This window comes from Nilaparvata lugens, chromosome 1, assembly GCF_014356525.2.
Source record: "Nilaparvata lugens isolate BPH chromosome 1, ASM1435652v1, whole genome shotgun sequence".
In the NCBI taxonomy this organism is placed as follows: Eukaryota; Metazoa; Arthropoda; class Insecta; order Hemiptera; family Delphacidae; genus Nilaparvata; species Nilaparvata lugens.
Genome location: NC_052504.1, coordinates 56,843,412 through 56,908,467, shown reverse-complemented (window position 1 = coordinate 56,908,467; position 65,056 = coordinate 56,843,412). Strand labels below are relative to the sequence as shown.

General features: G+C 35.0%; 1 protein-coding gene across 1 annotated transcript; it reads left to right on the top strand.

Moving 5' to 3' along the window:
• Positions 1-50,513: 50,513 nt before the first annotated feature.
• LOC120352357 lies at positions 50,514-55,680 on the top strand. The gene is made up of 6 exons (XM_039432502.1): positions 50,514-50,534; positions 51,588-51,872; positions 53,503-53,594; positions 54,238-54,339; positions 54,826-54,912; positions 55,297-55,680. The coding sequence occupies exons 1-6, from the start codon at positions 50,514-50,516 to the stop codon at positions 55,550-55,552; spliced, it is 843 nt and encodes a 280-aa protein (XP_039288436.1). The 3' UTR covers positions 55,553-55,680.
• The last annotated feature ends 9,376 nt before the right edge of the window (positions 55,681-65,056 follow it).

The following is a 65,056-nucleotide window of genomic DNA, read 5'->3' as shown; positions in this document are numbered from 1 at the left end:
TAGGAATTCAGATCGATGAGTCAGATCGAGATTACCTATTCTCTGTCCTTACCTGCTCATATATCAGCTTTTATCTGTTACCAACTTCGGCTTGAGAGCGAATTTTTTTGACTGTATAGCAGATGCAGCTGGAGATAGTATAATTTCTTACAATAGAGCATAAAGCCCGACAAGACTCTGTTCTCAAAATATATTCTGAACGATCTCTGATCCTTAGTACCCTATCTTAATCCCTCGGAACTTATTAGAGACACAGTCCCATAGATTATCTACATCGGGATTTCTGCTCGACCTGTATGATTTTGTATGCTGCTTCATCACAGGTAATAGTTTTAAGATATACGTATTCAGTGTTTAGCGACTGCTACACTACCTCTGAAAGTTTTATCATTATACAATCAGTCATAAGAAGAATCATGAGTGAGTGACTTTATGCCTCCCACAATTCAGACGATTGTATCGAATCTTGTAGTGACTCAATCAGTCTGGTGTTCACTTAGCGTCCACACACACATTTTAAAATTTCTAACCTCAATACTGGTGACTCAGTACAAGATTCGTTATACGTGGAGCTATTTTCAGCACCTCACAATTTGCCGACGCAATGTGAGGCATTTAAATAGAGCACCACAACGGCTTGGTCGATTATTAAGTTACCGACCAGTAGGTATTATAGCCTAACCTCAAAATTTCAATATTCTATATAATATAATAAATAGAAATAAAATTCTCTTCTATTCACTATTGCACTTGGTGATAATAGAGCAGCTGTTTGCTCAAGACCTATAAAAACTCTTTCCATTAGCGATTTTGCTTGCTTATCAAATTTCAATACATTACACATGCCCCCGAATTTGAATTCAAAATATTTTGAGAATCAACAATGTTTTTAATACAAATTCTTCCTTTAACACATCAATATAACCTAGAAATATCCACCGAAAACACTTTCAAAATCTCATAATAATTTGCAAACTTTTTCTGTATATGCCTCCCTTAAATCTCCATCAAGACAATAACAAATTTCTCCTCATCAACATAAAATTATCACAAATATAACATCTCAAATCCATTTCTCTCTTCTCCAAACACAATACAACATTTTCAAATCTGCCGCTCGGCAGCTATACCAACCTACTTTCTACATAATAAACATTTTGGTTCTCATACTGATCATATTTTGCCACTTGATGTTTGGCAGTATTTTTTCCGAGAATGTGTAAGCTTGACTTTTTTTCGATGCTGCAACGGCAGTTTTGATGCCGCGGCAGAAACCACCCAGTGTGTAACCAGCATTACTATTGTGTCTCGCTGTGATGCGACACCACAGAGTCTCAGTAAACTCTGAAAAATTATGTTTAACACTAGTTATTGACATTTAAACAAATATTTGACATATAAATATTGGGGAACAGTAAAGTCCAGTCAATATAGACATAAAAATGGGGGTTTGCTTGCAATTTATATCGTAGATCCGATTTTTTAATATTTTAGATACATGAGAGAGGTTCAGAACCAAATTCTTCATGTAAAATTCCCTTGTGCTAATACAGAGTGGCCCAAAAAGTTCGTATTTAGGTCATTTTCCAGTTTTCAGCTATTTCCGGCAAAATCATTGATCGACAGAAAATTTGCTCCTGCCTTTTTTAAGATCATAAAATTCTGAATGAAATGAGATTATGGAACTCTCTATCTCCAATGAGTACTGAGCTATGGATTTTTCAAATATGAGTGATATTTTAAGGAAAAAAAATCAATTTTGATCATATTTAGTATTTGATCAACAATATACCCCGATTACAATCTAGATGTAAAATTCAAAATCCCTCTGGGCATTTTTAGCTTCACACATCATCACCATCTATATTGTCCTCACGTGAATTCACACAATGATAAGCTCATGAGATCATGTTCTATGAGATCAACCGTTAGTTGCACCTCATTTCAGTATTTCCTAGTGGAGAGGCGCGCGAGGACATGATCAAGGATCGCTTAAGGATCAAGCTATCAAAATGAAAAAGTTTTCTTCTTTCATTCATTACTTTCTGAGACATGAGCGCCTAAAATTTAAAATTTTGGACAGATCATTTCAAAATCGGTACGAGATGAATCCATAAAATTCAAAGGATAAATTCTTCATGGTATTTTTGATTTAATAAACAAAAATTTTCTGAAAATATCAATTTTTGAGAAAGTTTTTCAATTTACTAAAATTACCAAAATAGGTTGTTTTTTTTTTTTTGTAAATTGAATAACTTTTTCAAAGATGATATTTTCAGAAAATGTTTCAAAATTTTCTTGTTTTATTCATCAACAATACCATGGAGAATTATCTCTTACCGAATTTGAAATGTCCTGTCCCAAAAATTTAAACTTAAGCGTTCAATCTCAAAAGTAATGATTGGAAGAGAATGGTTTCCTAAGAAAACTTTTTCATTTTGATATATACTGGTACAAATTGAAAAACTTTGAAAAATATCACCAGTACAAGAAAGTTTATTTTTAGCTTTGCACAGCCTTAAGACATACAATGCGACATAGTATTAGGCCTACTTAACTTGCTAAGTATTAGAACTACAATTTCTACAAGTTTGTTTAACACACCTGTTTAATTAAGTAGAACTTGTCTGACCTTTGCAATTCCTTCACCAATTCTTCAAGATCTGGGGACTGAACTATTTTATGTTCGCTAGACCACTCAGACGTTCCTGGGACATCGTTGATCTTAGAAAAGTCTTCATTAGCTTGAGGTTGAAAAACTTCTTATATAATTTTACCATTCACATTTGAAATTATGAATTTATTATTTATTTGTATTTTAAAATTTTCCGTTCCTTTAAATTTGCGCCCCCAAAACCTGCCGCCCTGTGCGGCCACCTGGTCCGCCCACCCCTGGGGCCGGGCTTGGTTACAGGCATCTATCTGTTGGAGTGAATTAAAAATCTAATTTGGTAACACGAGGTGAAAGATCCAATACTAAATTTATTCAGGTAGGTCAGTTATTGGTTGATAATATTGTTTTTATCTGTCTTCTTATCAAATTTGCTTTCAAATTTCACGATATTGCATGTAGAAATTTTGTGGCTTTCCTGTATCTTCTAGTATTTCTGCCTGTAGATATTGATGTAGGCCATATGGTTATCTTCTATCGATTGGTGAGGCTGTCCCATTATTGATAATTTATCCTTCATGAATTTAAAGCCCCGGTATCTGGTGTATCCTTTTAAACAATTAATTGATCTGGTTCCTCTTTCTTCCTTATTATATCTGTTTATTCCATTGAGTTTCATTTCACTTTCATTGAATTTTGGTATTTTCATTTCAGCGGCATTATTGACTATTTCAAATACACCAAACAAACAATTTTATAAAATAGAGCTTCCAATTATCTTTATCCAGTACTTTCCACTTAGATTCATTATTAGCCTTCATAATTATAACAATAAATAATTCAATAATATAGGACTTCCAATCAACAATAATAAACTCCTTTAACAATAACACGGTCTCCATTATAGCATCAATAGCATCACCCTTCATTATCATCACAGCCATGGTAATCCACACAATACAGAAAATCAAAACACTTATAATTTCTTCAATACTATAACCTATCATCATATAATAGCCAGGCTCTTTCACATTCTTAATATAATTCCTTATTTCTCTCAATCTTCTTAAACACCTTCCATCCTTCATCAATCTCCCATGATAATCCACTTCATTGTTGCCCATGCATGAATCAATAGTAGTTTCTCTAGTAGTTTCGGCTTTATTCTATTTCCTTGGTCCATTTTTCCCGTCACAATGCTGAGTAGCTTCTTTAAAGCATATGTGCCGCGGGTGCATGCTGTCGATCCCTTGTCCTCCATCCTGGTGTCAGTCGTCCGGTGTCCTCCTCGGGTGCTTGAAGCGTGCATGTGGACGGTATGCGAGAGCGCAGTTCCTCCCTTGTTGCTTCCACCTCCGTGCCTTGCGGTGCATGCTTTGTTTCTCCGGTAGTCCGTCCTCTTTGTCCTCCATCCTGGTGTTCCTTGGTGGTGGGTTGCTCTTGTATTGGTTTCTGTTCTTCTAATAATATTTCCGGTAAATCGTTCACAAAGGTGGTATATGAGGATGAGGTATCTTTATTTTCTTTATCTATTTTTTCTGAGCTTATGTGGGTTGTATCGGGGGTATCATATAGTTGTAATTGTTTAGATGTAGTCTCCTCTGTGCTTGGTGGTGGGTTATCCAGTGTTGGTTTCTGTATTTTTTTTTTATTTAATCTGGACACATGCTCTATTTTATAATTTGTACTTATTTGATGTGGTGATGGTTTGTAGTTTCTGTTGTAATTATTATGTGTATACCCAGTATTAGTGTTCAAACGATCACGGCCATCATAATAATTTCTTCGGTTTGTTTGTTGTGAATAATGGTTTGTTGGACGATTCTGAAAACTTCCATTATTCCAGCTGTTACTTTGTTTCTGATCGTTGTGACGCTCAAAACCGAGGGGTCATTTGGGGGCGATCATATGGTACCAATTCATAAGCTTGGCTGGCATACTGATTAGCATTCGAATTATGTTGATTTTGTGTATATGACTGATTTGACCGGTGGTTTGATATTGCCATGACAGATTGTATATTGTATAACTGATTTATCAGATGTTTGCAACCAGTTATTGGCTATGTAGCCAATGCTGTTCTGACTCGGAAGGGTAGCTTTTTCAGGATTATGTTTGCTAAGGCAGGATCATTTATTGGCTCATCTAACTGAGCATTCTTCAGTTTAAGGGTAGTAACAAAATTGATATATGTGTTGTCTGTCCTAGGATTGAATTTACAAGATATAATATTGGCTAGTGTATCCATTTGTCTATTTTTACTCCAATATTGTTCCAGGGAAGCTGCACTGGATATCCAGATGCTGATGCTGCTTTACGTTTCATGTCTTTGGCAGCCTGGTGGAAAAGACCAGAGTTTGAGAATACTACACCCAGGTATCTGATTGTGCTGACAGTTTCCAAAGGATTATTTTCGTAGTAAAGTGTTTCTCTCCTTGCTCTACCATGACTTTTCTTGAATATCAATACCTTCGTCTTTGATACGTTAACAACAAGTTTGTTTAGATGACAGTACTCCTGCAGAACGTTCAATTTCTTTTGTGCATCTACTCGGGTGTTGGATAACAGAACAGAGTCATCAGCATATGACAGGAGATTCAAGCCCGCCCTCTCATTGATGCTGACATAATTACACTCTTTCTTCACAAAATAGTCTTCCATATCATTGATAAAAATTGCAAACAGGATCGGTGAGATAGTGTCACCCTGCATCACTCCTTGTGTTATTGGAACCTCCTCTGTATAGCCATTAGCAGCACTTATTCTCACAGTAGCCTTGCGATAGAAGTCCTGAAGAACTGCAATCCACTTCCTGCTTATACCATATCTGTATAGTTTTTCCCACATCAATGCATGGTCTATGGAGTCGAAAGCTCGCTGGAAGTCACACAAAACGTTGCATACACTTTCCTCCCCTGTTAACATCTGCAAACTAACCAAAGCATTTAAAGTAAATATACTATCCATACAGCCTCTAGACATGCGAAAACCATTCTGTACTTCGCTCAATGGATTTCCATACTCTATCCAGTTGGAAAGCCTATTGCTCATCATTTGAGTGAAAAGCTTGCAGATACAATTGACCAAAGAAATTCCTCTAAAGTTTTCAGGTCGGCTGCTATCTCCTTTTTTAAAAATCATAAACATATTGACTTTACTCCATCCTTCGGGACTGATTCATTGTTTAAAATTTTTTTGAACATGTTCAAAATCAGTAATTTTCCGTTGAAGGGGAGATTTATAAGGAACTCATTTGTTATCATATCAGGCCCAGCAGCTTTTCCCATTTTGCATTTACTGATTGCATAGTGCAGCTCACCTAGAGAAAAAGGGGCATCAAAGAATGGATGCAATACGTCGAGAAAACATCCCACGTTGTGCAGTCAATTCTCGGCAGGTAGCATTTCTGCAAGTAATCCTGCCAACATTTCAGGTCGATGCTGTTATTTTTGGGCTTCAGACCATTTTCCTGCGAATCATTCCCCAAAACTCTTTGGAATTCTTTACACTGCTCAGTTTAATTTCCTGTTCCTTGTGGAAATTCCGTTTTGACTCCTCTCACAATTCTCTTGTACTCTCTTTTTAATCCCAAATATCCTGATAGCATTCAATTTCCAAGTTACTGTTTTTTATAAATTCTAAATGATTTATACATAGCTTTTTTTGCTTGTCGAAATGCTTGATTATAGAATGGTTTATCCACACATCGTCAATTGTACTACGGAGCATTTCATGAGCCTGCCCAAATAGTTTTATCTCTTGTATCAAGTTATTATACATCGATTCAGCACCTAGATGTAAATCCTGGGTTGTACTCTGCTCGAAATATTCCTTGTACGGTATTTCAAGATTTGGATTCCATATGAGTTTCTGTTTTTGACTGACGGCCGGTGTGTCTCTCCCCTCCTCTTCTTGATCATGTGAATTGCTAATTCTCAACAAGCATGGCAGATGATCTGAGGTTAGATAATCATCACTTATCTCAAGATCCACTGTAGAAGTAAAGCCGTGGAAGTTGGTCCGACTAAGTCAATAACACACGGCCACTATTACTCAAGTATGTAAAGTTACCCTCTCTATCGCTATCAGTACGGCCGTTTAAAACATACATTCCATGACTCTCCATGAACTCCACCAAAAGTTTTCCTCTTGCTGTAACGGTGAGATCCTGTGTATTTCGGACCTCTCGGATGCGACTATCTTCGAAAACGTCAGGGTCGTCTATGTTATTCAAAATACCTATGCGACTATTCTGGTCCCCACCAACGAAAATTTCACAATCTCCGTAGAGCTCCAATATTTCATGCATCACGGAATTGAAGAGATCAAGCAGAACCTGCATTGAATCGGAGGTCTGAAATACACGCAACAAGCCACAAATCTTCTATTTTTAGTAGTCTCAATGAGGAGTACAAGCCAGAACGGTGATTGATCTATTATTTTGTAACTATGTAGCTTGTTCACCAATGCGATCAAACCTGAACTTGGTCTGCCAATGTCCTTATTTTTTATAGCATTCACGAAGATTCAATTAAACTTATCATTGATCACCCGGGGAAGAGGCACACAATTCGACGTCAACCAGGTTTCACAAAGAAAAATGACATCCAAGCCTGAGAGAACAGTCAACTGTTCAAGATCTAATAAATGAAAATTGTTCATGCCTCCTATATTCCAGAATAGTATCTTGTAATTGCTCCGTAATTCAGTTAAACGATGGCAGGGTTGGTTTTGTGATATTTTGGGTTTTAATGCTCCGTCATATGCGGGTTCGCCTTCTCCTCTTATTATTTGCTATGATTGATTCGTAGAGACTCCTTGGCTTCCATAATTTTCTCCTTTTGAATTTTCAAAAACGCTTCCATCACTATTTTATACTTTCAGATCTTTTATCTGACTCATTTTTCCATTTGTACCACTGGCTTCAATAAGAAATTTTTTATGCTTCCGCTATTCCCAACTTTCCTTCCTTTTTTGACAACCTGTTACCGTGAAAATTCTTATAATTTTCCTCCTGCTTCCTCGAATATGACTCCTCACTTCTCGCCCGCTTCGCTGACTTGGCCTCCCGTTCCTCCAGGTCCTTGAGCTTCCAGAGTTTTCCATCTACTTTCAGCTTATCCTTTATCATTACAACATGTTTTCCCTGACTCTTCAACTTCAATAGATGCGCAAACAAGTCTCTTCTGATCGCTCTAGTCTCTTGGGTCAATCCTCCTTGATTTGGACATTTTTGAAGTTTCTTCTTCTTGGAGTTTCCCTTTCTTCCTCAATACATATTTTCAGTAATAATGGAGTTGAATTTCACAACTGGTGCTCTATCTTTTCTTCTATTTGTCCTCCAAAATCCTTGATGCTGTTGCTATTATATCGGAAGCAGATACTTCAACATATTCATGATTTCTCCATTCATGTCAACAAAATTGCTACCTGAAACACCATATACTAATAGATTGAATTTTCGCTCTTTCTCTTCATTACTCTTTGCATTTTGTTTCATGAGAACTTCAGATCTAATCTCTTTTATTTCTTTCTCAAAACGACAATTCATGCGTCAACCTTTTTGTCCAGAGAGTCTAGCTTTTCTAGCTTCTCAAGAATCTTATCCAGTTTCCCCTCTATTATCGACATAGTGTAGCATCTGTTCGTGTATAAATGTGGTGAAGAAAGTATTCGATAAATTCTTATTGAGAAGAATCACACGATTTTAAAGCCTCTGATTATCTGATTACTCGGCGTCATTTTAAAATTTCGTAGAGATAAATGGATGAGCCTTTGTAGCCACAATAGATAACGGTATGTTGAAGATCCTCTGTTGATGATTCGGTTTGTCTCTAATTTTTCCTCCTTGGAATGTCTGGTAGGTAATTTTTTATTTCAAGGGTTGATGCAGGGAGTTCAAAGTCCAAATACGAAGCCACCTGCGCGTGGAAGTTTGGATTTCAGTTAATATTTTCTAACCTATAACTGTATTAGCAAACTATCAACGTTCAAAATTAGTCTCTGGTTGAAGATTAAATAAAACCTATTTGTTCACCTGACACAGAACGTTCTCAAACTTGAAACTTGAACACTAAATGCCTATATTGAGATTAATTTCACTCAAAATTGGATTTCCACTCGGACGCGATCACTCAGTTTTGTTTTCACAGCAGTCAGAGCTGCCAACTCCCGGTCACTTGAATTGAATCAGAGTTAATTAACTCAAATTAATTCTCCTAAACAATCAATCAATCAAATAGTCAAAATTCCTAACAGTGCATCGATCATTTCATAAGCATTGAGAACACATTGTGTGCGTAATGGTTGAAACTTGGCATAAGGTCAACTATGATTGATTACAAGCTCTACAATGAATTCGGGCCATTGTATGATAATAATCTACGACCATTAGGCTTTTTTGCAGCCTAATCCACCGCTGGGGCCACCAAATAATGTAACTGAACTGGCGGGTAAATCTGGTAGCGGGCCCAACCAGTTCGGACATAAACTTAAACCTAGTTAGAAGGTCGGCCCAGTCCTGCCTATACGACCCTGAGAGAGGCCCTCTGAGTTCAAGTGGGTTGAAATCTCAACCCCAATGGGAAAGAGGCACAAACTCCTCCAGGAGACGCAGACCACAGCAGAACTGTTCGACTCTCCCTCTTATCTATTTAACATGCCTTAACCAATTTATTTTAATTCCTCAACACTATAGGATAAGTACTAGATAGATATATTATAATATATATAATTTATTTTTTAATGATTCCAAGAATTATAGGGGAAGCTCATACCTGGGCCTATAAAGATTTTTATGAGACTGTATCCTATTAAAAAACCACGACCTAATTTTTATAATTATATCAAAATATTTCATGCTCTTCCGACTGATGCCAAGCAGGAGGCTAATCATTATTTAAATATAAAAAATAACGTGACATAAAACATGGCGCCCAACGTGGGGCTGATGATGAGAGCTGAGCTCATTAAATAATTATTTGAAATTAAGTCAAGACCATGTTGAGGATAATACCTAAAGACAGTCTAGTCATATTGAAATTGTTGTGGATGGATAATGAACTATAGATATATGAGTATTGAGGAAAACAGGCGAATTAAACTTTGTATTACTTTTTGGGGAATCAATAGCTTTAAATAACGAGAAATTATATGTTTTAAAGAAAATTTTATATTATTGTTATTGTAGAAAAATATATTTTATAGGGAGAGATATTATATTTTATAAGCCTAAACAGCTATTACTTTCTAGTCAAAATATTATGTATAAGCCGGTTGGAAAATAAGTCACAGTCTGTAAACTAGTCAGGAATCAATATTCAATATTGGAGCGCTAGAGCATTATAAAAAACTTAAGTATAAATACCTTATTTTTGGATATCCAACACTTTGCACATAACTGTTTCACTGTGAGTCCCGGTTTGTGTCTCTTTTTTAAGCATTTTTGCATATTATTCATCACTTTTTTTATTAGCATTTATCATATTTGACACAATGAATCACACTCCCGCAAACTCTGAAGTTTCATATATGTACGGCGGTTGCACAGATCCCACTTTGTCGACTCCCAGCACATCAAACCCCACCATGGTAGATGCCAATACGCCACGAGAAAGGGAACCAGGAAGTGTCGGTCGATAGTCTTCGATCCACAAGGTTTGCAACCTCTATCATCCACTCGAATCGACGCCGCTGACATACCATTGAATCAACGGATAGCAGAGATCAACTTCAAAGGGGCGAGGAGCAGCCTGCAGAACCCGCATCTCCAGAGGCCGAGTCACATCTGAGCAAACAAAGTATATTTTCAGTCACAGAGCTAGATCCATTTAAAAGGGTAATAATGGAACAAACTAGCAGTATGTTCAATATTATGTTACAAAACACAATGGATACATGATGCAGGAATTAAAAAAGAGAATGCGGCAATAAAAGAGGCAAATAAGCAAACAGTGGAACAGGGCATGAAAGAGGCAGCAGGCGCCATACAATCAGTAGAACGACGGTTAGATACTATTGAGAGTAAAGTAGAGAATCATAGGGAAGAATTGAAAGCAATGATAATCTACAGAGGGAAAGTCAGGATAAAGTTACGGCAGGATTATCGGAAAGGTTGGATACGGTTACCTGTGAACTAAACGAAAGGATAGATAACTTAACCACACAAATCACTACACCTATTCAGGATTTAACAACTAACATTAAGCTGATTGCCATCAAGAAATCAACAAACAAATTACCGTTGCCAATCAAAATTAACAACTACAGTTGATAAAATATTAACAGTATTAAAGATATACAAAATAAACAGATAATATGTCCACAAAAATGAACCAACTGCAAGGTAGTATCAATCAGAACACAGAAACCTGTAAGGCTTTAAACGGAACTCTACTAATTCAAAAATCCACTCTGACTCAATTAGATCAAGAAGTAAATGCTAATAAGATTACAAATAATAGTCAATGGCAGATGGCACAGGAGAAAATAACAGTATTAGAAAATTATATCCAACAACGACCTCAAGGATTCAAGCAGATAACATCAATTCACATAGTATATGCAAGGACTGGGTAAATTTGATAATACTGATCGCCATTTGCAACCTCAACCATTCATTGATCAGATAAAATTAGTACAAACTCTTGCACCTACCTCTTGGAGCATGTGGCGTCTTCATTTGACTAGTTTATTGATTGGCGAACCCCTGATGTTCTTTCGGAGTAGAGACCATGAATTTACATCATTGGATGAGTTTGTAGCTGTCTTCCTGGAACAGTATTGGAGCAGAAGTAAACAGTTGGACGTGCTAGTGGACATCATATCATGCGATTTCAACCCTAACTTAGACGGTGCATGTACCACTTTCGTCACTGCCCTACAGTTCAAAAATTCTCAATTGAGCGAGCCCATTAACGAATCGGCATTAGCAAGTATTATTCTGAAGAAACTACCATATCAAGTTAGAATGGCACTCGCCACACAACCCATTACTGATTGCAAACAGCTAATAACTCATTTATATGGCATACAGTCTGTGATGGCAATGTCAAACCACCGATCAGACCAAAGATACACACGGAATCAACATAACTCAAAAAGTAATCAGTATACCAGCCAAAATTATGAACCGGTATCATATGATCGCTCCCGATCTGCCCCTCAACTTGAACGCCGCTATGAGCACAAGCAAAATAGTAACTGGAATAATGAAAATTTTCAAAATCGCACAACTAATCATTACGCCCATCAGAGCAACCGCAGGACTTACTATGATGGCCGTGATTGATTAAACACAAATAATGGTTACACTCAGAATAATTATAATAGAAATTACAAACCGCCACCTCAACAAGTAAGCACAAATTATACATTAGCGATGCAACAGGATTAAACCAACAAAGAACACAGAACCCAACACCTGATAAATCACCACAAAAACCGCCGCCAACAATGCAATTAAAACACCCCGAAAGCATCAACCTCTATTAAGTATTCTGTTCCCCACCGAAGAGCAACCCGCCACCAAAGAGTCACTACTAATTATAAACAGTCATCAGGATCATGCACTAATTAAGGAGTTAGTGAATACAGAAAAGATTAAAAATGTAACAGATCCGCGCACCGAACCTACAACCGCCTATCAAGGGACACCACCGAAGCAGACAAAGGACCCCAAGATGGAGGACCAAGAGGATGACACCCCGGAGGACGGACTACCGGACAAAAGGAGCGCCCACCACAAGGCCCGGAGACGGAGGCGCCCGAGGACACCCGACCGACATCAAGAACGAGAAGACAGACTAGCGGACAAAAGAAGCCTGCATCACAAGGCCCGGAGGCGGAAGAAGCGACGAAAGACGAACCGCGCGCACGCATACCGGCTGCATGCACGTTTTAAATGCCCGAGGAGGACATCGAACCAACGCCGAGGAGAACAGGAACAGAGGATCGACGGCATGCATCTGCGGCACATTCGTTTTAAGGGAGATGATCAACGATGTGACCGGAAGAATAGGCCAAAGAAATATGACAAAAATGGAGCTACAAGAACAAATATGGAATCATGCATGGGCAACAAGGAAATGGAAGATGGACTAATGAAGAATGGAAAGGGTTAATAAGAGTGAAAGAAGTAAGAAATTATATTAATAAAATGGGAGTACCGGGCTATTATATGTGGAAAGATTATATTATTAAAGAACTAATTAGTGTTTTGATTTATTGTATTGTGTGGATTACCATGTCTGTGATAATATTGAAAAGTGATGCTATAGTTAAGACCATGTTATTGTTGAAAGAATTTATTAGTGTTGATGGAAGTGTTATATTATTGAATTGTTTATTATGATGATGAAGCCTAATAATGAATTTAAGTGGAAAGTATCGGATGAAGATGATTGGAAGCTTCATATTATAAAGTCGTTATTGTGTAACTAGAATTATAAACAATGCACTAAGTGAAAATATCGAGACTCAACGGAATAAATAGAAATAATAAGGAAGAAAACAGAACCAGATCAAGGAATTGTTTTAAAAGATACACCAGATACATGGGCTTTAAATTTGAGAAGGATAAATTAATAATAGGACAACCTCAACAATCAACAAATGGATAGCAGATAACCCAACTGGCCTACAGTATAGCTACAAGCAGGAAGCCAAAAGATACGGGAAAACCACAACAATTTCACATGCAATATCACAGAATTTGAAATAAATATGATAAGTAGTCAAGAGAAAACACCACTATCAAACGAATTACTGACCTATCATGATAAACTTAATATTGAGTTGGACCGCATGGCAATAATCCGATGTTTTTATTTCTCCAACTGTCCAAAGCCTGCAACAAGCAAAAGAATAATTTTTAATTATGTAATTGAATAATATACATCAGATAAAAAAGGACACAAGCGGGGATAGTATATTTAAAATTTGTTAATTACCTTTAAAAGGAAAAAATGTAGCAGTTAGGTTAATTATGAGATTCGACAGCAAGTTCTGACGTAAGCAGTATGAATGTAGAGCCAGCGACCAGCTGAGCAAAGCCAACTGAATCAAATGTAGCGCTCAACATATGATTATGAAAAGAAAAGCATTGTAACCCAAAAATGTTATTTATTACTGTATTTATTGTATTTATCAATGTTAATATATTTATTTATATGTTTTATATTTATTACCGTTAGTTATGCCATGTTTGTTACCGAAAAAACCTAAAATGAATGCTAGTTACCTAAAACCAAAGAACCATTAGCAAAAGAAAAGAATTGTACCTGATGTATAGAAAATTATTTATATTAAGACCTAGGAATTACTATAAAATATAAGCCCCAGAAATTTTGTACATCGAAATTATTGTTTGAAAGGAATCAATTATGAGAATCAAGAAATGTGTGTAGTTAGGTTGGCGGCCCTGCGAGCGGCAAATTTAAAAATACTATGTTCTAAGTGTTGTAAGGAGGAATGTGTCTAGGAGATTATATTTACAATATTTTTTGTGTGTTGATGAGGAGAATTGTTATTGTATTTGATAGAGGTCTAAAGGGAGGCGCAGCAGATAGATCTGCGAACTATGATAAAAGTTTGAGAGTATAATTTGTAAACAAAGTATGGAATATATCGATGTATTGAAGGGTGGATTTTCATTAAAAACATTGTGTTCTCAAATATTTTGAATTCAAATCCAGGGGCGCGTGTAACATATTTGAAATTTGGGTAGATATAAAAATCCCTAGCTGAAGTACTAATAGGTCTGAGTAAAGTAACTGGCTAATATCGCCAAGGAGATAACATAAAGATTAGATAGCATCAGCTTGTCCTGGCTAAACGGTACAATAGCCTAAAAGGAATTGGAAAATTTTTGCTAATAAATAATATATATAAAATAATGAAGATTGAGGTTAGGCTAAACATTCAGAGATCGGCGACCTAACAATCGACCAAGCCATGCAACGTAGAATCTGACCAAACCCCTGGCAGAGATCTATTGCGGCAAAACGGTATGCAATTTGGAAGAACAAAAGGTCACGTGGCTAACTATTAGGATGCATGAAATAAATAGTAATATATAGAAAATTAACTAGCATGTAGAGGGCATACTTAAAAAACCTAATAAAAATAATTAAATGTATCCAGGAAATAGGAGGTTACCAAGCGCATGAATACTGAAACAATTTGCATGCACCAATCACATAATGGCAGTTAATAGGCGGCAATAGTATGCCGATTCAAAAATATTTATAATATTTTTACAAATGATTGAATTTGTATAAAATTGTTATATAGTCTATGTTATGGATATGGCCCGAAGGCAAAGAAATTATTAACACACAACATAAGTAATAATTTAATATTTAGTACGGTCTATTTGAACCTTTAATGGCGGAGGACTAGGATATTCAAATTTTATGTAAATTTGAAAGTCGGAAATAAGAATTGTAAAATTGAGGAAGGAGAACCAACACTCGCCTGCCAAATGCCACCATGAGAGGTCCCTAAATATTATAGAGCGTAATACCTTGCTATAACTTGTAAAAAGCTAAAGTTAGATTGAATTATTAAATTTCTTATAAGACTTTGTGATGCTCTTATAAAGCAGAAGTCATTTTCATTTCTAAATAATTTTTGTAACCCCTTGGAAGAGACGAATCCGGCTACCATAGTCCAGGACCACCAGGAGTTGGATCGACATCAGCGGCTCATAAGAAGATTTCGACACGTGAGTGAGAAATATTGAATTAGTGATGGGCGCTCTCAGTGCTTCGAAATTACCTAATAATCAAAGCTAGCTCGTCGAAAGGGTCTTCTTATAAATTAAGAATTTAATAAAAAATACTTGCGCAAGTAAAGATAGTATTAAAGGTATTTTATTAGAGAATAATGAGTCAGTACATTTCAGAAAATTCTAATAAATCAAAGAAGTATAAAATCTAGGCTATTAATGCATATTCATATGATATTTAATTTTTGCAATAATTTGCGATAGTTTGTTGTAGCTCTGATTCACTGGATGTATTGCTCTACTTATTCTGTCAGGTGCCGAATCTTGCACCCTGAGATAAAATATATATTCATTACAAAGAAATCTATTAGATACTAGAGAATTTAATATATATATTTGGATTATTGGTTGCCAATTTATCAAGTTGATTTCAAGGAACCTATTTTTAATAGAATTGTCCAAGTCGACAAGTATTAGAAAGCTTATATCGCAGCTACATGCAAAAGGATGCATATTATTAAAAGATAAAAGCACATGGTAACGTTTCGTGCTATAAATTTATAGAGTAGTATTTAGCCTGTGATAGTTTACTGATTTCGATTATTGTTCTATTTTTATATTATATATTGTACCCGTACTGGCAAAACTCACCAAGTCAAAAACTACAGTTTCGAGTTATAAGCACATAACACTTGGTGAGTTTTGCCTGACTACCAAACAGCAAATATTGCTTACCATTTCCTAAATAATGTTATCACTATCCATTAATAATTAGTTTGTGGGAAGCAAAACTCACGAAATATGTTTAGTGAAGTGATGAATAGTGAATTTATGTATAGTGCTTGATGAAGCTCTGTATTCATGAGGATGAAAACTCATTAAAGATGGTTAGTGAAAATTGCTAGGCGATTCCTTGAAAACTAAAGGACTTTGGTGAATTTTGCCAGACAAGCAAAATGTGTCTTGCACTTTAGTGAGATCAAATAAAGTGGAAAAATAGAAATAGTAATAAAACATATGACTTGGTGAGTTCTGCCTACTCAAAGAGCTACATTTTTTAAGCCTATCAAAATATATTACTGGAAATGAGCATTTTTGTAGTTAGTGAGTTTTGCCAGAACGGGGACGAAATATTTTTATTGCTCTTTATTTTTTTTGCCCTGATCTATTTTTGCAATATTTGTTAATATATGTATCAAATTGTTTATGGTGTGCAATTTATTTTAATTCCTCAACACTATAGGATAAGTTATATATATATATATATATATATATATATATATATATTTTTTTTTTTTTTTAATGAATTACAAGAATTATAGGGGAAGCTCATACCTGGGCCTATAAAGATTTTTTGAGACTGTATCCTATTAAAAAACCACGACCTAATTTTTATAATTATATCAAAATATTTCATGCTCAACCGACTGATGCCAAGCAGGAGGCTAATCGTTATTTAAATATAAAAAATAACGTGACAACTTACATGGGAGGAGTTGACCGCTTTGATCAGAACTTGGACTCCCTGCGTATTACATTGAAAGGGAAAAAATGGTGGTCAAAGCTTTTTACATTTGGGATTGACAGTGCCTGTCAAAATGCATGGATTTTGAAACGTAAGAACACCAAAATAACATATTGTGAGTTTCGATGAGCTGTTGTGCAAGACTGGCTCTACAAATTTGGAGTCCCTCCCAAGATAAAACGAGCTATCTCAAATGCTCCTTCTTCTCCTTTGAGAACTGATGACGACTTTGTCCACATCTTGGAAAGCTGCAAGGAACACCGACGATGTGCACAGTGCCATAAACGCACAAGAAAAATGTGTTCCAAGTGCCAAGTTGGCTTGCACATTCACTGCTCTCATCTTTATCATTCAAAGAAATAAATGTAAATAGTAAACAAAATGTTTTATGTTATTTAGTTTGTTTTTATATGTTTTTTGTAATCATGATATGATATAAATTCTCATTGTCATCATAAATAATATACATTACTATAAAATAATCAGTGTTATTCATTAATATGATTTACCTAAAGTTACCGGCCTCCTAACGGCACCTAGAGGTGCCACCCATTTTTCAACCATAATTCAGCACTTTTCAAACCCAATTACTATTACAGAGTACTGATAGAACATAAATAAACAGGTATATAAGAAAAAAATTGGAGAAAATCGACCAGGTCAGTCTCAGGAATATACATTTATGGGAACAGATTACAATTAAGAACTCTAACAACACTGAGTTCGCAGATGAATAAACATTAATTATAAATAGTTCACATTTGAAAAAGGGATTAGCTTGATAATTTTTAAAATTTAACAGGAAGAAAGAACCCTAATTTCCATGTGCATCCTCACAGATCGAGATCACAAGCCAAAGAGAAGTGATTTCCAGAAAAATTTCATCTCTTCCTTGAACGATTTGTAAGCTTCCTTCTGATTGGCTTTCTAATTTAGCAAGACTCAATACAATTGGTTACTTCAGATTCAGGGTTTGTTCAACTTATTTATAGAAAGATAGATAAAATTTTTTATATAAATAGATGGAGTGATTGTCTTAGATTATTCTAATAAATAAATCGTGATATACGATACTATCACGCAGCATACATTCAATTTTTATATGAGCTTTGCATACTCTTGTTTTCATACTTTTTTAGATTGTAATAAATATTCATGCAGCAATAATAGTTGTCCCTATTATTTACATAACCTTCCCTAGTATATATAATAAATATTTGTGAGTAAACTTATAATTCAACTTATACTGGTTGATCGAACAATCAGCTGATTCGTTAGGTGTTGATTCAAATAAATATTGATTATCCTAGATTGATTGATTCATTTTAAAACATAAACAAACAATTCTAACCTCAAATGTACATGCAAACTTTTATTTTTTATGATCTGCCAATAATAAATAAGCCGCTTTATAATTTTACTTGAGTGGTACTTTGACTAGGCTATCTTTCCTTTCTATTTTATAATTCCATTAGAGTTCAATGGTTCATTTCAAAAATATTTTGTGGTGCTAAAATATCACGTGACAGAGTATTCGCGGAATGATCCATATTCAAATTCAAACATTTTGTTAGGTTAACACATCATCTCAGTTTTTGTCAGTGTTTCGATTGTTGGTTCCTGTCAATTACCACCAGCTGTGTTTTTGGTTATAGGAGCAGAACAACAACTAACTGTTTACCGGTCCAGTTTCCGATTATTAGACAATATGACAACCATGACAACCCACCGTCGTACTTATCAGCTTCTCTATTCTAGCTCGCAATAAGTCTTCTAAAAGGCGGCGATTTTGAATCCTACTTCTTCCTTCCACAACAATATTCAGGAGCTTCCTCTGCCCGCCTTGACTGCTCTCACGGCAAAATATTCTCTATATTCCTTCCAGTATTATCCTACATTCCATACCCCCTACCAATCACATAAAAAATTACAACACGCCGTAGACTCGAGAAGTTGATTCAAGGTATTCAATCTGATTTGAAAGATGACTTATATAATGAAACAGTAATAGATTTGGCCGTAAGCATTAGAGGAACTCTAACAGTTTTTTGTGGAGAAATATTCCTATGAGGCTATAATTGACCTGATTCCAGATTTAGTTGAAGTACTAAATAATCTTGACAACTCTTCATCAGATAACAACAAATTGATTGATAATCTGGAGAACCTATCGGAAGAAAATAAACAATTATCGAGATAATTGGAGGTAGAAAGAAACAGAAGAAAGGAGTGTTTCAAGGACTCTTTGTGCAATGAAGAGAGGGCAGAAGAGGAAATATTCCTTAAAATCGCGTATAGCATATCTAGAAGCCAGCAATTCCAATTTGATTAATGAGTTGGAGATAAATTCTGAAAATAGAATTCTTGAAGTGAATAGGGTAGAAGCTGTGGAATGTAAGACTTTGGTTGACGTATCAACTCAAACAAAAACTAAAATGACATGTGCAAATTGATCAAATATTCACGACGAATTGAAGAGTAATGAGCTCGAATTGATAGAGTTGAGGCAGCGTCGTTGGGAGCGTAGAGATGGAGGAAAAAATTAAGAGGTCTTTTTTAGGGCGAGAAAATAATAACTTGGCTTCTCATGCATTGAATGTTTCTGTTAGATCCAACAGAACAAGGTGGGAAATCCTATAGAACCAGCCAATCTAAGAATGAATCCAACTCACGAAAACCTAGTCATTCAAACGTGAATTCGTATAATAAAAAAGTTAAAATAAGATGTTTCTCGGACAGTCATGGAAGGCAGGTTGCTAATAGAACCCGGTCAATGAGTAATCATCAAGTTTTCGATATGTTGAAAGCAGGAGCGAAATTCGAAAAAGTCACCGAAGATTGTAAAAGTATTTGCCACAATATGAGCAAGCGAGAGACCTTGCGGTTATTATAGCTGGAACAAATGATGTGGCTTGCAATGAAGTTGATAGCTTGATCCAATCGTGCAAACGGAGAATCATGGACCTGCAGCACACAAAATAATGCTTTAATCTTTTCAATATGATCTACCTCGATGGTCTTGTGTGAATAAGGAAATTGCTAAAGCCAATGCACGTCTGAAAAAAATATGTAAACATTTCTCATGTTTACTTTTCGAATTTGGGTTCTTTGGGGCGACGATTGCATACATCTCATGGTCTTCACCTGAGCCATCCGGGGAAAAAATATGTTGCGGACACCATACTGAAGATCGTTTCGGAACTCAGTGACACCACAACAGAGACACCTGCTTAGCCAATACCATTGAAGTTTGGACAATGTAGTGAAGACAGTTCTATCTGTTCGAATAGAAACTCTTTGAGTGATAAATTTTAAGCATATTAATTAATTTTTTAGCATAGATTTTCCACTCTCACCAATAAATATTAAAGGCAATGCGAAAGTGTACAAGAGTGCTAGGATTCCTGACTTGGCTATTCCACGTTTGGTGAATGCTAACCCCAAGTTTACACTTCCTGGAAAAAATAGACTAAATGCAATTGAAGATGATAAAATTGTAATAATGCATCAGAATGTGCAGCATTTGCCATCACGGCTAGATCTATTAAAAATTAACCTGGAGGAGATCAAACCAGATATATTAGCGATTTCTGATCATAAGTTGTCTGAAGCTGAATCAGCTTTGTTAAATATACCCAATTATAAGTTAATTTCCAGATTTTGTAGAGCCAATAATGTGGGGGGTGGAGTAATGATTTTCATGAATAAGGAGAGAGATTTGATAAGTAGAGGCATAAACCTACCAGCAATACATTTAATCACTAAGGAGAAAGAATTTGAGTGCTGTGTTACAGAATTCTCTATTGCCAATCATTTCTCCTTTGTTCTGGCTTGTTTATATAGGACGCCGGAGCATTGCTTTTTGGATCCTTTTTTTAGACAAGTTGGAAATTTTACTTGAAATTTTATGCAGGAAATATAAGAATGTTGTATTGGTGGGTGATATAAATATCAATGTTTTGGAAAAAATGCCACGTATCACAAGTTCATAAATGTACTAAAAATGTTTAATATGACCAATAAGATTGATTTTGTCACGAGAATTACCGAATCTTCTGAAACTGCAATAGACAATTGTATGACCAATATAAATAAGAATAATGAAAAAGTATCTGGTGCTATCAACCACATTTCTGACCATGACGCTCAGCTGTTTGAAATTTTTAACATTGAAAGACAGAAAAATAAAACTATATGAAAACTTAGCCGTAAGTTTGATGATGGTAATTTAAAAATGCTTCTCAAAGATTTGCTCCTGATTAGTTGGATAGAAGTTTATCAATCTGTAGTGCATAAGAAATATGATGCTTTCATTTCAATCTTCAAATACTATTTTAATATTAATTTTCCTGCAAGCTTTAGGGACGAGATAGTTGGTCTTAACAAGGGAGTGTCATGCAGTGAGGTTGTTAAAATAAGAGATGAGCTAGTTCAACTTGAGAGAGAATTTAGAAATACTAAGGGAGAGGATTTAAAAGTTCAAATTAAAAATAAGAAAAATGCTTTGAAACACCTTATTGAGGCTGATAAGCAGCGGTTTTTTGATAATAAAATCACAGAAGCCAGTAATAAAACCAAAGTAACTTGGAGTATGATAAATGCTGAGATTGGTAAAAACACATCTGAATTTTCTAATATTGGCTGTATTATGGATGATGGAGATCTTGTTGCACATCCTTGAAAAATCTGTAATGTTTTCAATAATTTTTTCACAGAGGCAGTTGAAAACCTTGTAGCTCCTAATATTCCAAACTGCTCTAGACCTCTGTTTAATAATAATGATTTGAAAAATAATAGCTATTTCTCCACAAGTTTTGCCATATGAATTGACAAAAGTTATTATGACATTTGAAAGTGAATTCTCTTCTTGGCCAGATGATATTCCAATGGCAGTTATAAAAAATTTTTTACCAATAATAATTGAGCCATTGACTCATATAATAAATTCTTTTCTTATATCAGGTCACTTCTCTAATTCTCTAAAAATAGCCAGTCATTGCAATATTTGAAAAAGGCAATGCCAGAGATCCTGAGTGCTTTAGACCAATTTCAGTACTATCAGTATTTTCAAAAATATTGGAACGGGTGGTGTATGATCAGTTTGTGAGGTATTTAGAAACCAACAACATGCTGGACAGAGAACAGCATGGGTTCCGGTCAAATAAATCGACAATCACGGCGGGAGTGGATTTCATTGGCTCAGTTATAAATGGGATAGATAAGGGCGATAAGGTGATAGGTAAATTCCTGGATCTCACACGTGTTTTTGATAGTGTTAATCATGATGCTTTGCTAGAGTCACTCACGGGCATGGGAGTGCTGGGGAAAGAGCTATCGTGGTTTGCATCCTACATGAAGGGGAGACAACAATATGTTGAAATAGAGAGTATAGATGAGACTCCCTCAGTGAACTATAAAATAAGATATCGATCTGATCTCAAAAGTCTTCAATACGTCGTTCCGCAAGGTTCAATTTTAGGCCCTTTATTATTTTTCTGCCACATTAAGGTTATCCATGAACAGGCAACTGTTTGCCTATATGCGGATGACGCTAATATTATTTTTTCGGGTCAGTACAGGAGGTGGAGCAAACATCAGTCAATGGTCTAGCAGCCATCAATAATTTTCTTAATAGCCGAAATCTTTTCCTTAATTCCAAAAAATCGGTAGTGGTCCCGTTCTCAACAAACCAGCGCAGAAATGATTCATGTCCAGATATTAAATTTCAAGGTAAAAGTTTAGGGCAAAAGAATACCACAAAATGCCTGGGATTAGTGATAGATGAACACCTGTCATGGAACAATCACGTCTGTCATGTGGTTAAAAAAAATATCCCCAGGCCTGTATGCTCTTAGGCGAATGTCCAATGTGTGCGGTCTCAACGCTTTAGTAGCCATTTACCATGCATTGATACATTCGAATATAGCTTACGGTCTATGTATCTACGGCAGCACTTCCAAGAGAAATCTCGATAAAATACTAATTCAACAAAAAAGAGCACTAAGAATTATTATGAAAATCAAAAGGAATGACTCTGTTAAACTTATTTTCCCCCGGCTAGGTAAATTAACAATTTATGGGCAATATATTAATCATGTTATAATGTACTATAGAAAATCTACTGATTTTGAACTAAGAAATAGTAAATCACATTGTCATAACACTCGATCAGGAAGAATTGTTGAAAGACATAACTTGGATATCTTTAAAAAGAGGACAACTAATATGAATGATAGATACTTTAGCATGCTGCCTAGTAATTTGAAGTCTATAGAAAATATAAGATGTTTTAAAGCTCATCTGAAGGACTATCTGGTGGGAATGTCTTTGTACTCCTTTCAGGAGTAATTTTATGTGATTTTGACATTGACTGGATTTGTGTGATGTTTTGTTCTTTTAATTTTCTCTGTTTAATGTGACAATATTCAATGTACTTGTACATTTGATGAATAAATATGTATGTATGTATGTATTGTCACGGTGAGATTCGCCAAACAGCTTTGATAAGCAAATTTCTATAATAATAAGCTAAAAATTACGACTACCCACTATTTATTGGCTGTTGAAATAACAACAAAATCTATGATATATTTATTTATTAAGATCCAGATTCACAAACAATTTTAAATGGTTTTCGAATAACCTATAACAGCATAATGAATGTTTGTTTACAATAAGGATTAGTTTCTCGATGCAAACTGAGCCGGCTACCTTATCAGTCAGCTGATAACCGGCATGTCTGTTTCTGGTTGTTGACTGCTTGCTTCGATTGTCAATTTTATTATATTGTTTATTGTACACTCTGACCTGCTGAAAAATCTGCTCATTGTTCCCCTATATATTTGTTTTTTGCTTGTTTTCTCGTTTTTATTTGAAAATTATTTATTTATTCTATATGGCACACCTGAGCACATTTTCTTCATTTGTAGCCATCCTATTGGTAGATTTGTTTTTCTGACCAGTGATTGGTCATTAACTGGTCATGTGACCTTTTCTTCCCCAAACCTAGCTTCTCAATTTCGGAGAAGAAGGAAGAGAGAGATTAACTGAGCACGCTAATGGAGAGTCGTTTGTAACTCCTATTTGTTATTTTTTCCGTTTTAAATGTTTCATTGTAAAATTTATGTAAGAGTGCTGAATCCATTTAATGTAGAGTTCCCGTAATGTTATTTAATTTGATTGCCAAGTCTCAGTTTGAAAAGGAGTTATCGATTATTAAAATCGCGAGCCAAATAATGAAGCCTAATATGATGCCATGTAGCCTGACGAAAGATGCCAGCCATGCAGTGAACAAATCTTCATGAGTGAGTGCGCGTATATTATGGGCCCATACAAATGTGAGTGATTTATAATAATCTATCATTATTTCAAAATCTCTTCGACTCAATTCTCCATAGACAAACTGGTATATCGTTTGTAAAAATTCTGACGTTGCACTGTCCAAACTTGAGTCGGGCAACCCTTGGGTGAAAGCACTACATGCTCATCCTTAATAAATTTATAAACTTGAAAGAACTCTTTAAAATTCAAATTATATTGTTTATGGGCTTGACCCTTCATTATCAAATTCATTTATTAATTATTGAACAAACAATATTCTTATATGATTTAGTAAATTTAAATAAATGCAACTTGTCATCACATGTTGTTCCTTAGTGACCCTGTGTTCGACCTTGCTTATAGCTTATTTATTTGCTAATATAATTTTTATTTCAGAGGTCAATTATAGTAACCCATCATCGAGTTACTTGATCCTGAGGAAATATAGTACAATTAATCCTTTGATTAATTGTCAGGAAAATAATCTAGTATACTCTAGACATTTTTTCCTATTTCGTGTGACAAGGGTACTTCCCAAACCAGGAGTTAACCCTCGGATAAGTGCCAGTAGATGCAGTTTGTACATACTGGGAAGCTTTTTTACGACTTTCCCCCCTCCCACCGCACCCATCCTACATACCCCCCACCACACCGCTCTGACGCACCTCTCCTGCCCCCCTCCCCCACTCATTAGAAGGAGAAGAACCTCTCCCTCGCTCTCTCTCTCTCTCTATTCAAAAGAAGAAGAAGAAGAAGAAGAAGAAGAAGAAGACGAAGAGGAAGATGATACGATGATGCTCTCTCTCTCTCTCTCTCTCTCTCTCCTCACTCTCTCTCTCTCTCTCTCTCCCTCTCTCTCTCTCTCTCTCTCTAGGTCACTTCTCTAGGTGGAAGAAGAAGAAGAAGAGAAGAAGAAGAAGAAGAAGAAGAAGAAGAAAGAAGAAGAAGAAGAAGAAGAGAAGAAGAAGAAGAAGAAGAAGAAGAAGAAGAAGAAGAAGAAGAAGAAGAGAAGAAGAGAAGAAGAAGAAGAAGAAGAAGAGAAGAAGAAGAAGAAGAAGAAGAAGCAGAAGAAGAAGAAGAAGAAGAAGAGAAGAAGAAGAAGAAGAAGAAGCGAAGAGAAGAAGAAAAGAGAAGAAGAAGAGAAGAAGAAGAAGAAGAAGAAGAAGAGAAGAAGCAAGAAGAAAGAAGAAGAAGAAGAAGAAGAAGAAGAAGAAGAAGAGAAGAAGAGAAGAAGAAGAAGAAGAAGAAGAAGAAGAGAAGAAGGCAGAAGAAGAAGAGAAGAAGAAGAAGAAGAAGAAGAGAAGAAGAAGAAGAAGAAGAAGAGAAGAAGAAGAGAAGAAGAAGAAGAAGAAGAAGAGGAGGCAGAAAGAAGAAGAAGAAGAAGAAGAAGAAGAAGAAGAAGAAGAAGAAGGAGAGGAGGAAGAAGAAGAAGAAGAAGAAGAAGAAGAAGAAGAAGAAGAAGAAGGAGAGGAGGAAGAAGAAGAAGAGAAGAAGAAGAAGAAGAAGAAGAAGAAGAAGAAGGAGAGGAGGAAGAAGAAGAAGAAGAAGAGAAGAAGAAGAAGAAGAAGAAGAAGATGATACCGATGATGCTCACTCTCTCTCTCTCTCACTTTCTCTAGTCATGCTCCATTCAATCTATAGATAGTCACGCTCCATTTCAATTAGTCTATTACTGACAGATTTAAGTGAAATGACCTTGGAAGTAGAAAATGGAGAGGAATGGAGAATGAGAAATTCAATGACTCCACTGCTGACAGATTAAAGTGAATCAAGTTTGGAAGGAGAATGAGAAAAAGGAGAGAAAGGTTACTATCAGCAAGTGAAACGAAAATCTCATCTTATTGACAGATTTAACTGAAACATCTTACTTCCAACTGTGAGATTTTTACTGTGGAGAAGAAGAATGAGAAATCCAAGACTCTCCTACTGACAGATTTAACTGAAACATCTTACTATTCTAACTGTGTGATTTTCAACCAAAGTGAATCGAGTTTGGAAGTAGAAGAAGGAGAGGAATGGAGAATGAGAAATTCAATGGCTCTACTGCTGACAGATTAAAAGTGAATCGAGTTTGGAAGGAGAATGAGAAAAAGGAGAGAAAGGTTACTATCTGCTTCAACTGAAACATCTTTGTCCAACTGACAGATTTAAGTGAAACGAAAATTTCATCTTACACTCAGATTTAACCAAGTCATCTTTGTTTAACTCACAGATTTAAGTGAACCAATAATCATATTCAAAAAATGTATTATGCTATCATAGAGAAGTATAAGAACAGAGAAGTAGTCGCTTTCAAAAAGAGGAAGAAGTAGAGGTAAGGAGAAGTGTTTCTAACTGTCAGATTTAAGAGAAACGATATAATAGCAACCTTCCAAAGAGAGGAAGAAGTATGAGAACAGAGAAGAAGAGGAAGAAGTAGTCGCTCTCAAAAAGAAGAAGAAGAAGAAGAAGAAGAAGAAGAAGAAGAAGAAGTATACTTGTAACTAGCCGTAATAAAATTGGGGTGTAGACAGACTTGGAAAACTTTGCAAAACTAGAAGGGATTTCCGAGCCAGTAAATTCTCCATCTTTGAAAACCATGGTCTCACAAAAGTCTCCCAAGCCTCGCTTATTAATAATAAATTTACAGAATTCTCTGGAATCGCGACTGACATTGGACTGGATTCTATCAACATTACTCTTGTAAGCTGTTGAAATTAAAATTTTCAGTTCTCTACACAGGGCGACATATTGATTGTCATGGAAATTAGAATAATTCTTTTTTCGAGCACACTTATTCTTTCTTTCAAGCTTTTGAATAGTAAACCATGGGAGGTAATTGGATGTTTCATTTGTTAGTGTCTTTCTAGGTATAGCGGCCTCAAAACACCTGAATATCTCACTATAGAAAAAGTTAACAGCATCATCAACATTGCTCATCAGATACAAACCACTCCATCTACATCTCGCAGCATCACCTAAAGTGATAAATATAGTCAGCCCTTCTGAAATCAAAAATGGAATGCGTTCCATATTGCAAACGTGGCTCCCTAGAAGAATCAATAATCAGCTACATGCACAAAGCAGGGTGGTGATCTCGATCCTCAGGTACCAAAGGCCCAAGGTCTAACCTCCACAATGGGAAGGCTAGATAGAATCAGATCGACTGTACGAATGTCTGCATTTTGAACACAATTGAAAAGTTGCAAGTTATGAAAACTAGAGAGTTCACCAAGTTTTCTAGCGGCCACTGAACCGAACCTGAGCTGAAAATTGTTATCAGAGATCTCAGGTAAGTTGAAGTCACCCACAATAAACAACCTCTTTTTAACTGCATGACATTGACTTTTCAGGCAATCACAATGGATGTCATAATCATTAGCATTTGCAGAATTGTAGAAATACACAAGGATGAGATAGACCTGTGACATAATTCTGATCATTATGCTCTCAAATCTCTCATCAGTAAGCAATAAGTTGATACCAACACACTCATCAGACTGGATATTTTCCGAACCGCTATGAGAATACCACCGCCCCGACAAGAGTCACTATTTTCTCGATCTCTTTCATAAACAACATATCTTCGATCAAAGAGTTCACTGCTGGAGAAGCCAGAGTTAAGGCACGTTTCAGTCTAAGTATATCTAAGTATGCTCTCCTAGAGTCCTCTGTTTCATACCTCCTGAATATATCCAAATACAGGAGTACTGTGTTTTTTAAATTTTGCCAATAGCAGCGTATACCACCCCTTTTAATCTTCATATTTACCTGATTTATTCGAATGATGCTTATTTAGAACATTTTTTCTTTCAGGGATTAATTTATTCAAATAGTTTATTATTCTATTGATGAAAGCTTGGTTGGAGTTCAATGATTGAGTTTCACTGATAGACTTGTTCCAGTCCTCATTAGATAGTGAATTGATAAATTGTTGAAGGTTCTCATTAGTAACTGGTCTAGTTACTATTGGTCTCTTTTGATTGACAGTATCCCTACCATTGCAATTAATAACTAAATCAGCCCAGACACAGTCATGGTCTGAGAAGAGAAACGGTGGGATATCACATTCAACTTTATCTGTCACAATATTTGTGAAAATGTTATCTAAACAAGCAAGCCCTCTTTCTTGCATTTTGGAAAAATCGAATTGAATTGCCACAATAGATTTTTGAATTCAGGTACAGTTGCCTTATAGTCCAGTTATGAGGTAGTGGAAAAGGACTAGGGTGGTGTGTATGATCAAAACTAGTATAAACGATCACTATTGTACTACTTTCCACCTTGATCTCGCTTCTAAAAAATCAGATAGGCCTACCTCCAATAATAAAAACTCAATCGAAAAAATAAACTACCCCTCACTTCTAGAATACTTGCGTGATGAAAATTGGGAGAATGTTTATAGTAGCCCAAATATTGAGGAACTAACGCAGCATTTCATATTCAAACTAAAATTTCATATTGAAAACTCAACAAAAGTGACAAACTTGAAGCATAAACAGAAACCCCTCAAAGATTGAATTAGTCCTGGATTAATAAAAGCCATAAGAACAAGAGATAAAATGCACAAGGAAAAACTGAAGAGCCCTTCCAATCATGCTCTTGAAAATGAATTTAAATGCTATTGAAACATTTTGAATAAATAAATTAGAAGTGCAAAATTGAAATTTAACGAAAACAAAATATCTCAACATAAAACTGATAGCAGAAAAGTTTGGCAATATATCAATGACTTATTGGACAATGAAAAGAAAACTCAACCTAAGAACATTGATCCCCGTATTTTCAATAAGCACTTTGTAGAAGTTGGCAAAACATACACTGAAAAGCTAAGAGCAGAGAAATCAGTGAATCAAAATGTACCTAGAATTATTCATGGCCCAAATAGTAGTAGTATTCCTCACATGAACTATTTATTTCTCTCTACAACTAATGTAGATGAAGTAATTGCAATAATGAATGACCTTAAAAATAACTCTTCACCGGGGATAGATAGTATAAATAATACCGGTTTGAAAAAAATATCTGCCACATTGCAAAACCTCTTGAATTTATAATAAATAAGTGCTTCGAGCATGGCCATTTCCCTAATGAATTTAAAGTAGCTAGAGTAGTCCCAATACATAAGGGTGGTGACGTTATGAATCCATCCAATTATCGCCACATTAGCTCAATCAGTAGTTTATCGAATATAATGGAGAACGTAATTGAAGTAAGACTAATAAAATACCTGAATAAACATAATATCATCCATAAGAATCAATATGACTTCCAATCCTACAAACGTACTGAAGATGTAATCGCCCACCTTGTTGGAATTATTTTACTCAATTTCTCTGGTAATAAGAAAACTCCTACAGTATGGTACTTGACCTGGCCAAAGCCTTCGATACTGTCCCACATAAGACATTATTAGGCAAACTAGAAAATATAGGAATTTGTGGAATCTGCTTGGATTTGTTTAGAAGCTATTTACACAGAAGATGTCAGACCACCCAATCTAACAGCCACAGACCACAGAAATCTAATGGAGTATGGGGTCCCTCAGGGAACTGTCCTATCTCCAATCCTTGTTTTGATATACATAAATGACTCACTATGCCTTGATATAAACAAGGTATGTGTGCTCTCGTTTGCAGATAACACAACCTTTCACTGGCTGAACCTGGGACGAGGTGATTGGGAGTGCTGAGAATGGGCTGAGGAATGTTCGATCTTGGTTGTCCAACCATTTGCTGACATTGAATGAGAAAAAGAGTGTTTTCATGCAGTTCTCCCTCAGTACCAGATCACTGAACTCTAACTTGTATGTAAGAATACATAGAGAAAATTGTCCCGTAATGTTCCCACAACAATGCAACTATACAGTTCTAGAAAGGGTACAGAAGGTAGGTATCTAGGGATAACATTGGATTCTCATTTAAAGTGGAAACACCATATCAATGATAAATGCCAAAAGCTGAGACATATAATACATGAATTTCATAATATTAATAAATTAAATAACACAAATGTAATAAGATTGATATATTTTGCTTATGCACAGTCTTTGCTTTAATATTGAATTTCTAAATATTGAATTTGGGGTGGTGCTTTCAACTGCCATTTCAATAAAATGTTTGTTGTCCAAAAACATATTCTTAGAGAAGCCTTGGGTAAGCCATGGCTGCATCCCAATGCCGAGCTTTTCCAAGAAATGTGCGTTCTCACTCTAAAACAGTTCATGTAAAGAGCTCAACTCATAATATAAATGGAGAGCTCATAAATAGGAATTCAGAATCATTTATCACCTACCCAAATGCATACAATATTCGAAGCGCAAGATTAGAATGTCCCCAAACTGATCTAACCATTTGCAGAAAACAATATATGTATAATTGTGAAAGAATTTTTAACAGTATTTCACAAAATTTCATCACATCCAGGCCCGTTGGGCTTGTTAAAAAACGTATAGAAAATTGGATCTCTACCGATTTAAACTCTGAAAAGTTTCTTATCAACTGAACTCTACACCTTGGCTTTCCCTATTCCTATTAGCTACATTTTCATGTATTTATATTGTCATCTTCTTCTTCAGCATATCTACATAGTTTGTCTCTTCTTACTACCACAATGGATATTAAAGTTTTTACGTTGTTATACTATGAAAATCTTCTAGTTCTTGCAGGGACCCTCCTTATATAATATATAATTTACTTATTATACTACCTACTGTATAATATCTAACTATTATGTTATGTATTTTATACTTTGAGTTTCAAACTTTGTAACTATCATCAAGGGTAAATAAATTTGGTTTGAGGACCGTTTGGGGAATCAATAATTCTGAAGATGCTAAATTTTTCGTTCAATGATTCTGGAGTATTGGACAGCTTAAATACAAAATGATGACCTTCTAGCCCTGAAACGTTTTACAGGATGCCCAAAAAACCATGGATTTTCGTTTCATTTTCCAGTTCTTTGAGATAAACACCAAATCAAGAGAAAATAACTCTTATCTTTTTCTTAGATGATAAAATTTCTAATGAAATTAAATAATTCGGAGCTCTCTATCTCCATCAAGTGCCAAGTTACAATATTTTTGAAAAATGAGTGAATTTTTTGGAAAAACGGAAATTTCGTTTTCAATTAATGATATCTAGTCCAGTCAATATAGACATAAAAAGGGGGTGTGCATGCAATATATATTGTAGTTCTGATTCTTTTATATATTATTTGGATACATGAGAGAAGTCTAGAACAAATTTCTTCATGCAAAATTTCCTTGTTCAAGATATAGACTGGCCCAAAAACCTCCTATTTTTGGTTAATTTTCCAGTTTTCAACTATTTCAGCCAAATCCGTCAATCAGACAGAAAAATTCCCCGCCCCCTTTTATATATTAAGAAATTCTGAATAAAATGAGATCATTTGGAACTCTCTATCTCTAATGAGTACTGAATTAAAATTTTTCAAAAATGAGTAAAATTTGAAGAAAAAACGATTTTGATGAATTTTAGTTTTTAATCAACAATATATCTTCCAATTGTCACCATTCACATGTATAATTCAAAATCCCTCTGGGCATATTTTTGTGCTCTACAATCTGAGATCAAAGAATCTCAGAAGCTCTCATATAGATTTTCATGTCTGGCAACAATGCCCCTTGTATTGTGAAAAAGCCTAATTTCTAGCTTCAACCATCATCACCAACCATCACCAAATTGTGGTCATATTGATATTTTGCACAATGATATTAATTCATGAGATTATAATTTTATGAGAATCACTCATTAGATTCACTTCATTTCAGTATTTTCTAGAGGAGAGGCGCGCATAAGGACATCTCAAGGATCAAAATACACTCATAACTTTTGACACAATGCTAGTATCTCATCATGCTACACTTCATTCTTTTCAGTTCATCAAGGCGGTTCAAACTCATGCATCATGAGTGAAATTAGGTCGAAAAATGGAAACATTGTGTAGATTAACTGGACAATTAAGATTATTATAGAACATCAAAAAAGTATGACCAATGGTACACCATTTTAAAGGTTTTAAAACAAGCTGTAACTTTTATAAAATTAACACTTTGCACAGAGATGTTGTGGAATTTCTCCATATTTCACTGTAATATTTTATATTACATTATTTTATTTCACTGTAACTTTTATATCTATTTTTTCAAAAAATGAAAGTATAAACTCTCCTTTGACAAAATATAAAATTATGATGTGTAAAGTTTCTTATTTTCTGGCTTTGTATGGGAATATACAAAATTGAACAAAAGATATAAATTAGAACAGAAGAACAAAATATATATATATTGGAATGTAATATGACATCAATTGTAGTTTTATTCATCCTTGAAATTATGGAATAAAAGTCAGCTTGATAACTTGTTTTGGTACCGAGATACACTTGTTTTACGAAACCATTGCTGTTTCAAACTTTGAGGGAGTCAAGGGGGGGTAAGTAAGTGGGGAGAAGATAAGTATTTTGTGGGTCCAGGCTATGCAGTATGTATACTAACATCGTGCGAAAATTCAGCTTTCCCTTAGTTGCGCAAAATCCAGTTTTTTGTCTTTGTCGATTTTTTTTTGCCTGGGCTAGAAATTGTATTATTAAAAATTGCAATATTAGGGAAATATTGGGTATAGGGAAGTATTGGGTGTTACGATCTTTTGATTAAGCATGGTTGTCATAATATTTTTTTGTGAAATACCTGATATGAGAAATTATTCGAAATGTGGTCGTGGATATAGAAAGTTTTCTCCTCTTTTCACTCCAATAAAAGATTTTATTCTTAATCTGGGTTTACACCAAAGTTATTAACAAAATGTTAATAGCTTAATCCTCATAGATTCTATTAGATTGAACGGAACTTGACAAACACATATGTTCATCATGTGTATGAAGTTATGTTCAATCTAATAGAATCTATGAGGATTCATTTTGGTAATAACTTTGGTGTAAACACAGCTTTACGATTACAAATAGAAAGTTACATCTCAGTAAAAAATGGTGAATTTCATTTTTCCCTTTTTTTACAATTCTACTAATAATCAACAGTCTCTAAATTGAAACTGATACATAGAAACTTGTGATTGGCCTCAAATTGTAGAGAATTCCATGCTCTACGTGCTCAGTAGCCTCAAATCCATCTTCAACCATTTTTCTTCAGGGAAAAACTACGGAGAACGTAAAAATGAGAAAAATATCTCCATTTTCATGGTTTTTTGAAACGAGCTTTTCAAACTTCCGAAATATATGTTTTCATGAACTATTCTCATCAAATGAAAGAGAAGATTCTCCTCAATGGAAATAGAAAGCGCCGAATTATTTAATTCTATTATCCAAGAAAAAAGTGAGTGTAAATTTTTCTGTCCAATGACTTGATTAGGCGTTAATCTCAAAGAACTGGAACAAGAATTGAAAATCCGTGGTTTTAGGGGCATTCTGTAAAAAGCTCCAGGGTTAGAAGGTCAACTTTCAGTATTTAGGATGTCCAAAACTCCAGAACTATTGCAAAGAAAAATTAGCGTGTTCGGAGTTTTTTCCAGCAAAATTTATCTTGTGACTGGACAATTGTCCTTCAACTTATCAAAGTCAGAAATTAGGTCTCCTCCAAATACAAGTTACTGTATAGTTCCCCCACCAAGGACTACTTAAATAATCAAAAACATTATCAACCTTTTCTAGAAAATTATTAGGACTGCCTAGAGGTGATCTGTATATAGAAACTAGAACCAGTTCCAATTTATCCAGAGATACTCCTGTCACTTCAAAATGCTTTTCACAATTAAAACAACTGAGGTCAACCCCATTACTATCTGGTACTAGCTCCTGCCTAACATAGATTGATACTGTAATGGTGTGATATTGAGAGGGCAGTATTGTAGTTGTTTTTGTGTATCTTATATTATTTTTCAGGTTTTTGAATTGGAATGAACTTTGATTTTTACTGTATGTTGAACCCTGCGTTTTAGTCTGAGAATTGACTCTGTCTTGTTTGAATTTGCTAACTTGTTGATTAGTTATCGAAATTAAAACAATTTTCGTGCATTTTTCAAATGCAGTTTCAAGTTCTTGTCGAAAAAGCTACTGTATTTGGGAATTGTACGACCATTGACCTTTTTGCAGCTATGGCTTTTCCACTGGAAGTTATGCTCAACGCTCGTGGAGGGGGAATAATTTTCGGTGAAAAGGCCACAGTTGGTATTGAGACACGAACGAAAAATCATGTAACGGTGCGCGAGCCTTGGTCCTCTGAATGGGTCTGTTGCCCATCCAAAGGGACAAATTGAAAAGTTTTTCATTATCAGTACTTTTGTTGTAGTTTGTATAGTAATCTAAAATTGATAGAATCAGTAGATGTAGAATTAAATAGTTAATTGTGTGCGTGAATTTAAGTAAAGTGTGGTAAGTTTCATAACGTCTGACTTTATTGAGTTTTGGATTATGTATTCTCAAAAGTAAAGTGTAGATATTGTTAAAATGGTGAGTGTCAAACTCTTGTTGTTTTCATATTATAGCTCAAAATTTAGTACATAGAATGACCAAGGCCCGAATTTAGTTGCAGTGAGTTAGCAGGTTCCCAAAATGTATAGATAAAAAATTGAGTATGTCTTCTTGACCTGAAACGATTGCTGAATAACTTTGTTCTGGTTGAAAATTTGACATGTTACCTGACTTTTATCAATTCGTTCTATATATTTTAGAGTTCAATAAACCTGAAGTTGAATTTTATTAGTATTTTCCATTGAAGTTACTGACTCGTAGTTGCTAGTTGCTGAAATAGGTGACAATTAGTTAATGATGATAATCTGTGCATTTGAATAAACGAATCCACTAAAAGCTCCCAACCAATCAAGGATTCAAATACCGGTAGATGATTAATTGATTGCAGTAAACATTAGCAAATATTATAGAAAAGAAGAAACAACCCCCCTCCGTTTACATTGGTGGCCAGCGGTGGTATAGTCTGCAAGAATGACTATCGAACCACATGTATTCTGATATATTTCATATTTTGGAAGGTTAACTCAATAGAGACAAATATGTCACCGGTTGCAGAAATGATGTCAGGTGTGGTGTAGGGTTAAAAATACCTCCACCGGTTACAATACACCTCCACGTCTATACTGCTCTCTATAAAAACCACCTACCAGTACATAATCATCCAATTTGTGAATTAAGATAGGTACCTCCTTTGTCACAACAATGCAGAAATGCAGAGGACATGAAAATTATTTTCATTCCCAACCAATGGAATATTTTTAGTATCATTAAGTTTATTGCTTTGAAAGTTTTAGTTGTTTCCAGTGCAGTATTTGAAATAGATCTCATGATCTGAATGCAATTAGGAATCTTACCATTGAATCCTGTCATGCAAATGCACTCCTTGCATGACTCTTCTTCCGGATAGAACTGCTGCCCCTCCCTGAACACCTTGTCACCATATTTGCAATTAACTCCCGGATCAACTTCTTCTGTGAATTCAAATAATAACACATTTCAAATAATTGAAAAAAAAACTTGTAAGTTAAGAATAATAGACTCTTGTGGACCTTTATCACTCTAGTAAAAAGTTGATCCAACATAAATAAGTAGATAGGCTACATGAATTATTTTTTTTTTTCTTCTCTTGACCTACCTACTACCAAAGATGAGGAAAGTGGAGGAAAGTATTGCTTCTTCTTATTCTTTATACAAACAGGGATTAGCCTATTGCCTGTACAGACTTACGTTGAGCTTATGATTAAAAGAAAAATACAATGAAAATAAAAATAAATAAATGAATAAATTAATAAGACGTACACCCTGTCTTATTTCCATATTTATTGCCTCAACATTAAGCCAGAGGATCATTTATATAAAGGTTTCGACGCGGTGCTACCCTGAGTGTTTGCAAAAGCAGCATTCGTTGAGTGTTCAACAAACTGATTCTATACACCAGTTGAAGGTAATAGGGATCCAAGTATGGTTCGACTAGAGGAAAATTCTGCTTCATTTCAGTCCTTAGAAAAATTAATAAAAAGTGTTCAACAGCAGTTGTCCGACAGCATTCAGGAAATTAAAACTATTGACGGCACCAGTCAAGAAAAACACGAAGAACAAACTAAGATTATTAGTAAACAAAATGAAACAATAGACAATCAGCAAGGCCTTATTATAAACTCTTCGAGTGACTGGAACTGGACGTGATCCGTCAGAAGCTACTGATGACTGAGGAGCGTTTGGATGATCATGAGCAGTATTCCAGAAGAAATACTCTCGAAATTCAAGGTATTCCCGTGAAAATAGAAGAGAATGTACTTCAGACGGTAACTGGTGAGACGGGCGGTGGGTTTCATCTATGGAAGCGTCCATCATATCTGGAGTTATGCTGAAGCTCACAGCTCGTCCCACCAGTCACTGTCTATTTCTCCAGGCTTTTTCCTGGCCAAAGATTTAGAACTACGTCCAATTTCACCATTTTTCAGTAGGGAATTTAATGAGCTTTCCAACTTCCAGCTCTGTATGACGGGTACGCGCTACCTTAGACCTCTGACACTCCCAGAACCTGACAGGAGTGGACAGCGACCGTCTCATCCAGCAACACGGAAAGACTGTTTTGAAAGTCTCGAATTGGCGTGTGCGTTAGGCGCCAAACCCCGACACTTTCAAATTCGTACAGAAACGACAAAGTCAGACACATCGAATCTCTGACACTTCCAAAATAAGACGGTTATGTTATACTTCTTGGACGGACTGTACTAGAGAGCTCTCTAGTTTTCAAACAATGGTCATTGTTTTGATGAATCACCATGTGTAGTGTTATTCTCAACAAAACCATTGACAACTCATTTCTGAAACCTACCACTCTTTTCTGCAGTTATTTTGAGCTCATCTAGAATCATTAGTGAATTTTGAATTTTGTTCTTTTACTATGATACTTCATAGTAATATATCAGGCGATGGCTTATCTTGTAGCTGTATAATTCGTTATAGGCTATCATTCCTATTTTGTACAGTTGTCTCTCTTTTCAGCAGCTCTTTGGAGCTTAAATAATATAGAGCTATTAGTAAATTTCTTGACACAAAAAAACTTAACTTAATAGTTCAATTGTCAAGATTAGTGAGTACACTGAAATCTCTTGATAACTCTATAATTCGTAGTTTTGCCACCAAAAACACTGTAATTTATTAGTACTCCCATAAAGACGACCAACGGTTACGAAGTTACAAGCGTTTAAAGTTGAAAATGCACCTTGAAAGTGAAGTGAAATTTTATCAAATTTTGTTGATTTTTGTTCATGTAGCGCTGTAGCGGTTAATCCTATCTGAAAACTAACGGAACCAACATTTTGAGAATTACATTCCGCGTCGAATGAGACAAAATTTATTGCTCCAGCTCAAACAGTGAGTGCACAGCGAATTTTTAAAGAAAACACTGCATTGTGAAAAATGAAGTGGTATTTTGCATTTATTTAACTAGCCAATTTTGCTACTCGCTCAAGGTTAGTGTTATTGGAAAACTGATTACAGCAGAATGTAGGCCATCTAGATCTGAGTCGAATGAGACCAAATACAAGCTGTTTATTGGTAGTAAATATACTTCAGCAACAGCATGAGTGATAAGGGTGCCTTGTATACTATAATTATCAGGCAATAGTTAAAGTACCTATAATTTTGAAGAATTATCACTAAACCTAGGATCAGAGCTGTTGCATGGTTCAAAGGCGCCCAAGGCAATACTTTGGTCGGGGCCCCCTCTACAGAGGTGAAAGCAATCAAAATTATCATATTTCAACCCATGTTATCTTTTACTTTCTATCATTCTATGATTCTATCCATTGTCATTGAATCTGATAGTGAAATTTATTATCTTCATGGACTAAAACATTGAAAATGTTATTATTATGCTTTAAATAAATTGAATAAATTTAAATTTGCTGAATAAATTCTATTTTCCAATGCCATTATTTGAGTTTCTACATATTTGTTATGAATATGTGACAAAAAGAGCCAAAGACTTCAGTAGTCTTCATTCAATTAAGCGCATATGAATAAAGTTGGAAAAATGCCAAAAAGCATTTTTACTCACGGCGGTGCCACTCCCCAATCCACCCCCCCCCCAGGATTGCAGCGCCCAAGGCGACCGCCTCGGTCGTCCTACCCACGTGTAGTCCCTGCCTAGGATTTGCCAACACTAGCTTGTGATGGCCCAACGTGTTTTGGTTGGATTTGACAACGTGGGCTACCCAACAATAAATTGGTTGATGACCCAACGTCTTTTTTGGTTGGATGTGCCAACCAACCATTTTCCTACTACAGTAGAACCCCTCATAACCGGCCTCTGATTTACCGGTCCTCGGTTTATCCGGTCGCTTCTCGGAATAAATATAACATTGTATTTCCCACGGCTTGCAGACGCTTAGCAACACGATAAATATCAGGCGGCAGACGACGACGCGACGGAAGCGCTCATCTGGTCTGTTTTTTTACATTTAGGCCAAACTGTTGCCAATTACTCAGTTGAGTATGTAATCTCTTAGCAGGTGGTCGATCTTTATTCAAGAAATGGAGGGACTATGCCTTCAAAAAAACAATGGACAAGAAAAGAAAGTTCAGCAGAAAATTATGGACTATTTTAACGTACAGTAATTGTTCAGTAAATATAATTTTTGGCCTACGTAAATGTATACTGTAATACTATTATGTTAATTAGGCCTATTTTATCAATTTTTCTCTACTGTATTGTAACTTTTCAAATAAATTTTCTTTTTGATTTAAAACTTGTATTCTTAATTTAAAACACCACAAAAGAGACCTAAACAATTTTCAAATTTTATTTACAGTACTGTACTGATTATTACTGTAGTATTACGTTTAAATTTTCGTTTTTTATATCAGGTTGGTTTATCCGGCCAAATCGTTATCCGGCCAGGGGTCCGGTCCCGTAGCGGCCGGATATGAGGGGTTCTACTGTATGCCAACAATAATCAATCCATCGCTGGGCCAACAAAGTGTGCTACTGTGTGTAAATTATAAGTGTGCTAAATTATTTCATTCACTTAGGTATCTTGACGTTGCCATCGTTATATGTCTTAAAAATATTATGTTATATACTAGGCGATTTGAATAAGTACCTATGATTCTAATAGCTTCCTTAGTTTGAATACAGAAATAGACAAAAACTTAGAATTCCGTTGTATAGTCATACTAAATCACAAAGAAACTGGCACTTCAAGTCTATCAAATTTTATAATATTATTCCACACCTGACCACTTGAAAGTACTCACATGCACCCAGTTAAAAAAATATTGAAAGCAGTGTTAATTGATGAATGTTTGTATACTGTACATGACTATTAGATTGGAAATCGTAAATGTAAATCGTCTTAGATTGGAATCATATTATGTGATTTATATTTTATTGTATTGTACTGATACTGATCTCAGTGTTTTTGAATTTGTTTTGACTTACTTTAGTGTTGTAAAATTGACAAAGTTCATGTATTCATGTGAATATTTTATGACCAATAAAATACTATTCTATTCTCAACTTACTGCAGAATGAACAACAAGAGTCATGTGAGTACTGACGCATGCAGTCGTCTTCTTTTTTTTCCGATCGAAAGATCTCGTCTCCACATTCAACTATTGCACACTCGAAGTTCCCCCTAAAAAATCATTGAAAATAAAATAATTATGAATATTATGAAAATCACTTTTTTTACATTCAGGCTACAAGTTATTAAACGTGTTGGGTGGAAAGTCCAAGAGCGGCTTAATATCTCATACATTAAGGTAATTTGATGGTGGGTATGATTTGGGACCCTATAAAAATTGAAAATACTACTTCACTATGCCTTCAAAAATCTGGTCCGCCATCTTGGATCCGTCAGTTTGAATGTAATTTTTTTTTTTCAATAGAAAGGTGATCAAGCGATATATGATCTCGATACGGAATTTGAAGAAAAAATGGTTGACGAAACCCACATATCGATATCTCGAACCGTTAGGAAGATATTAACATTATTAATCAATAATTATTATCCTCTTCTTCCAGAGGCGGTCGAAGCTATGTTTTTGGTTGTTCAGTGAAAGATCACATTTCTCAAATTATAAAAGTGATTTTACATTACTATTTTTCCGTTGATACGAAGTTTCCTTTGAAGGATGAACTTCAGATGCGGTAGAGCCAATCAATACATATCCCAGCTTTGTGTGCCATGCGTTGGCATATTTGAACCTAATTTCAGAGTTTCACCTGTTATGAGCCTTGAGACAATGTCCATTCCTAGTAATAGGTCAATGGGAGTCCGTTAATAAAAATGAGGATCGGCAAGAATGTGAGATTTTGTAGCTTCTTCCACTGAAGGGGAGAGATTCTTCTGTGGTAGATCTCTAGTGATACTCGATAATAACATGACCTTGTGATCTGAAGCGATGATTTCACCTTGGAGATTTTTCAAGGTGATACTAGCCAACCCACTACATTGGGTGTAAGTGCCTAATATTCCACAGATTCTTTGTTTTGAACAGTGAGATCGAGTAGCCTTTAATTAAAGTTGTTGCTATATTTTCAGTAATTAAGGTGACTTGTGCTGCTGAATCTAACACAGCTCTAGCGACGACAGAGTGTCCATCACGAGTTGATAAGCATATAAGAGCGGTAGGAAGAAGGTTAGTAAGAGAATCAAACCAAAATAGTATAATATTTAACGATTGCATATACTTCCATTTTATTCAAGCGTTCAACGAAAAAATGCTATAGATAGAATTTGTAGTGCATGGAAAGACCTTTTCCTACAGTTACCTTGAAAAGTGGCCATTCCTGCACTGATTACAGAACGTAAAGAATCACTTTCCCGCTCTAATGCGGGAAAATCTTTTTCTGCACTCCAGATTTGCATCATGGCAACACAAAATAGTTGGTGGGTTATATGGAGGATTAGTGCACGAAAACAAAAATTAAATTGGTAACAATGACTGTGGTTAGATTTAGATAAGAAACATTTCAATGGCTATCCTACATTTATGATAAAATCCCAACCTAGAAATCCAAACAAGAATAATGTTCATCTAAATCATAATTAAATAATCATCGTTTATGAATTCTCATCATTTAATAATAAAATAATAGTGCTTTTCTATTGATAATTATTATTATTTCAACTGCAAGCAATGAGAAACGTAGCAAATATACATTATAAAATTCGAATTTTGAGGTTAAATGATTACCATTCGATATCCATGTAAATAAAAAAACATAAGAATACTACAATAAATATTCTCTGTTGTCTATGTTATTTTTATGAATATTTTTCAGTTTACTTTGAGCATTTTTCTCGGTAATTTGAGCAAAAGTCTAAATTTCTGAATCCTGTTTCTGTAGTTTTCAGCTGGATGAAACAAACTTAGGTACGATTCTTCCCGCTAGGTTGCGTGCTTGTTGGTTCAGCCATCTTGCAGCCATACCAATCAGCTGTTGGCGTGTATTTTGAATGTGAATTTTTTGTTCTATCTGTATTTTTTCTGATTCTTGAATGAATAAAAATGAGAACTTTGGCTGAGAATTTCAACTTCAATTGGATTATTATTTTTTAAATGAATTAAGGTTGTTATTGATAACAGCATCACACACACAAACATTTGTTGGATTTCAGCCATCATTTTACCCATAATTACCCACTTTTCATATTCAATGGTAACTGTAGGAAAAATTTGATGTGAAATACGTGCGCAAAGTTCCTCTGCTGCACTCAAGAAGCCATTCCGTTTCTTTCGGTGCAGCAAACTGTCACTTTGCGCAGTAGTTGCACAAATAACTATTCCATTGATATGCAATAATACGTACTTGGTGGCCACAGAACAACATACTAATGCTTTGAAAAGCCGAAATAATAAAATCATCATCACTTGAAACTGATGTGAGCTGAGTGAGCATTGCTGAAGTAAAGAGATTATAGAATTACATACTATACTATCAATGAAACAATGAATTTAATGAGTTGACATATTCATTTTCAGACACTTTTTCCTTGTATTTATTAATGATGTCGAAAATTTTCGTTGTTTCATCATCGATATTCTTATTCGTCTTGTTGTAACGAAGAGATTGAGACCATTTGCAAGTCTCTATCTTGGAGTAGTAATGAAAAATAGATTTTATAGTTCTAGGTTGTTACCTCAGGCGTATGGGAAACGCACCAGAAATCATGCAGGGTCTTCTTTAGAGGGCGCTGGAGAACTCATTTTTTGACGTACAGTGCACGAAGATATATCGTTTCAAAGGTGAAAAAACGCTCAAAATTTCGTTGACTTTCAATCAAATTTCATTTTCCTTTTTTTATAATATGGCAAATGAGTATTAACATTTAGGAAGAAGGAACAAAGAAGAGAACAAAGAAGAAGAATGGAGAGAGCATTTATTTTATTTCTGCTTATTCACGTGCAGATATGACTAAGCCAGCTCTGGGTGAACACCCGGCCAGTGCTTGTATTGGTAGAGGGGAGATTTCTCCTTATTCAGTGCAGGCAATCAGCCCTCGGTTTAACAGCAACTCCACGATGTGATTATTCACTTCAAGTTTCTTTCTTTCTATTTTTTTAAGTGATTTTGAATTTTTCTACATGTGAAGATATTTGTATATGAGCTACACTCAAACCCGCTATTAAAGGTAAACTATTTGTTATACTTTTTATTAAATTTTAGGTACTTTTCATTGTTACTTTCATTAGAGTAGATTGATAGCTTATATGCGAAGTTGATATTTAAATTCTTGTTCTTTCTGAGAGTTGACTAACTTCAAAAGTAAGTCACTTAAGTAAAATAGAAATGTTATTATTAATTTGTTTTGATAAATATTATTATTTTCATATAGTTCCTTGGTAAAAGTAATTATCAATAGTTTTCTTAAACGTTATAACTGGATTAACAACTTAATGTAAAATTAGAGTAGCCTATATATTAGACTACGTTAATTTGAAGAGTTAAAGTCTGAATGTAGTTGAGATAATCGTTCACATTAATGTAATAATTGAATTTTTCTTTTGAGAAAGATAAGTATTAAGTTAGAATTAGAAATTATTCTTGGCTGTTTTTTTTTTCTACAACTGTCCATGTTTGTCGCTGACTAATTTCAAATATTGAAAAACGATTCATGTTCATGGCTAATCGATACACAATCATGGCTAGGAGACAAGGAACTCCAAACCCATCATATGGGGAACAGATAAATCAAATATAGAGGAGACAATTGCCAAGCTGCGTTTTCTTTTAAGCAATTGTGGTACATCATTACTCACTCCGCGACGTTACTCAGTACCGAGGAAATGTGATTGAGCAAATTAAATTTTCCTGTCATTGAAATTCATAAAAGACTTTACTAACCGTTTATGGACATATCTTCAATTCAGAATAATATTTTTATCATGTGCCGTATGTTATATTTTTGTGAAGTGCTAATTTTTTTCAATAATGAATTTCAAAACATTTATTGTGTTTGTTTGAATTTTTCCTGAGTTCATTCCATAAGATGAGAATACCGAATAATCAGTTTCCTTATTATGGTACTGATTATCAACAATTAGTAAATTATTTCAATATTTTTAGAAAATCTTTGTCTTAACAAAATTATTTTTATTTCAAAATTTCTTTTCAAAACAAACGACAGCAATTTTATAATGTACTGGATAGATATATGTTTTTTCACTTCACTATTCAACAGAAGCTTGATTCTGAATTTGTTTGATTTTAGCTACTCATTTCATTGAAAAAAAAGTAATTGATAGAACTGCCTTTGTAGAGGGCAAATAGATTTTTTTGATTCATAGAAAGTAGAAGCAGGAATAATTATTCCATTTTGAAATTCATCTATTCAGCTACCGTAGTCTCTCAGTTGCCAGAATAATCATAAAAATCAACCCATTCAAAAACAGAAGCTCCACTCTACGGGAAGGCAGCTCTATTACTTCTATACTCACTCATGTAATAGTCCAGGCAATGAATGCTCAAAAGAGGGTATAGAGGGAAAAGTTTGGAAGATAATTTTCTACCCCGCAGTTCTGTTCCGGGTAGTAAGGAGGTAAACATATCAAAAGTCCCCACCCCTACCCATTGTGCTAAGGGAATGGAGGTGGTTCAAAGGTAACATTTTTTGGTTTCTCTCATATAACACGGAAACTATGTATTTTACGGACATAACTGTTATATACAAAATTAAAACTTTAAGAGCGGATATCTCGAAAACTATAGAAGATGTGGAAAAAGTTGTAGGATAAATATTGTAGGGAAGTATGTAAGCTTAAATTTTGTCCGTAGAATACATAGTTTCCGTGTTATATGCGAGAAACCAAAAAATGGTACCTTTGAACCACCACCACCCCCCTTAGCACAAGGGGTAGGGGTGGGGACTTTTGATGATTATGTTTACCTCCTTACTACCCTGAACAGAACTGCAGGTTGAAAATTGTCTTGCAAACTTTTCCCTCTATAATCTTTCCTTGACTGGACTATAATTCTATAATCTCTTTTTACTTCAGCATTACAATGCTCACTCACCACACATCAGTTCAAGTAATGATGATTTTATTATTTCGGCTCTTCAAAGCATTAGTATGTTGTTCTGTGGCCACCAAGTAAGTATTATTGCATATCAATGGAAAGGTCTTTTCATGCACTACAAATTCTATCTACAGCATTTTTTCGTTGAACGCTTGAATGAAATGGAAGTATATGCAATAGTTAAATATTATGCTATTTCGGTTTGTACACAGATAACATGCAAACAGTGGCAGCCACGATGAAAGTTATATTAGTTTAATTGTAGGTAATAATATGAGAAAGACATCGAGATCAATTACGTTCCAATATTCCCATTAGAACTAGAGATATGGACAATTAAGCCGATCTCCTGGTGACAAATGATTTTGTCGGAGAAGGCTTAGTTGTTGAAATTGTGCTAGACCCTGAGATCTGCGGATTTTTATCTGATCAATAATGTGATCCTAATTCTAGTGGTTTGAGGATCTTGGAATTAAAAACATAGATATGCGGTTGACTGACTGCTCTTATAATAATGAGAATAATATAGAGAATATTACAAAATACATCTTTACATGGATAATCTAATAAGCAATCTGTCTTTAAGAGACCGAATACACATGTCTTTAAGAGACCGAATACACATGTCTTTAAGAGACCAAATACAATGTCTTTAAGAGACCAAATTTACGGGGCACATCTGATATTGTAGTGGGGGTATAAAGTACTTATCTAAGATCTGTCGTCCTCGAGTCCGGTGTCCAAAGGGTGATGGATGAGGATGAAGGGTGATGGCCTCCAGGCATCGGGCTAGAGGCGTCAGATCGAAGATCGTCTTTCAGCCCCGCACGGCAAGGTCAGATGTCCGATATCACCGGTCATCTCGGTCGGCGAATTCGTAAGCCCTCGTTCGACAGCAAGGCATATTTACAGCACGATCCTCGAATGAGTATTCAAGAATATACACACACACACACACACACACAAAAAAAAACCTGCAACACAAGTCACAACCACTTAGTAATGCTAGACGGTACATACAATTTACATTAAATATAAAATTAGAGGAATATTATAGGTTTTAATTGTAGAATTTGAAATCTATAATGAATGGGATTATGAAAAGAAATTACTAGTTAAAAGAATGATGAACAGTTACAGAGTTACAGTTGATGTACAACCAGTGAGTATTCCAAACTTTACTCACAATTACAAAATTCCAGAGATATAAATGACTGTATCAATAAAAAATAGGAATATACTCCATTTAGTATAGCTTTCTTGTACATTAGGATATCGTCATACATCTCAGATGTAAGACTACATAATTGAGTGAAAAATTAATTAAATTAATTGAATAATTGTTAAATCAGGGGTTGTTACCTGATAAATCAAAATAAAGACAATACAACAATACTATAAAATATTCATTACTCACCCTAAAATGGGTTTTCGACTGTCACTAATCCATAGCCTACAATAATAATAAGTGCAGCAGTCACCGCTCTGAATGGAAATTAACTATGCCATTAATAATTTAATAAAAGGATTAGCGATTTCAAAACTGATGGGTAATGATTCCCAATAATATAATTTTAGCCTTCAGGAGAGAATAAAAAACTGTCTGGAAAAGACATTATTCAATCAGGCCAATAAATAATTAAGCTCAGAAAACATGTCTGTACTCTACAGAATATCAAAGCGGTCTCCTGTTCAGGTCTCCAAGTCGACCTAATCAGGCTCAAAAATAGGTATCAGGGCTGGCAATGTAGCCAAAAGAAAATTACTAATTACAAATGACGTGGTGGGGACGACAATAAATTTCCCTCAATAGAATGAGAAAGGAATACAACTAACAAAGACAGAATACAGGAAAATTCCCTCAATCAAAGTAGAAGACTCAGCAATAGAATGGACGTTCAACTGATTTTTCATGATGATTTTGCATCTACAACAATTCTAAGTACTCAAGGAAAACATTGGAAAACAATAGAGGAAATATTAGAATTTAATTATGTAATGTGCAGAATGACATCATAAAACTACTCTGATACCGTGAGAAAATCACAACGTTAATCCAGCACTCTAATAAAATTTTATCTTGGGAAAGTTATAATTTCGAAAAAATGAATAAATTTTGGCACACAATTCACGTAACACTTGCAATATAAAGCCTTGAGATGGCAATTGTGATGTACCCAACCAGAGAGTTGGTAGGTCAAGCACGCTCCCACTCTGCATCCAGCTATGAGCAAGGCAGCTCCATTACATCCTATAATCACTTCCCTGAACAGTATCAACCCCACTCTATGGATCCAAAAGAAAGTCTCCAAATTTCTGAAGCAATATGAATTTTTTCATTTCATTTCATTTCAAAATGGTCCAACTGAAGGCCTCTCGGACTCAGACATCAACATCCTTTCTCCAGACTCTCCCGACACACCACACTTATTTCTTCTTCCAAAAATTCATGAAGAAGGCAGTCCTGGTCATCCCATTGTTTCTAGCAAAAATAGCCCAACCAAACGAATCTCTGCTCTTGTAGATTTCCACCTCCAACCCATTGTTTCCTCCCTACCCTCTCATCTCAGAGACTCCTTCCACTTCATAGATATCCTAAGAAACACAACCCTTTCAACTGACCAACAACTCATCCTTGTTACCATTGATGTGGCCTCCCTCTTCACATCCATTCCTCATTCTGGAGGCCTGAAATCCTTTGAGCATTCCCTTTCCATCCCTTCAACCACCTTTCTAGTAAACCTCGCCAACTGGTTCTCACAAGCAATGCCTTCAGTTTTGAAGATAAATATTATCTTCAAACTCAGGGTACAACCATGGGCACTAGGATGGCACCATCCTATGCAAACTTGTTCATGGGCCTCCTCGAACAGGATTCCTTTCCAAACAAGCCCTTCCCCCCTGATATGGCTACGTTTCAACTCAACTCCAACTACTCTGTCTTCTTCACCTGCAATATTTCTGAATCCTCCATCAACTCCCTAAACATCAACATGATCCTTTCCGACTCCAATGCCTTATTCACCAGTACTATCACCAAATCCACCCACACTCAAGAGTTGCCATCCCTACAACATCAAGAGATCCCTCCCACGTTCCCTCTCAATCCAAGGCCAAAAAATTTGCAGCGATCCCCATCACCTTGACCAGTGTCTCAAAAAACTCCACCAATCCCTCCTGAAATGTAACTATCCTGAAAGGTTGTTACAGAAACAAATCTCCTCCAAAACAGTCAAGGTAGTCAACCACAAAAATCTGGTGTGGTGCACTCCCACAACCTTCCTTGCCGTTATGAAAATTGATCACCTGATGCTAGTGTTCACGGGTATCTCAAGTCTACTATACAAAGATCTGAGCCAGCTGGTGAAAGGACAATAACGCTGGATACACACGAGATCTGCTATCTCTTCATAGTGAATGATTCAATAGAATCAACAGTTGCCAACAGTTTGCAATTGAATAATCACATTTTCTCAAATTTCAAGCTTGTTTTCAATTTTAGGTGAAAATTTTACTGGACATTCATTAATTGTAGAGATTTTCATGCTCAATCTATTCCATTCATAATTTTTCGTTCAAATTATATCTGAGACCTGATAATTGGAAATCTAAAATCAAACTTTGCATAGATGGGGCGGAGCTCCTGAAATTTTCACAGATATAGGACTTGTGGCAGTTGATATAGCTTATCAATGACTATTTTGGTTATAAATTTGATCAAAATCGTTAGTCATTTTAGAGAAAATCGCGAAAAACCCTGTTTTTGACAACATTTTCACCATTTTAGCCACCATCTTGAATTGCATTTGATCGAAATTGTTCTTTTTGGATCCTTATAGTGTAAGGACCTAAAGTTCCAATTTTCAAGACAATCCATTAATTGGGAGATGAGATATTGTGTACACAGATGCACAAAGCCTACACTCATACACAAACACACACACACACACACACCACACACACACCACCACACACACACACACACACACACACACAACACCACACACACACACACACACACACACACACACACATACAGACCAATACCCAAAAACCACTTTTTCGGACTCAGGGGACCTTGAAGAGTATAAGAATTTAGAAATTGGGGTACCTCAATTTATTTCGGAAAGCAATACTTTCCTTACCCATGGCAATAGGGCAAGGAAATTGAAAAATTCCCGAATCTGTCAAACTCCAAAGCTCTGTACCACCTACTTCCCTGGAATCGAAAACCTCAAATCTGTCCTTAAAGATCTGTTCCATGTCGTCTCCCCCAATCCCTCTACCAAACACCTTTTCCAGCATCCACCCACCCTCATTTATAAGCAGCCTCTCAACCTCAAGAAATTTTTCAGTAAAAACCAATCACTCACGTTTGATGAGCTAACTACTCCACCTGGTACCCTACCCTGCAAAAGCCCCCAGTATAGAACCTGTCCCATCACTGATACCTCTATTTCCTTTGTCAATCCTGTCACCAACTACACCCATCAAATCCATCAATCCAGTGATTGCATCTCCTAAAACTGCATCAACCTCCTTTTCTGCAATTTCTGTCCTGCCTTCTACATAGTTAAAATCACCACTGCCCTAAACCTTCGGATCAACAATCACAGGGCTTCCTTTGAAAATAATACTTCCCTACCCATCCTTATAGTCCAGGCAATGAATGCTCAAAAAAGGGTACAGAAGGGAAAGTTACCACTCTGCAGTTTTGTTTAGGGTGGTAAGGAAGTAAACACATCAAAAGTCCCCAACCCTACCCTCAGTGCTATAGTGGTGGGGTGGTACAAAAGTACCATTTTTTGGTTTCTCTTATACAACTCAAAAACTATGCATGTCACGGACATGACTGTTCTCTACAAAATTGAAGCTTACGGTACATAAACTCCTACAGTATTTATCACACACATTTTTCCATATCTCCTATAGATTTCAAGATATCTGCTCTTGAAGGTATCACATTTTGAAAAAAACTACATATGGATGCTATTTTTGATCTCAAAACTTCTCAAGGATAGATGGCAAAAATGCATACTGATTATGAGATTATAGAGCATCTAATTTTCTTCAATTTGATGTATAATTTCACACTTTTACGCATTTCCCTGCAACAGTTGCAGCAGCTTTGGTGTTGAGTGTGAAACCTTCAGTTTTGCAACAAAAGACCAATTGACAAAGGAATTTCCAGGGAGTGTTTTAAGCACAATTTTCGACTTTGCAGCTTTGTTGGGACTAGTCAGGAGGAGAAATATAAAAAGTCCCCATCCCTACCCCTATGTGCTGAAGATATGGGGGTGGTTTATAAATGTTGCATTTTTCAGCTTTTTGCTTCCATGCTCACATCTTGGGAACAATGCAATAAACCATCATGACTAACTTGAGTTCGATGAATTATCTACAATGTTTGTTCAATAATGTTTGTGATATTTCCAACAGTGTTCTATATATCTGCTATTGAAAGTATGGAATTGTCGAAATAATAGGTTTCTATCCATCTTTTGCTCTTTCAAGGCTTATAACTCTTCAACAATGCATTGTAGAAATAAATTTAATTGAAGGTTTGTAGAGCATTGAATTATCTCCAATTTTATCTACGTTTCCACTATTCTACGTTTCTTTGTTATAGTAGCTCATTTGTTATAATTGATAATTTGACAATGAAATTTGAAGAGGTTGTGTGGAACCCAATATTTGACATTGCAGCTCACTTGGGACTAGTTACAAGGTAGACATAGCGAAAGTGTGCATCTAAATCCCCTCTTTTAAAGTTGTGGAATCAAACAAATTTCACGCCCTAGTTGCTATAACAATGGAAGGAGAACTTGGATTGGTAAAAAAGTGCATCAAAGTGTAAACAATTTAATGCTCTACACACCTACAATGAGCATTGATGCTTACAATGCATTGTTGGAGCGATATAAGCCCTGAAAGAGCAAAAAATGAAGAGAAAACCTTTTATTTCGTCAATTCCACACTTTCAAGGGTGAATATATCGAAAACTGTTGGAAATATCACGAAACTTTATTGAACATAAATTTAGAGAATTCATCAAACTTAATTTTTGAATAGTTAGTCCTGATGGTTCAATGCATTGTTTCCAAGATATAAGCATGGAAGCAAAAAGCTTCAAAAAAAGGCAACATTGAAGCCCACCCTAATCCCTTCAGCACATGGGGTAGGGATGGGGACTTTTTATATTTCTCTGACTAATCCCAACAAAGCTGCAAAATCAAAAATTGTGCTTGAAACACTCCCTCCAAATTCCTTTGTCAATTGATTGGTCTATTGTTGCAAAACTGGAAGTTTCACACTCAACACTAAGAGCCGTTTGCACAGTATAGATTGCTAAACTCAATTAAGGTAATCGAGTTTAAGTTAATCTGGAAGTTCAAAGTTGAATCGGTTTTCTCTGTGCATTTACTAATCCAGTTTAAGTTAAACTAGTTTAGCATTAAAATGGTAATAGAATTTCATCGTTTATAATATCAGGAAGGCTGATTTTCACAGGAAATTTGTTATTTGTTTACAAACCATAACCATCAGTAAATTCTAAATTGAGGTGAGGTTGTGTAGCTACTATTTCCTTGTTCAAAATCCACAGAGCTGTAAGCTGTATGGTAATAAAAGTGAAAAGCAATCAAGAAATTCTTAAAAAAATGCTAGAATGCTATATTACTATCAGATACAAACTTAGTAGGCACCAAAAAATATATTTTAGAATGTTTTTAAAAAAGTGATTTTGTTATACTTTTTCTACTATGGTCTTCCTCATTTGTTAGAAATCTCTCCAAAGCAAAATATCTCAGTTATGTGTTATTAGAAATATGTTTTCTAATCAAAGACCACTGTTAAAAATTGGACAACCTGTTCCCGATGGAATTAGCAAGATAGAAGAGCCCTGGAACCGGGCGTCACTGGTGGTCACCTAGTCCCTCACCTCAGGAACCGGCTATCTCCTGCGGCCAGGATCGGTGTCTCGGGGTTGAGAAAGGCCTTCCCAAGCCTTACTCTGGGTCCTCTTGCTATTCCCGATGGAATCAGCAAGATAGAAGAGCCCTGGAACTGGGCATCACTGGCAGTCGCCAAGTATAACTTGCTCAATGATTACTACTGGAGTGGCTTGTACGGAATTGATGAAGTTGATGCGGCTGTTGACTGCTTCTGCAGTGTAAACTATGAATGTTCCAATGCCACGATTCCTCTCAAATCAATACCATGTGAACGGTCCAAGTGCCCGCCTTGGTTCACTTGCTAAATCATTGAAATGGTGAAGAGGAAGAACAAATGTGCACTTAAAAAACGGTCTTCAGTTGGTTACATGGATGAATTTCTAAGACTTAGAAGAGAGCTGAAATCTCTTATTTCAGAGGCCTATCGGAATTATGTTATTAAGGTAGAATCGGATCTAGGATACAATTCCAAAAATTTTTGGACGTTTGTTAATAATAAACGCAAGTCAAATGGCTTTTGTGAGAGGATGTCGCTGTGTGATGAAAACTTTGTTGGGGATGTTATTCCTTCAGGATTCGTTAAATACTTTGGTTCTGTTTTTTCACCGGTCTCGTCCTGCTTCAATAAGGGTGATTCACTTGATTTTGCTCATAATATTACAAGTGGTACTTTGGAAATATTGTCAATATCAGAGGATAGAATCAAGTCAGAAATTGATAGATTGAAGCTGAGGGTGGCTCCTGGGCCTGATGGTGTTCCTGCCTTTATTGTCAAGGGTTGTTGGAAGCTACTAATTGGGCCTTTGAAGTTCATCTTTGACTTGTCACTGAAAACTGGAGTATTTCCGAGCAGATGGAAGATCTCGAAGATAGTCCCTATATTCAAATCCGGTAGGAGAGATGAGATCATGAACTATAGACCAATAAGTATATTGTCAGTCTTTGCCAAAGTTTTTGAAAGATCACTTTATGATAGGATTCTTTGGTATTCACGCCCTATAATGTCTGATAATCAGCACGGTTTTCTTCCTGGAAGATCAGTTGTAACAAATTTGTTGGAGTTCACAGTATCTGTCTCTAATGTGCTGGATGCTGGTGGGGAGGTTGATGTTATCTATACAGACTTTAGTGAAGCCTTTGATCGTGTCAATCACAGTGTATTATTGAAGAGACTATCTCAGCTAGGCTCCAGCACTGCATTAATTGAAGGCGAAACATCACAGGCCCTAGTTCAAAAATTGCCACCATGTAGCGCTTTAAAATCATGCGAAATACCTTATGCTATTACTCGCTCACTATTAGAGTAAAACTTGTTTTGAAAACTGATTTATTCTTGTAATATCTATATCCATGCCGCTACCATGTCGATTTATTTTTATTTTTTATTTAAACAAAAATAAATTTCTTAATTTCAAAGGGATCCATTTTTTCAAGAAAAACAGGTAGTCATTTTGAAGATTTGATGATAAAAACATTTTATCATTTTTCAGCTTGAAAATTGAACCAGTGGTTCCATCGGAATCATATTTACAAGTTTTATCTCTATGATTTTCTATGCGCTCCTTCCCTCCACCCCATCCAAACGTCACTCAGGCACCTTCCACCCCAACACACAAGTCACTCACCCACCACCCCACCCACAAGTCAGCCTTCATTCTTAGTGCTCAGGCTGGTCACAACTTTTCTTAGTTCTTCAGCTTGTTCACTCCATCTTCTTCACACTGTCATATTGACAGTGATCGTGGCTAGTCCTAGGACATAGTATTTCCAGACGCACTTCACATATAATTTAGATTTCCGTATTATATATGTTTCTCTGGCATTTTCGGCCGGTAAAATGGATTCAAGACATACGGTGAAGGGAAAGAAGAAGTTGGTTCTTTCAGCCAGGAGAATGAAAAGGCGGCTACACCAGAATTTGATGCTAACAGACGTAGAAGGTTAGTTGATTTCATTTCATATAATTAGATAAATTAAAATGTCACGTACTTTAGGCCTACTATAATATGAAGCAAATCATGCTTTGAATAATTAATATTGTTATTATGTAAATATAATTATATTCTCAGTTCGTATTATCTCAAGAGAGGTATTTCGTTATGTATGTTTTTATGTTTGTTAATATGAACAAACGTCAACGTTATTGACAACGCTATTCGCATAATTATTCAAGATATATGTCTGAATGGATAGGTACAGAGAGCAACCGGGTGATAGAAAAGCATGGCAAATTTGAATTGATCTTACAAAACTCACAGTACACTATTATTTAAAAGTAATGTTTATAGTGAGGTGATACAAATGCGACTAGATATTTCAAGAATCGGTTTTGTACAATATTTTTGTTCAGAACATACTGTTAACGATGCGACCTAAATTGAATTTATAGACTAAACCTATTTTTAATTCTGTAATCTTATCTAAATTTAGGAGAAAAATAGCTCAATGTAAGCTCTTTTTTTCTCTCCTGATCATTGTGATTCCTGTGGAAATGAAGTACCAGTGAGAAGAGTGTAGAGAATTTGCAAATTATGTAGACTATATATGAAAAAATGTCTGCAAAGTGATTTTTGAACATTTCAGGATTGAAGAACAAACCTTATCGCTCGAAGCGCCTTCATCTTCCCAGGCTGACAGTGTTTCAGCAGATGCCATTTCTGTATCCACTGAGAACTTTCAACCCAGGTAAAACTTTGTAATTTCAAGATTCGAATTTCCACAATCTCACTTGCATTATTGTTACGACAGGTTAAGAATTTACAATGAATAGTTTGCGACTCACAACACTTTATATTCAACTTTGAAGAATTTATAAGCATTACTTATACATGAAGTGAATTAAATAGAGAAAATTGTGATTGGAAATGTTCCCGATCCCAATGCTCATTACTTCTAATAAAGTAATTAGATGCTAATATAGTCAAATGTATTCAATTAAAATTGTATGTCTCATGGTTGTCTGATCCTTCTCTATATTCCCTATAGGAATTCAGCAATTCACCCTCCACCATAAATACAATTATACCCTTACGAAGACAATATTTAGTATCACAGTAGCCCATTCTCTGTGTTGGAAATATGAATTTGCAAATCCATTTGCTTCATACACTTTCTTTTCATATCCCAAAATCACAAGTTTCCAGAATATTTTTTTTCTAAATTTAATTGCAGTGCAACGTCAACTCCTAAAGGAAAGAAGAGAAGACCACACAACAGAAAAGTACCAGTGCATTTGATGAAATGGAGATTACAGCAAAAGTAAGTAACTTAATAGTTTACAGAATATAATTATCAGCGAGTATAGTAAATTATTATTTCCCTCTATAAAAAGAAGTGACGTTTTTTATGGTCCATATCCTTGTATCTACCAAACCACCGGTTATTTTTTGATAAATAAAAATAACAATTGAAAAAACAAATAAGCCAACACATACATTATAATATAAAAAACACATATTTGAATAATGATACTTGGAATAGACATTCACATTCAAAGTTTATAATATTATTTTCTATACAAACATAACGTTTCCAGGCATTTCTTTAACTATGATTCAATTATTTCCCAAACTATATTCATTTAAAATTTAATTCAATGAGAATTAATACATCAGACCTATAAACTTTTCTTTTTTTGTAAAGGAAATCTAAAGGAGAAGAAAAATCTGGGCCATCAACATCTTCTTCCACCTTAGAGTCAAATCTAAAAAAAAGCGTCCTTGATGGCACCTCTGATTTTGCTACAATTGTGCCACCATTCCCCTCAATTGGTCTACAACCAGCTTTGAACCATGAGATTGATACCACCTCAACGCGAAATAGTGGAGTTTCTTACGTGGAGAGTAACGTCTGTGATACTTTACTAACAAGGTATGTCATCATCTCAACTTACAACTAATTTCATATATACGAATATGGTGTTCTCTATACTTCCTAACAAGTAGAATGTATTTTGGTCACTGGTCCACTTTTTTCTATATTCTATTGTTTTTTTCAACTGTTATATTTTCCAACTTTGTTGGATCAACCCACAATATTACTCATTGAGAAATATGATTTTGGACTAGTATTGTCTTGCAAGAGAAGATTCACAATAAGATCAATTTTATTAGAAGTTGAATGATTCAGCTAGGTTGTGTTGAAGGCGTTTGTAGATGCTAAACAAGAATGAGAATAATTTTTCATAGTTAATATTTCATACTTTTAGTAAGATAAATATTTTTTCAAGCTAGTATTTCGAAGCTAAAAAAAAACAAATATAGCCTACAATATGAAAATAGCAATAATGACTCGATCACCTGACTAATATTTATTTGAAATTTTAGTACAGTATAAATAATTCCACACTAGTTATAAGACTAATATTACTGGTTCATTCATGCAATAGGCGCCTCTTCCAAACCTGAAGAGACTTTCTGCACACCGTTCTACAACAGAAAATATTACAATGGGCTGAAGTGAGAAAGAGTGTGACAGGGATAGGGGAGAAAGCATGAAACTATCATTCGCCAAACGCGTTTCTCTCTCACAGCTGTATAGCTTCTCCAAACTTAGGGGTGGAAGAGAGAGAAAGCGATTGTCAGAGAGAGTGCGAGTTAGGTTTTGTTTGGATTTGGAGTATTGCTTGTCATGTTGTTCTGTCTGCTGTGTCAATGGCTATATAATACAGTATACAGTTATATATGTGTGTCAATATGGAGTATAGTGTTATACAGTATATATATATATATATAATATATATATATATATATATATATATATATATATATATAAAAATCATATAGAATTACTATCTTCAGCTCAATTGCTCAATTGGTAAGGGAGAAAGAATACATAGATACAAGATATTCACAGGCATACGATTATCATTTCTGAGAAAGATTTTCGACATACTGTGATATATAAACCTACTCTTCATCGCTATAAACTTCAGAGAGAGAAGTTCATTCCAATACTAAAACTAAGTATAATTCCAAGTTGACATTTTTTGTAAAATGATATTGGCCTAATTACTATAGATCTAGAATTTGTCAAAGAGTCTCTATGCTCTCCTAGTTCTCTTTACGCACACAAAAGCAGACATAGGCGGAGAAACATACAGTTCACTACAGTCATGTGAAGGAAAGAAAGACATTAGAGGTGTAGGTGGTGATAGACAAAGGATGAGCGGTGTGAAATGGGTAGGTGGTGACAACTATTGAGGGTTGAATTTGCAATGACAATGGAAACTGAAAGAAGTTAGGACGAAGGACAATGCTATAGTAGGACAATGTTGACAGAAGAGGGTTCACCTTCATTGTTTTGATGTTTCAAAACTACACTCAAGTTCACACTACATCTATTCATTTGTTCTATTTTTGTCATTGCACAATAATCGTAAAATTGTTGATTGAACCATTACACAAAGAAATATATTTTGTGAATTGCAAACTTTGTCAATCACTCCCACAACAATAACCATGATAATGGTCACTGACTATAGATCCAAAGAAAGAAAGTTCTGAGACTAGTTAGAAAGGAAATGAGAAAGAGAGTGAGAGAATATGAGAGAGACCGAGTAAAAAGGCTCACAATCAATGCATTAGGCAGTGAACTGACCATGTGCTACTGTTCTGTCTCTTTCTATTTATAAAATAATAGATACCTGGGAATATGGATTAACAGCTCATTAGAATGCCCTATTTGTAATATGAAAGAGAAGGAATTTGTGGAGCATTTTCTGTTGAGGTGCCCGATGTATGGTGGAATAAGAAGACACTATTTAGAAAAATTCACTACAAATGTGGTTACTGACGATGACAAACTCATGGTATTACTTCGAACTTTATGGAGCAGAAAATCAACCGTTTGTATGTGTATACTATGAAAGCAATCGAAATCAGATCTATGATAATAAGCACTTGAATAATGTCCGATAATTATAGTCAGGAAACAGAGGATATCATTGAAAATATTAAAAGTATTTGATGCTCATTTTAGATGGTTAAGTGGGAAATGCATTGAGCTGAATAAAGTAAGTTTGATGGGGATAGATTGAGCTCTAAAAATTAGATAGTTGGAACAGATTATTGTATGTGTGATGGATTATTATATAAAAATGTATTATTTGTCTAGAATTTATTTTTGTTGAAGTTAATACTGTTATTACTCATTTTGTTAATAAAATACGAATAGGTAGATATTTAAAACTAGAATGTTATTATTGTTGATTACTATAAATGGTATTTTATTAGTATGTAAGAAATGTAGTATTGGATAAATTTTATGTAAAATTCATTATTTTCGTTGTTGAAGTGTTATTGCACGTTTATAAAATATGTATAGGTAGATATATAATACTGGAATGCTATGATTGATAGATATTATGGAATTGTTATTAAATGAAAATGTACAGATTGATATTTTATTTTCAAATTTCAAATTTTTTGATTGTAATAGATATATTCTTCTGTATATTAGGAACATATACTTACTAAAGTACTCTTACTTGCGATATATATTTAAAGCATATATGATTTAAGACATACCAGTAATTTGATATCATGGAATGTAATGACTGTATTCAACTCAACTCGTTTGTATTAGCATATGTGCTTGAAACAAATAAATTTATTTATTTATCATTATTATTTTACTGTTCTGACTGCGTGAACAATACACTGCAATTGAACAATGCATTGGAACTAAAAACGCGCTCCCGACAGAACCGTTAAACCGATTTGTTTGAAATTAAATTTTAAATTTGCCTTTAAAATGACTACCTGCATTAGTTAAATTTTTACTTATTATAAAAGCTATCAATTGTAAATACTTATTCAGATTGAAAAAAATGAATTAAGTGAATTGCAAACTTTGTCAATCACTCACTCCCACAACAATAACCACTACAATATGGTCACTGACTACAGCTCCAAAGAAAGAAAGCTCTGGAACTAGTCAGATAGAAAGAGAGAGAGAATGAGTGAGAAGGCGCTCAATCAGTGCGTTAGGCTTAGGCAGTGAACTGACATGTGCTACTGTTCTGACCGCGTGAACAATACAATCCAATTGAACAATGCATTGGAATTAAAAACGCGCTTCCGACAGAACCGTTCAACCGATTTGTTTGAAATTAATTTTAAAATTCTTGAAAAAAATTTGCCTTTAAAATGACTACCTTCATTACCTAATTTTTTTCTTAATATAAAAATTATCAATTGTAAAAACTTATTCAAATTGGAAAAAAAATTAAGCATATGGTAGCGAGTTTCAAACCTTTAAGCTGATTGCAAAACAGTTTTGGTCTTCCATTTTGGACTAAAAATAAGTGAGTAATCACATAAAGTAATTTGACCCCAACAGTGCTGCTATCTATAGAAAAGCTGATCCAATTTGTCATTTCCTACTTGATTGAGGGTGTTTGCTTGGAGAGGGTTACAATTTGCAGGGATCTGGGCGTTGTTTTTGGTAGTGCACTGTCCTTCTCAGCACATGTTGACCATGTCATAAGCAAAGCAAACAGGCTCTTGGGCTTTGTCCTGAGAAATTCTGCTAGTTTCAATAATGTTAATACTGTGGTAACCCTGTATCAATCTCTGGTCAGGAGTGCTCTTGAGTATGCATCCATTGTTTGGAGTCCTTCCACTCATCTGGATGCATTGAGAATCGAGTGGATGCAGAATAAGCTTCTCCACTTCCTTTTCTACATGAAATTCGGAAGAGCATGTTCTCTGGGTTTTCCCTCTGGACGTTTGAGGTGCCTGTTCAATTTCGACTCTTTGGGAACTAGGCGTGACAGGTTCTTGTTGCTCTTTGTTTTGTCACTGTTGAGGAGTACGGTTGATTCACCTAGTCTCCTCGCAAGGATTGGTTTCCATGCCCTCCTTCATGTAAGATGAGTTAGGACCTTCATATCCCAGGTCAAGAACTTTGCATATTATTGCTCTCCATTAAACAGAGCACTGAGGCTTTTCAATGATTTTTGTGATGGAGTTGATGTACATGGCCCTGCCAGTGGGCTAGAGGCGAATTGTTGAGGCTATTGTTCACTGAATACATCAATTGCAGTCTTTGGGATGAATTCACTTGCTCTGATGCTCTCTCTTATTTTTAGAAATATATTTTCCCCTTATTTCCCCCCGTATTATAGGTAAAGAAAGGTGAATTCCCCCACGCCTATTATTAACTTAACCTATTATTATAGATATATAACTACTATGATATAACTCACTTACATTTTCTTTTTCTCTCTCAAGCATGCTTTGTAAATTATTTTTGCACATGAATCTTTTGTTCAATAATACTTATCTCTCTCTCAAACTAGTATTCTTAGATTAGTCTCACATTATTTTACTTTTTTTTAATTTATATGATTATGTATATAACACTTATATTTCTCTGATCACTTGCCAATATGCGTTTGTCTATTGAGTGATTATCGTAACGATAACGAAAATAATTTGATACCACTTGCTCCGAAGTTATCGGTGAGTTGTCTAAATAATACTGGCTTTACGGAAAAGCTGGCTGCTAAGTGTAGGAATGTCAATAATCTCCCTGACAGCATCACCGAGGCGGTAGTATGTTGAGGCACCTCATTTACTACACAGCTAATTTCAATATGTCCTAAATCAATGAGGAATAGATTTAAAGAACGACTGGTATGATAGAGAATGTGAGAATATGAGCACGCATGTTCTCATTTCTTAGATTATTCCAGAAAACTAATTCTGTTGACGTTAGAGAGACTATGTGCGAATAACAAAAGAATATAAGGCTTTATGTAAAACTAAAAGGAATATTACTGGAAGGATTTAAAAAATAAACTTGCTACTGTTAAAGTTTCTAAAATGTTTTGGGAGATAGTAAGCAAACTAAAAGGAATTCAGTCAAAAAATAATCCTATTATTAGTGCAGATCAGTGGATATATATCATTTTAAACGGTTATACACACCTGAAAGATCAAGTGGACCAATCCCCTGAGTCTTTCAATGAAGCAATAATATTTCCCTTACATAAAAAAGGCGACACCAAGAATCCTAATAACTATAGAGCCATATCGTTCACAAATTCCGTTTATAAAGTATTTGTAGGAATAGTATTAAAAAGATTGGAGGATTGGGTTGGAATGAGAAAAATTATCTCGAGAATCAGGCGGGTTTTTAGAGTAGGGTTATTCTGCCGTAGATAACATTTTGTCCTCATAGCTTGATAAAATATTTCACTACTGTACAGCATAAAAAAATATACTGTTTTTCATTAACTTCCAAGCTGCTTATGACTTTATAGACAGAGAAGCACTGTTCTATAGATTTCTGAGATAGGAATCTCAAGTAAATTCGTAGGATGATTAGAAGCTTATATAGAAACGCGTCCTCCTCTGTATGGTGTGAAAACGGGTTAAGGCGAATCAGCATGGAAAAAATTGTGATTCTAGCCCTATAGATAGCAGCACTGTTGGGGTCAAATTACTTTATGTGATTACTCACTTATTTTTAGTCCAAAATGGAAGACCAAAACTGTTTTGCAATCAGCTTAAAGGTTTGAAACTCGCTACCATATGCTTAATTTTTTTTCCAATTTGAATAAGTTTTTACAATTGATAATTTTTATATTAAGAAAAAATTAGTAATGAAGGTAGTCATTTTAAGGCAATTTTTTTCAAGAATTTTAAAATTAATTTCAACAATCGGTTGAACGGTTCTGTCGGAAGCGCGTTTTTAATTCCAATGCATTGCTCAATTGGATTGTATTGTTCACGCGGTCAGAACAGTAGCACATGTCAGTTCACTGCCTGCTAACCTAACACACTGATTGAGCGCCTTCTCACTCTTCTCTCTCTCTTTCTATCTGACTAGTTTCCAGAGCTTTCTTTCTTTGGAGCTGTAGTCGTGACCATATTGTAGTGGTTATTGTTGTGGGAGTGAGTGATTGACAAAGTTTGCAATTCCACTTAATTCATTTTTTTTCAATCGGAATAAGTATTTACAATTGATAGCTTTTATAATAAGTAAAAATTTAACTAATGCAGGTAGTCATTTTAAAGGCAAATTTAAAATTAATTTCAAACAAATCGTTTAACGGTTCTGTCGGGAGCGCGTTTTTAGTTCCAATGCATTGTTCAATTGCAGTGTATTGTTCACACAGTCAGAACAGTAAAATAATAATGATAAACAATAAATTTATTTGTTTCAAGCACATATGCTAATACAAACGAGTTGAGTTGAATACAGTCATTACATTCCATGATATCAAATTACTGGTATGTCTTAAATCATATATGCTTTAAATATATATCGCAAGTAAGAGTACTTTAGTAAGTATATGTTCCTAATATACAGAAGATATATCTATTACAATCGAAAAAATTGAAATTTGAAATAAAATATCAATTTGTACATTTTCATTTAATAACAATTCCATAATATCTATCAATCATAGCATTCCAGTATTATATATCTACCTATACATATTTTATAAACGTGCAATAACACTTCAACAACGAAATAATGAATTTTACATAAAATTTATCAATACTACATTTCTTACATACTAATAAAATACCATTTATAGTAATCAACAATAATACATTCTAGTTTTAAATATCTACCTATTCGTATTTTATTAACAAAATGGTAATACAGTATTAACTTACCAAAATAAATTCTAGACAAATAATACATTTTTATATAATAATCCATCACACATACAATAATCTGTTCCAACTATCTAATTTTTAGAGCTCAATCTATCCCCATCAAACTTACTTTATTCAGCTCAATGCATTCCCACTTAACCATCTAAAATGAGCATCAAATACTTTTAATATTTTCAATGATATCCTCTGTTTCCTGACTATAATTATCGGACATTATTCAAGTGCTTATTATCATAGATCTGATTTCGATTGCTTTCATAGTATACACATACAAACGGTTGATTTTCTGCTCCATAAAGTTCGAAGTAATACCATGAGTTTGTCATCGTCAGTAACACCATTTGTAGTGAATTTTTCTAAATAGTGTCTTCTTATTCCACCATACATCGGGCACCTCAACAGAAAATGCTCCACAAATTCCTTCTCTTTCATATTACAAATAGGGCATTCTAATGAGCTGTTAATCCATATTCCCAGGTCTTTATTTTATAAATAGAAAGAGACAGAACAGTAGCACATGGTCAGTTCACTGCCTAATGCATTGATTGTGAGCCTTTTTACTCGGTCTCTCTATTCTTCTTCACTCTCTTTTCATTTCCTTTCTAACTAGTCTCAGAACTTTCTTTCTTTGGATCTATAGTCAGTGACCATTATCATGGTTATTGTGTGGAGTGATTGACAAAGTTTGCAATCACAAATATATTTCTTTGCGTAATGGTTCAATCAACAATTTTACGATTATTGTGCAATGACAAAAATAGAACAAATGAATAGATGTAGTGTGAACTTGAGTGTAGTTTTGAAACATCAAAAACATGAAGGTGAACCCTCTTCTGTCAACATTGTCCTACTATAGCATTGTCCTTCGTCCTAACTTCTTTCAGTTTCCATTGTCATTGCAAATTCAACCCTCAATAGTTGTCACCACCTACCCATTTCACACCCCTCATCCTTTGTCTATCACCACCTACACCTCTAATGTCTTTCTTTCCTTCACATGACTGTAGTGAGCTGTATGTTTCTCCTCCTCCTATGTCTGCTTTTGTGTGCGTAAAGAGAACTAGAGAGCATAGAGACTCTTTGACAAATTCTAGATCTATAGTAATTAGGCCAATATCATTTTACAAAAAATGTCAACTTGGAATTATACTTAGTTTTAGTATTGGAATGAACTTCTCTCTCTGAAGTTTATAGCGATGAAGAGTAGGTTTATATATCACAGTATGTCGATAATCTTTCTCAGAAATGATAATCGTATGCCTGTGAATATCTTGTATCTAGTATTCTTTCTCCCTTACCAATTGAGCTGAAGATAGTAATTCTATATGATTTATATATATATAATATGTATATATATATATATATATTATATACTGTATAACACTATACTCCATATTGACACACATATAACTGTATACTGTATTATATAGCCATTGACACAGCAGACAGAACAACATGACAAGCAATACCCAAATCCAAACAAAACCTAACTCGCACTCTCTCTGACAATCGCTTTCTCTCTCTTCCAACCCCTAAGTTTGGAGAAGCTATACAGCTGTGAGAGAGAAACGCGTTTGGCGAATGATAGTTTTCATGCTTTCTCCCCTATCCCTGTCACACTCTTTCTCACTTCAGCCCATTGTAATATTTCTGTTGTAGAACGGTGTGCAGAAAGTCTCTTCGGTTGGAAGAGGCGCCTATTGCATGAATGAACCAGTAATATTAGTCTTATAAACTAGTGTGGAATTTATTTATACTGTACTAAAATTTCAAATAAATATTAGTCAGGTGATCGAGTCATTATTGCTATTTTCATATTGTAGGCTATATTTGTTTTTTTTTAGCTTCGAAATACTAGCTTGAAAAATATTTATCTTACTAAAAGTATGAAATATTAACTATGAAAAATTATTCTCGTTCTTGTTTAGCATCTACAAACGCCTTCAACACAACCTAGCTGAATCATTCAACTTCTAATAAAATTGATCTTATTGTGAATCTTCTCTTGCAAGACAATACTAGTCCAAAATCATATTTCTCAATGAGTAATATTGTGGGTTGATCCAAAAGTTGGAAAATATAACAGTTGAAAAAACAATAGAATATAGAAAAAGTGGACCAGTGACCAAAATACATTCTACTTGTTAGGAAGTATAGAGAACACCATATTCGTATATATGAAATTAGTTGTAAGTTGAGATGATGACATACCTTGTTAGTAAAGTATCACAGACGTTACTCTCCACGTAAGAAACTCCACTATTTCGCGTTGAGGTGGTATCAATCTCATGGTTCAAAGCTGGTTGTAGACCAATTGAGGGGAATGGTGGCACAATTGTAGCAAAATCAGAGGTGCCATCAAGGACGCTTTTTTTTAGATTTGACTCTAAGGTGGAAGAAGATGTTGATGGCCCAGATTTTTCTTCTCCTTTAGATTTCCTTTACAAAAAAGAAAATTTATAGGTCTGATGTATTAATTCTCATTGAATTAAATTTTAAATGAATATTTTGGAAATAATTGAATCATAGTTAAAGAAATGCCTGGAAACGTTATGTTTGTATAGAAAATATATTATAAACTTGAATGTGAATGTCTATTCCAAGTATCATTATTCAAATATGTGTTTTTTATATTATAATGTATGTGTTGCTTATTTGTTTTTTTCAATTGTTATTTTTATTTATCAAAAATACCGGTGGTTTGGTAGATACAAGGATATGGACCATAAAAACGTCACTTCTTTTATAGAGGGAAATAATAATTT

Bases quoted from the DNA above. Each gene is read 5' to 3' on its own strand.
- LOC120352357 (XM_039432502.1), top strand. From the start codon at position 50,514: ATGGAAGGAGAACTTGGATTG. The intron at 50,535-51,587 runs GTAAAAAAGTGC...CGATGGAATTAG, and splicing joins TGGAAGGAGAACTTGGATTG to CAAGATAGAAGAGCCCTGGA. The intron at 51,873-53,502 runs GTAAACTATGAA...AATGGATTCAAG, and splicing joins CTGTTGACTGCTTCTGCAGT to ACATACGGTGAAGGGAAAGA.